This window comes from Humulus lupulus, chromosome 3 (genome assembly GCF_963169125.1).
Source record: "Humulus lupulus chromosome 3, drHumLupu1.1, whole genome shotgun sequence".
NCBI lineage: Eukaryota > Viridiplantae > Streptophyta > Magnoliopsida > Rosales > Cannabaceae > Humulus > Humulus lupulus.
In genome coordinates, this window is record NC_084795.1 from 33,222,065 (window position 1) to 33,294,153 (window position 72,089).

At 38.3% G+C, this 72,089-nt stretch overlaps 1 protein-coding gene across 1 annotated transcript; it reads right to left on the reverse strand.

Annotated features, from left to right (window-relative positions):
- Positions 1 to 29,711: 29,711 nt before the first annotated feature.
- LOC133823874 (exosome complex component RRP45B-like) lies at positions 29,712 to 30,656 on the reverse strand. Its single transcript, XM_062256727.1, has 3 exons — positions 30,115 to 30,656; positions 29,928 to 30,023; positions 29,712 to 29,817 (listed from the first exon to the last, which is right to left on the reverse strand). Exons 1-3 carry the CDS (start codon positions 30,654 to 30,656, stop codon positions 29,712 to 29,714), a joined length of 744 nt encoding a protein of 247 aa, XP_062112711.1.
- Positions 30,657 to 72,089: the final 41,433 nt, after the last annotated feature.

Sequence of the window (72,089 nt, forward strand, 5' to 3'; positions counted from 1 at the left end):
TAACTTTGATATGAAGGACCTCGGAGAAGTGAATGTAATCCTTGGTATTAAGATTACTAGGTCCGAAAAGGGAATTTCTTTGGATCAATCTCATTATATTGAGAAGATTCTAAAGAAATACAATTACTTTGATTGTAAACCTGCTTGCACACCATATGATCCAAGGGTAAAGTTATTTAAGAACACTGGTGACGATGTAAGACAATCTGACTATGCGAGCATCATTGGCAATCTTCGATATGCTACTGATTGTACGAGACCCGACATTGCCTATGTCGTGGGATTATTGTGCAGGTTTACTAGCAGACCTAGTATAGAGCATTGGCATGCTATTGAAAGGGTCATGAGATACCTAAAGAGAACCATGAACCTTGGATTACATTATCAGAAGTTTCCAGCTGTTCCTGAAGGTTATAGTGATGCAGACTGGAACTCTCTGTCTGATGACTCCAAAGCAACAAGTGGCTATATCTTTAGTATAGCTGGTGGAGCTGTTTCTTGGAAATCTAAGAAACAGACTATTTTGGCACAATCCACCATGGAGTCTGAAATGATAGCACTAGCTACAGCTAGTGAAGAAGCAGGTTGGCTGAGAAGCCTGCTAGCTGAGATCCCTTTATGGGAAAAACCGATACCAGCTGTGTTGATCCACTGCGATAGTACCGCGGCTATTGCGAAAATTTAGAACCGTTATTACAATGGTAAGAGACGACAGATACGTCGTAAGCATAGTACTGTTAGAGAGCTTCTCTCAACAGGAGCTATTATAGTGAATCATGTACGCACTGATGATAACTTAGCAGATCCTTTGACGAAGGGATTAGCTAGAGAGAAAGTCCATAAAACATCGAAGGGAATGGGACTATTGCCCTTAGAATGATGAATCACTCATGATGGTAACCCAACCTAAAGACTGGAGATCCCAAGAATTAGGTTCAATGGGTAATAACAAGTTGTGAAGTGATATGAGTTGAATCATGCTATTTCCATTAAAGCAAATAGAAGCATGAATTCCTGAAGCGATGAGAGGATGAGTTAATAGAAACTCTTAATGAGATCTATACTCTATGTGGAGTGGAGTATCGAGCTACAAGAGTACTCTTGATAGACTCACCTATGTGAATGTGGAAGTGGGGCCGCTTCCTATGGAATTTGGGCAAAATTTCTAGAGCATTCACTATATTGGGATAGACGTGCATGGCCATTAATGCACAGGCTTTTTTTATTACACCCTTGAAAGGTTGGTGCATGGTACGATGTTAGAAATAGAGTTCAAGACTACGTGTCACTCTAGTATAATCTAAATCGTATTCACTACGCAAATGTTCAAATCGAAAGATACATTTGTTTATGCACAATCTTATAGATTCTGAAATTGCTCGAGGAAATATTTTTAAAAATTCGAGTGGGGGATTGTTGGTACTTTCTTTTGTGAATTGTTAAAAATTGAAAAAATATAGTTGTGTGTGATATGGGAAAAGTCCCACATGGAATTGAAACACTCTTCAAGGAGTGTATATAAGTTGCAAATGCTATGTCTTGGGGTGTGCCCCAAGGGGTACCCAGTTTTGTGCGAATGGGTGAGGACTCACACACTTGACCACCACACGCGCGCGCGCCGCCGCCGCCGTCCGTCCAACTGACCCGAGCTGAGCTGGCTGGTGGGTGGTGTGGTGTCGTAATTTTAATTTTTAATTTTTTCAACAAAGGTAACTAAACGTTTATTATTTTATTAATTAAATTAATCTTAAAACGACGTTTATTTTTCAAAAACGGTTTTATTCTGTTCAAATGGAAATAAACGTTTTTTTTGTCGTTATGTTAATTTCCTCGTTTTGGGGGGTTTCTTCTGTGTATAAGTTAGATCAAACATCTTTTGAAAAACAGAAGTCTTTTTCTTTCTTGGCACTATGAATCGTACAGAGGTTGTTTTATCCTGGGGACGGCGTGGTTGATAGACTGCCGTGCACACTTAGGGCAGAGCCGCGAAACGTCTTAAAGAGAGCGACCTTGTCCGCGACTTAGCCAGAAAAATTGATCAGTAATTTCGTTCCAATTTTATTTTCTATTGAGGAATATCAGTTGCACTAGGAAACACACTACTTTTATTATCCGCTTGTTACCAAGTTACATTAATAAGCATCTAGCTAGCTTCCAACATTTTTCTTCTTTCACGAGGCTGCTGATTTTGCTACTCAATTGTATCAGCTTCCTGATTATCATCCACAGGATTCATCACTAACTTTCTTCTCCAAGATCTCTTTAGTTTTGATCTAGATGACACTTGTTATAATGGTTCGTTCACCATGATGCTACTAATATATCAACACAACAATTATAATCACATTGATTTGTACTACATTTCTAGTACGTACACTAATCTTGCTTTAAAAGGTGCAACTGACCATTACAAAGTGAGATATGGTAAATGATTCAATATATTGAAGTTATTAATTAACAGATTCTTTGCAAACAAAAAACAGAGGATAGAACATAGTATTTCAATATATAATTTAGCATACTAAATGACAAATTTCAAGCAAATTATTAAATAAAATAACTAAACACTAACCATCGGTGCAAATTATTGAAAATGGAAATGTGTTTCTAGAATAGTTTCCCAATAAGAAAATTGTGGCCTCGTCTGTACTGTTACAACTACAAATTTACAAAGGTATATTGCTACCTAATATGATTAATTCTAGTTCAAGTTTCAATAGTTGAAATAAAGCAATGGAATACTATTCCTTCACATGACGTTTACCTACGTAACCATCATTTGTCTCCTTCTAATCAACACCCCATATTCATCTTTGCAAGCTAAAGATGATCACCTTAAAGATGAAAATTTTATGCCCCAACTTGATCGACAAACCAAACTTTAACCTAATGAGCGCATGCAATAAACTAAGCTACTCAAACAAGCAAGCAGGTCTACAACACATTTACCATAAACTATGAGCAATTTTCAATTTAAAAGATAGTTTAGTGTATTTCTCCTCCTTGCTTCGTCGCATTGGGTCTCTCATCTTTGGTTGTGTGCCACCTTAAGAACTCAGATTTTCTGACCTTTTCCGCACTTCTGAAGTCACCTACCCAGACTACAATCTTCACCAAAAATCCAAAGAAGCTTTTTAGGGCTTTAGAAAAATGAGAGAGATTGGGAACAAAACTACAAAGAGAAGAATATGTCCATTTACAACCAATTTACCTTACCCCTATAACATAGGCTGTTGTCAGATCTTTGTCAGATTAGGTTATACTTCCTATGAGGCTTCTCAACCACACGATCCATTGAGTGACTACGATTAAAACACCACCTAATAACTATAGCTGTTAAATTGCTTTGTCTTTAATTAATGGCCCGGATCAAGGGATGGCACAAATTCCGCCTCCGTTCAAAGCGGGACATCATCTGGGTCCTACTATTAGATATATATGATTATGCATCGGGATTCGATACATATACAATAAAATCTTCCTAGTAATAACTCTTCCCCAGTCATAAACTCCATGACTAGTTATATAAGGGAAATTTGACTTTTTATGCTTAATAGTATGGTGTAATACAAAATAATGCTAGGCATTTTTAACATCATAAAATAATGCCAAAAGTTTTGCTAGTACCTAAAATACCCCTAAAAACAACTATCTCCTCTCTTCCTTCCTCCTCTCTTCCTTCTTCTTGTTCCTTCCTCACTCTCACTCACCTCACACCACCACTAAGAGCACCACGGTAGAACCCCATCGAGCTTGGGACCACCACTAAGAAAGCCATTTGTAGAGGGGGATCAAGACCAAATTAAGGGTTGAGAAATCTTGGAGAAAAATTTAATGGGTAAGCAATTTTTTCTTAAATATTTGGATTAGTGATGTTTCCTTTAAAATTTTTGAGCATTTCGAATAGATCTGAGTAATATTTGTGCATTTTTTTTTGGGTTTTTTATGGTTTTTTGTCGATCTGCGTTTCTGGGAATTTTCTGGGTTAGTGTTGTGCTCGATGCCTGCTCGATGCAGGCTCGATGACACACCAATTTTAGAATTGCATGTTCTGCTCGATGGGTACTCGATGGGTACTCGATGGTAATGTGCATTCTCACTATTTCATGCATGCTTGATAGATGCTCGATGCAAGCTCGATGGCACATCATTTTTTTACGTTGCATGTTGTACTCGATGGGTACTCGATACCTACTCGATGGGTACTCGATGGTAATGTGCATTCTCACTATTTCATGCATGCTCGATGCCTGCTCGATGCAAGCTCAATGGCACATCATTTTTTACGTTGTATGTTGTACTCGATGGGTACTCGATACCTACTCGATGGGTACTCGATGGTAATGTGCATTATCACTATTTCATTCATGCTCGATGGATGTTCGATGCAAGCTCGATGGCACATATTTTTTTACGTTGCATGTTGTGCTCGATGGTTACTCGATAGCTACTCGATGCAAGCTTAATGGTAATGTGAATTCTCACTATTTTGTGCATGCTCGATGCAAGCTCGATGGTCATGTTTTTCAGCATCATTAAAATACCATTTCCTACCATATGTTTTTCAGCTAACTGTATTTGTGTTTTTTTATTTCAGGTTCTATTATTTACGTATTTGTTTCTTACAACGGTGTTTGGGAAATGCATGGTAGGAAATGGTATTTTAAGGATGCTGAAGGTGAAGTGATACCAGTAGAGAATGATGTCACTTACTTGCAACTACTTGACATACTGCACAAGACATTTCAGGAGGATAGAGAGGTGTATGAATTGAAACTCGAGGTGCCATACGTATGCGGCGAGCAACCATTTGCACCGGTTCAATTGAAGAATGATCGTCAAGTTCGTGTATTCTTAGGAATAAGCTTGAATGAACGGGTAGTCTTACGTGTGACTCCAGTTAAGAAGAATGTTATATCAGATCCTTCTCCTAGTGTGAACAAAAAAGACACGACCAGTATCGATCCATCTCCTACAGGTAGTAGTTACAAGCATCTTAGCGAGGTGGGCACTTTTGTTCCAGTACTGATCCGATGGCTACTATTCAGCTTGATATACCACAAGGAGGTCCCACAGGTGTGCTTGAGGCATATGAGTACGATCCCTATGTGAATGATGATCCAGTTGGTAATTGCTTTGAAGATAATGATGATGGTTCCGAGGATGACTTGTATTATAGTGCAGATGTTTCAAATGAGGAGTTAGACATTTCCCAAGCCCAACAAGTAGAATAAGAGTCAGGACTGCCTCTTGCACAGGCACACCTCCCAACTCAAGGACGTCGAGCACCTGCTCGAAGCAGTAATCAACCTGCTAGGACAGAAGATAACACTAGGTGGAGGGAGACAATTGTATCAAGAGAAGATCACACAAGATGGAGTGCCCCAATGTTTACAAAAGAAGATATTGAGGCATCTGCTAAAACCCATTCCTCATCATCTGGTGGACCAATGGGAGAAATATATGTTGGGAAGACTTTTGAGGACAAGATTGATTTAAAAACCAAAGCTGCTCTATTTGCAATGAAGAATAACTTTGAGTATATGGTGAAAAATTTGGCCACATGCTATGTGTCGTTGCTTTGGATGCGAATAGTCATTTATATCCAATTGCCTTCAGGTTGGTGGATAGTGAGAACCACAACTCGTGGAAATATTTCATGACGAAGTTGAAGGAAGCCATTGGGGACGTTGATGACTTGGCTTTCGTGTCAGATAGGCATGCGAGTATTATTCATGCTCTAGAGGCTGTCTTTCCTGATGCCTACCATGGCGCATGCTACCATCACATCAGTATGAATGTGAAAGCCAAGTTCAAGACTGATCACTGTCACAGTGAGATGTGAGCAGCAGCCTATGCATGGAAGAAGACCGAATTTCTAAAGCATTTTGAAAATATTAAGCGAATGGATCCTCCTATAGCTGCCTATTTGGAGGGAATTGGTTTCGTCCTTTCTTTCCTGGAAAACGATACAATATAATGACAAGCAACTACGCTGAAAGCTTCAACAACAAGACCAAGGATGCAAGAACCTTTCCAGTTACAATTTTTTTAGAATTCATTCGGTTCACACTACAGTCTTGGTTTTCTGAACGACGTAGTGTGACAGAGAAGACTACCACCAAATTATCCACCCTGATGGAGGCAGATGTATCGAACAATGCTGACAAAGGAAGGTTCATGAATGTCTATGCCCTTGGTCAATTCGAGTTTCATGTAACTGGTGCAGACAGTGATGCTGAGGTGAATTTGATGACGGAATCATGCTCATGTGGGGTATTCCAGCTCATAGGCACACCTTGTCCCCATGCAGCTGCAGTAGCTATAGAGCGTGGAGTGAACCTTTACTCTTTGTGTTCACCGTTTTACACCATTGAGTCATGGAGGAATTCGTACAAAGAAACCATTTACCCAACTGGGAACGAGGATGACTGGATACTTCCAGATGACATTAAGAATATGGTAGTTGGTGTACCCATAGAGAAACAACAAGTTGGTCGCCCAAAAAAGCCAAAGCTAGGAAGACCAAGGACAAATCATTGGCCATCTGGCGGGGAAAAACCAGTTACAATGCGTAAGTGGAGTAGATGTGGTGGTCGTGGCCACAACAAATCCTCATGCAAAGCTCGGCTTTGAGTTTATTTTTTGTTGTATTTTATTTAAACATGAAGTTGAAGGTTATTTTTCATTTTCTTTTTTTATTGTTGTTAATGAATTTTGGTCGTTAATTGTTGTTAATAAAAAGATGCTCGACTAAAAAAATTTTCTTAAAAATCTACATTTTAAGAAAATAAATATAACAAGAGAATGTTCAATGTCTAACATTTTGATACCATAAGTCAACTGTCCATTTGTTTCTGAACAACTCCATGTTGCCATCGCAAATCATGTCAAGTGGTAGCCTACCCAATAAGTGTTTGATGTGCTTGATGGCGTACACACCACAATCTCCACTGTAACCAAAACATAAATTGCATTAGTAACAAAATCAACATAGAATTTAATTTAAAAAACTTGAATAAAAACTAGACTTTTGTTTACCTGACTTTGGTTTGGGGTACTGAATCAACTGGCATGCGGTGCACATTGAACTCTTTGCATCTTTTAGCTCCAGGTGGAATCGTCAACCGAGGGTCATCCTTGAAAAGTTGTGACTGCAATAACAACGATGGGAACAAAGTAGACCATGACTTCATAAACGATTGCAGTTGTTTATCACTTATCACGGTCACGTCTGAATCATAAACATTCAGAGTCCAAGTAGAAATGGAGGCTTCAAATGCAAACCAATGTGCTTGAAGGTAGTTCTGGCACCAATATACAGTGTCTACTCCCTTCCACGATGCCAGAAATTGATTGTCAATTCCCGTAATCATTGATATCACATCTGAATCCCACAAAAATCTTTTCTTATCCGCTTCCTTGGCATTCTGATATGCATCATAATGGGCTTGTACCACTTGTGAGAACATAATATTCATCACAACAACATCTTGCCGATATGCCCCGGGATAGAACTGTCGACGCCTACGTAGCATATGCATGGCCGCATCAATATGCTGCAAAAATGATAGGAAAGCAATTAATCAACCTATCGAAACCCCTATTGAACCCACTGTTTATACCAGATAACAAATGTTAATAAATTTAATAAAATTACTTACCCCATCATCGATCCAAAACTGTGGTCTTCATCGTCAGAAACCAACTCGGACCATACACACCAGTTTGGACATCCCTCTTCGTCTTGTTTGGAATATCTCTAAGCAACCACTTGCCGACCGTTCTGTACTGTGTAGCAAGTGGCTTCTTTAGAGGGTCGAGGACTAATGACACGTCATCAATCGCATCCAAACGAGCTTTCTTTCTGGTTGGGTCAGTGTAGTCTTCAAATTTCTTAGTTTTGCGTCTTTTCCTCTTGGCCAATTCAAACTCTACACCAGCAACATCCCCAGGTTCTATAATAGCAACACTTGGGGTCTCAGGATTTGCTGTGAGTACTATCGGGGGAGGAGTGCCTATGTCATGTGAGACAAAATCATCTGGGAGGTCAAGTGAGTCGGAATCAGAATCAGAATCATTTGGAAGATCTTGTACGAATGTCAAGATCTTATTGACAACATCCATGATGACTGCTTGGTTCTCTAGGATGGTATCCTGACGACTCTCGACTCGCTCCAACCTCTCCAACACCTCCCGTAAATCAGGTTGATCAGGATTGGGGTGTACCGATGGGGCTGGGGCCGAGGGTGTGGGGCCGATGGGGACTGGGGTATCCTCATCATCAGGGCCATCAACAAAAATATTGGCTGCCTTCGCAACCTCAGCAGCTATCTCCACCACCTTCTCAAAATTAGTGGGAGTTTCTACCTCTTCTTCTTGGCCCAACCCAGGATACAAGGGAGCATCACCCTCCGTCAGAGCGCTATAATAATCTATCTCTGAAGGCCGAGACTTCAACTTGGATAACACAATCAACTGCATCAAATACAAAGCATTAAGTTAGTTTGAAACCACCAAAGAATACTCTATTTTGACATAATATAGCAGAACTTACACTCGTCTTCTTGAACATCGGTGCAAGGTCGGCCTTCGAAATAGGACGCTCCTTATTGCTTGACCAACTGAGCATCCTCGGAAACTGGTTTCCATGGTTAATACCATACTCGCGTGCAAACTCCTGGATGGCTTCGTATGCCCAATACTGCAATGCAGGGACATAACCATACAAATTGTATTTTGCTTCTTTCTGTTTCCCCTTAACTTCCTTCTTCTTCTCATAGTTCCTCTTCTGATGATGCATGTCTTTCTTACATGAATCCATAAGCTTGTTAAAAGACACCTTCCCCCATGGGTAAGTAAAGAAGTACTCAGTGTCCTTCACCATCTTCAGCGAATCTATCCAGACATTTAACTTGCCCTCTCGTGCAAGTAAAACCCCATCAACAAAGAAACATAGGCTCAACTTGTAGGCATCTTCAACTACAGTGCAGTTTTTTAAAGCAGCCTCCAAATGCATTATCTTCACTGTTTCTTCATCATTAAAGTACTCCTTGATTAAGCAGTCACTAGTCAAGTGTTTCTTCAAATCAGTCTCAGATGGCCCGGAACTGAAGTTCAACCCCCTAACCAAAGCAAACTCGCCTCTACCAAATCTACAGGGTCTAGATCCCAAATGTACATGCAACTCATCCTCTTTGAAGCACTGGATCTTGCGCAACATTAATTGATGCATGAGAGATGCAGAGAAGTCTAACTTCTCAGCCATGAAAAATTGTTTGAATGGGGATTCCTTCACCCTTTCTATCAACCCGAGCTCCTCAAACTTCTCCTTGATTGTTTTAAAGTAACTATTGTCCCTATATGTGACTCGTCTAGGAAAGTGATCTGTCAAGGGTAAAAGAAACTTCGGCATCTGCAAAAAATAAAGATAACAATAATACAGTTAAACAAAGTCGCGTGAAAAATCCATAAATAAACATACATGCAACCATCGAACCCATATTGAACACCCATCGAACCCCTATCGAGTACCCATCGAACCCCTAGAGCATGCATCGAACCACCATTGAACCCAACATAAGACCCAATCCATCGAGCATGCATCGAACCCCCATCGAGCATGCATCTAATTTCTTAGGTTTAAACCTGGAACCCATAATGGGCCTACCCCATCGAACCAACATCGAACCCCTAAGGCCTACCTTATCGAACCAACATCGACAAGCATCGAACCCAATAAATACCCAACCCATCAAGCATGCATAAAACCCCCATCGAGCATCGAACCTAAACTTGGAACCCTTAACAGCTTAACCTATCGAACCCCATCGAGCATGCATCGAACCCCCATCGAGCATGCATCGAACCCCCCCATCGAGCATGCATCGAACCCCCATCGAGCATCGAACCTAAACTTGGAACCCTTAACGGCTTAACCTATCGAACCCCCATCGAGCATGCATCGAACCCCCCCATCGAGCATGCATCAAACCCCCATCGAGCATCGAACCTAAACTTGGAACCCTTAACGGCTTAACCTATCGAACCCCCATCGAGCATGCATCGAACCACCATTGAGCATTGAACCTAAACTTGGAACCCTTAACGGCTTAACCTATCGAACCCCCATCGAGCATGCATCGAACCCCCCATCGAGCAACCTTACCAGACCCACAAAAATCCCAGGCTTCACTAAAACATACCCACACTATTCCATACCCAAAACAAACCAGATTAATCCATACACACAACACAATCCCACACTAATCCATACACAAACAATCCCACACTAATCCATACACATACACACAAACACACATGATCACGGTAATAAGCTTACCTTTGTTTCGGGTATGGAGAAACTTGAACCATGGGTTTTGGATGACAGACGGCGAGAGGCGCGGGGTTTCGATGGGGGCTGCGACGGGGGGCACCGCGACTTCGATGGGGGACAGCGCGGCTTCGACGGGGGCTGCGATGGGGACTTGAACCGAGAGTTTGAGAGAGAGAGCTGGGTAGTTCAATGGTCGGGGGAGAGCTTGACCGAGAGTTTGAGAGAGAGAGGGAGAATCAAAAGTGGGATTGGGGGGAATTGTGACAGAGGCATTTTGGGTACTAGCAAATTTTTTGGCATTATTTTGTATTACACCACACTATTAAGCATAAAAGTCAAATTTCCCTTATATAATAAAATAAACTACAGATTTTAATAACTTATAATATTTCTTAGTTCCGCGTTTATATAAATAAATATATATATTAGATATAAAAAACGTGTAATATGTATGTTTACTTAGTTTTATTTATATAATTTATTAATTATTTTTATTAAATTTATATTAATGCTATATAAATTTTGAAATAAATATCGTATTTTAATTAAATAATTTATTTATTTTGTTTAAGTTTATGTTTGTTCTAGTTTATGAATTTGAGAGTGACAACAAGAGAGTATATATTATATGTTTAATGTAAAATTAAATATTATACGCGGATTTTAAATTTAAGTTTCTTTCAAGTTTTTTTTAAAAAAAATAATAATTTATTGCTAATTTATAGTAGATTATATTATATGTTTAATATGATATTATTCTAATAAGTGAGTTTAAGTTTAATTAAATATTTACTTGAGTTAGAAAACATATAATTTTATTATTTTTAAATAATTATTATTGTAAAACATCTCAAAAATATCATATTTTAATTTGTTTAATTATTTATTATTTAAAAATAATTATCATTGTAAAATATCTTAAAAATATCTTATATTTAATTTGTTTAATTATTAATTATTTTTAAATAATTATCATTGCAAAATATCTAAAAAATATCCTATTTTAATTTTTTAATTATTTATTTTATTTTATTTAAGTTTAAGTGTGTAGAAACTAGTGTTAAATATAAGAATATTATGTTAAATATAAGAATATTCCGTTAAAGTTAATCTTAAAAAAATAAAAAACCGTTAAAACCAAGAATTTCCATTATCTACACACTTATTATATAGATAGAAGATAGATATATATTATCTTATACATACTAAAAATTTATAATAAAATTAATTATCAATTTAGCTTGTAAAATAACTTTGTATATTTTATTGAATTTGATATATTTTATCAATTATTATATAATTTAGATTTAAATATGTATATTTCCAACATTTTATAAATATAATCCTATTAAGTTATAATATTCTCCTAGTAATAAAATATGTTGGTCTCAACATTATTACGATAGATGTTTTATTGTATATTGAAATAGCTTTGTAGGAATTTGGTCATTGTTTTGGTCACATTTTTTACAAAATGAGTTTTATAATGAAATAGCTTTGATGGAAAATTTAGTAATAACTACATGAGATGATTGAGTTGGGTTTGGAATTGTTAATAGAGTCATATCATTATAAAAAAAAGTTAGAATAAGGGAAAGATAAATATGTTATTTAATTATGTGGGCAAAGGAGTAATTTGCATTTTGTTTAATTTGAATCGTCTCCTGTTATAATTATAATAATAAAATATAATAAAATACTTTATTCATGTATCATTTTCAAGCAATTTCAAACAAATATTATTTAAAAAATGGTTTATACCTTTTTGGACCTTGTGTTTTTTCCCATTACCTGTTTGGATCCTGTATTTTGACAAATTACTTTTTAGACCCTATGTTTTGTAAAATGGTTAAAATACAATCTTAAATCCGATTTTGGTCAATGTTTTCTCAACTAAAATCACAAATAATTTACCAAACTAACAATTCAGAATAAAAATAAAATCATTCTGCTTAAAAACTGTGTTGTTATATTCAATTTTTTCTTCATCAAAATTGAGTTTATGGTTCTATTTTAACCATTTTACAAAACATAAGGTTTAAAAAGTAATTTGTCAAAATACAGGGTCCAAACAGGTAATGGGAAAAAACACAGGGTCCAAAAATGTATAAACCCTTTATAAAAATGACATAGAATAGAAATCATCATTTGATAGATAACCAGGACTTGAAAGAAGTGTCGAAATATTACCATATTTGTTAAGGGCTGAAATAAGTGATTATTTTTATATGCTATGCAACTATCTTTAATGCTTTTTGATTTTGAATAAGTTGCGTAAGTTTGGTTTTTGATTTATAGACAATAAACTTAAAGATAAGACATCAACAAAGGAGAAGACCAAGACATGTATTGCTATTGTTGGTTGATGATTCAAACTTTTTATTTTTGTTTAAATTTCTATGAATTATCTAGTTGCTATAATGGATGTCTGCAATAATTTTACGACTTATGTTTAAAATTTGGATAATTGTAATATTTGGGTTGTTAAGTACTAATTGGTACTAGAAACTACTAAGACATGATTTTCTTCATTTTAGGTTTTAATTTGATAATCTTTTCTTTATATTGAATTATTGATTTTTATAAACTTGATAAATTTTTTTAAATGGGTTATAACCCAACCCAGCCTAACCTAACCCTAAATGTAATTAGTAGGGTTGAGTTATATATTAAAAATATTTTAAATAGGATCATTATAAGAAATAATACTTTCAATAAGACCGAAAAAGTATTATCAAATATATACCATAACACTTTTTGATGTGTTAAGGAAAGCGGTGTTATAGTAGGTCGGACCACTTTGCATAACACTTTTCCATAGTTATAGACATGTGTTATGGTATATAGCCTACGATAACACTTTTGTTGTGTTATTTAAATAGTTAGATAAGTATTTCATTATGCAATTTATAAATATATTATATCACACTTTTTTGTACTTATAAAGTAGTGTTATGATACACTTTATAATAACACACTTTCTGCATTATAGAAAATAGTTTGCATAACATAATTTTATGCTTATAAACCAATGTTATTGTAAAAGATACAATACCACATTTTTTGTATTATTCTAATATTTGTATAAGCTTAAATTATTATTATATAAACGTGTACATTATAATTATTTTTTATTGCTTTAATTCAAACCCGCTTCATTTAATATACTTAAGACACCCTTAACATTGTACAAATATATTTTTGAGTACCAATTATATGGTTCATAACACATATAACCAAATAATTGTGTCAAAATACATTCAAGATTATCTAAAAAAACAATCCAAAATTCTTAAGATATTCAACACTGCCTAATTAACATAAACAAAACATTATCACAATAGTCAACAAAATAGTCTTAAACAGTTGCATATTCAAAAGTAACAGTAGGAATTCATGATCTTCCAAATGTCAGCACACCAAAGCCTTCCAAATTAGATTTTCTTTTGCACTTCAATTGTTGAATCTGGTAGATAAAACATAAAAGAAAAAATAATGAGGTCATGAAATATCATATCATTCATCTAAAATAGTCAATAATATCATGACGCATAACCAAATTTACAATAATTGAGTTTGAATAATAAGAAAGTTATTATATTACACACATTACTATAACTATCTATACTCAAGTGACCTTATAACTTTAATTAAATGGTGCATAATATTAATTCAAGTGACCATGGACGCAGGTACCAACACTTCCAAAAAACATCAAAGCATAGTCTACTCTATCAGCACCACTAACACAAGTAAAATAGTGAAACAGTGCTGCTGCCGCTGCTAGTTTTATTTCTTTCTCTTAGAGCCATATTAATAAAGATTCTTTAGAAAACTGAACTAACGATTTATTTATATATATAAACTGAAACTCTAAGCGTAGAAGACTTACCATCCAAAGATCTGAAGCCTAAACTGTTCGGGGACTGATGAGGAGACGACGAGAGGTGTGAGTGCGTGATAGTGTGTCTTAGGAAACTAACTTCAGTGAATAATGTTATCAATTGTTCCGGCTGTGTACAAATTTTTTGAAATACATTGTTTGATTCTAAAGGCCTTAACAAATGCTTCATATTTTTTCTCCAAAGAAAGGCAATCTCATTACCTGCGGATTGCAAAATTGATCAATAAATTATTAGCAAAGCATGAAGTAAATTGTTGTATTAGAAGCAAAACTTATATGAACAAAATCGACCAACTAGACCTAAAAACTAATTAACAGCGAACAACATACAATGATATCCAACCGTGATAATGCTTGAAGAGTAACTTCTGTGCAAACTATATCCCCCACCAACCTTGTATGAAAATTCATTAGCAATCAATACATAAAGTTTCAGTATAAAACTTCTCTAGCAAATTAGCTCCCATCACCAAAAATTGTCTCAAGAGAATTGTAAAATTCCATGAATACAATACCATAAACATTATTTTGGGCATTGGAGTAGGGAAGAACAACAAGAAAGAAAGAAATAAAACATATAGAAGGATTCTTACTACAAAAGGAAATTAATGACATACAATAAATTTATACTATCAAGATAATCTAAACTAAGTCTAACGAAAATGATGAGGGAAAGAAATTCAAGATAAACATCTATTCTAATTTTTATTTAGAACATAAAATTTTGAGTAAGATGTACATTAAAGCTTAAGGCCACATATAAAAGGATAAAGATGCTAGAGACTTAAAGGAAAAGAGAGTTTCTCACTCATCTATACTTTCCTTCATAATGGCTAGGTGCCTCAATTTAACATTAAGAAGCAACAAAATAAAAATTAAGATTCATATCATCTTTAGGACTAAAATGTTTAAAAATGTTATCTCAAAAATTCATCTTCAAAGAATCAACTATTTAGGTCATTCCATAATATATACTTCCAAATTTAAAACTGAAATAAAAAATAGGCCTAGAGAATAATAAGCAACAACTACATTAGCCTATAGCAGAATCATTCACTAAATTTCACAATCTTAGTCCATTGAGGCATTTTCACACACACTTGGTTTGCATCACAAAAAAGGAAAGAAAAATATAAAAATAAACACAAAATCCATAATCAAGTAAGAGGTTTCTACAACATTCAAGCACATAAATAAAATAATTGTTACTGCTGAATCAATAACCAAGTAATTGATTAAACACCACACTCAAAAGAAAGCCTTGCATTCTAATATTGAAAAACAACATAGTTGGAAGTACAGAGAAAAGAAAAGAAGAGAAATATGTAGAGCTTGCAAAATATGTAACTGCAATTATACTAATTTTACAAGTTTATTCTAACCTTTTCATAGCCTTTAAATGTTGAACTGTGAACAAAATATATAACAGAAATTAAATTTTTTTGATAAGGAATATAAGAAAGTCTTTTAAGAAAAGAAAAAACAATATAAGGAAAGTGACAATCGTTGGGACCCTCAAGGCACTAAACTAATTTTGATTTAATTCCTACAATTTATATATCAAATTGGCCACGGAAAGTTCTAGCAATTTATAAAATAAATACTAAAAAACAGAGGACAAACAATAACGAACACACCCATTCAAGTAAAAGAAAAATGGACAAAAAGAAAGAATTATGTAAAATCCTTTATTAGCATATTTGATAAAATTGACAAAATTAATTATGGAATGCATTTTCAAAATATATTGTGTGGTATTTTCGAAATGGGTAGTTGCTTGTTTTGTTGTTAAATGTTTTCTAATCAGATTATTCTATATATGTTAATAAAATAAATATATAATTTCCTATAAAAGAATATCTTTTCTTGAATTTTGTTTATATGGAAATTATTGGTATTTATTTTAATTTCTTGATCTGATTTGTTTGTCTAGAAACCGTGTACAACTTGCAAAGATAATGAATCTTGGTTGAAAAACTGTCCAGGTTCAATGAATCTGTTTGAACGGATTCACAGTTTGTTTGAACATATTCTGACTTTCCTTTTTGGGGAGATTTTTCATTTACTGGCTGATTGGTTTCTGATTTGTTTTCCACGACCTAAAGGGATTCTAAAGGGTATATAATCATCCTTAGGTCGTTGGTTTTTGATCATCTCTCTTGGTGTATTATTTTCCAAATATTTTCAAGTTTTAGAGAGACTTTTTATTATGTGAAGAACTTGAGTCCGCAAGTTCTTAGTGGTTTATTATAGTGTACTTCTGTATTATTTTCTTTGTGCTAATTGTGCAGGTAGAACACACTTGGACATTGTTCATCAAGCTTCGGGAGAAGTCTTGTTCGTGAGTCACTTTTCGGGAGGAAAAGTGCAAGTGTTATGATTTGAAGGGAGTTCAAGATCTTAGCACTTCAGAAATTTGATTAGGAGTTTAGATTACAATAGTTGCGACAAATTCAAGAGGGAGTCTTTATTTGTATAAGTCAATTTGATTTTGTAATCATTTAGATATTCTTCTAATAAATTTCATTCTCTGGGCGTGGCCCCATGGACTAGTAGCAATCTGCAAAGATTGTTGATACCACGTATAATTTCGTGTGTTCTTTACCTTATGTTCGTTTTTATCTTTTTGTGATAAACTATTTTAACATATCTGGTTTCTGTTCAAACAGTCTCTATGTCTGTTTAAACATTTCTGTAAGAGTTCAGCAATTAATTATTTAAATTGAATAATTAAGTTGGTAATCATAAAAAACAGAATTTCAATTGGTATCAGAGCGGTTCACTAAACTCTTAGTGAGATCTTGTTGTTATTTTCCGTTTGATTTGTTTTGTGTGAAATGTCTTTCTTTGCAGAAGGTAGTTCGGTGTCTCGACCTCCATTGCTTAATGACTCAAACTATCCATATTGGAAAGTTAGGATGAGAGCTTTCATAAAAGCTCAAGATGAGAAAGCACCTCCTACTGAAAAAGATGAAGATGGAAGCACAAGAGTAATTTTGTCTGGATGGTCACCTCCTACTGAAAAAGGTGAAGATGGAAGCACAATTGTAAAATCTGAACTTATTTGGGATACAAAAGAAGAAAAATTATCCAGTTATAATAATAGAGCTCTTCACACCATATTTAATGGTGTTGGAGAAAGTTTTATAAAACTTGTTTCCACATGTGTCTCGGCTAAAGATGCTTGGACAATTCTTCAAACTCAGTTTGAAGGAACTGTAGATGTTAAAAGGTCTAGATTTATTATGTTACAAACTAGGTTTGATGACCTTAGGATGTCTAATTCTGAAACACTATCTGAATTTTATGAGAGATTATCTGATATTTCTAATGAGTATTTTGCACTTGGTGAGAAACTTGATGATTCTGTTCTAGTTAGAAAAATCGTTCGAGTTCTTCCTGACAGGTTCAATGTGAAGCTCATGCTATGGAAGAGGCAAAAAACTTCAGTACTATGAAGGTAGAAGAATTGATGGGGTCACTTTGTACCTTTGAGTTAAATCAAAAGATTCGTCAAAAAGACAAGCCAAGTACTTCCAAAGAGAAAGAGAAAACTACAGCTTTCAAAAGCACTGAAAAAGAAGTGTCTGATGATGAAGATGGTGATAATGAAATGACAATGCTTGCAAAGAATTTTCAAAAATATATGAATAAGATAGGAAATAAGAAGTTCAATGGCAAGATGTCAAAAGGTAATCCTTCTTCTCTTAAACCTTTTCAAACTAATAAAAAAGGTATTCAATGCAGGGAATGTGAGGGATTTGGTCACATCCAGTCTGAATGTGCAAACACCTTGAAAAAGAACAAAAAAGGTATGATTATTACTTGGAGTGATAATGACTCTGAAAGTAGTGAAGATGAGGAAGGTAATGTTGCTCTCCCTTCTATTTTGCCTGTTTCTAAATCTGAAAATGAGAAAATTGTTTGCTTGAATAATGTTTCAAAAGATGAAGAAAATACTAATAGGGATGAATCTGAATTAAATAATGAGTCTTTGAGTGAATCTTACAAAAAGATGTATGGTTCATGGGTGAAAGTGTGTTATGAGAATCGGTCATTGGTAAGCAAAAATAAAGATTTATCCTTTGAAATTAAACAACTTACTGACTTAAATGAAAAATTTGAAAAAGAAATAATTTCAAAAAATGTTGAAATTAATAAGTTGTCTAAAGATTTGGATACTCTTGAGAAAAATGTTAGAATGCTTAACCCCGGTTCTACTATTTTTGAGAAAATACAGAATGCAGGTCAAAGAAGTCATGTGGGACTTGGTGCTTCAAGTTCTCAAAAATCAAAGAAAACTGTCTTTATCTCAGCTGGGATGCTATCGTTTGATGTTCCTGTGTCATCTTCATTGAAATCTGTTGCATCCAGTTCTCGGATTGTTCCAACAGAATGGACACAGTCAACAGGAAAATCCAATGGAAAATTTGAAAAATTCATTCAAATCTGTCATTTTTGTGGTAGGAAGGGTCATATTTGTCCTAAGTGTTTTACTCTTATGAATTTCGCCAAAAATTAATATTTTGAGAAATTCAATTATTTTGATAATTTCAAAAGAGTAAAAAAGGAAAATGTTCAATCAAAGAAAATATGGATAAAAAAGAATAATTGTTTTGCTGGTTTTACTAGTGAATATGATAGATCTGCTTCTTCATATTTTTGGCATTTTGACAGTGGTTGTTCAAGACATATGACAGGTGACAGGTCTATTCTTACAGACATAAAACCTATTGTAGAGTCCAAGAACTTTACTTAGCTAGTTAGAAAGTAGTATTATAGTAATTATAGTATCAATAGTATTATCTTTATGACTGTGGATTTTTGGTTCAGACCGGGAATTTATTTGGACACTCATAGTAGTACTTATAGATTTTCTAAGTTTAACCTATAGTTTAAGAATATTAATGTTAACCTAAGGTTTGATTAATATGACTGATATTGAGGATAATATTTATTATACTATAAGGTTTAGATAAGAACCAATGGGATTTTAGCACATGTTATGTATGGGTGATTAAGGATTAAGTATTTTGAGGATTAAATTTAATAAGGGTAAAATTTGAATGCTCTAAGGTCTGTCAGCAGCTTTGAAAACGTTTGAGGGCTTAGTCAAGGCTGTTTACTAAATTTGAATTAAGCTAAAAATGTGTAATTTCGTGTTTAAATAATCAGCGTATGCCGATATATCCTAGCTATAGGGGGCGATATATCGCAGCACGTAGATACGGAAAACACGAAACGATGCACGTTTGCCTCGGGCATAATGGTCCAGGCGATATATCGCCTCCTTCAGCATATTTTGAATGTTTTCAAAATCGTTTCCCATTCAACCCTTCAACCTCTTGACAAGTCCAGCATCTTTTTGAACGAGTCTTCAGCCTCTGCTGAACGATAATTCAAATTATTTTCACTTAAAAAGCCATTATTTTTATTCAAGTTAAATTAAGATCCTTTCATTCCTAAACTCTATAAATAGGACCTAGTACCCAGCCATTATTCATCTTTTGCTCTAAGTTCAGAGGCTGCAAGTTGCTAGGTGAGTGTGAGAGTGTAAACACTTGGGTTGGGAATCATAAGCTTATCAAACAATTGGGAAGTAAGATTTTATAGCATTTCGGTTCAAGGTTTAGATTGGTCTTACAAGTCTTCAAGGTATTTCCACACCTTAGTTCATTGGTATTATTTTATTTTCTTTCTCATAGTCTTCTACTCAGCCTTCTAACCTTAATCTTTATTTTGGTTAAGAAATCTAAGAACTTGCACATAAGTTTTGGTAAGTATTTTCTCAATGGTTTAGTCATTCCATTCCTTTCATTTCTCTTCTTCACTATACTCACTCTTTTTCAAATGGTTCTTAGGAGTGGTCCAAAGTCCCAACTCTGTCCTCATATCCCGATATTTTGGTAAGGAAAATAGGATAGAAATGCATATGTTATATGTCTTATATGTTATCTTATGTTATGATATGTGTTATGATATGTATGTTGTAGGCTTGGGCATATGACCCATATGACTAACAAGACCCCAAATAGATTATGGGCATATGACCTACTTAGCTAGTAGGACCCCACTAATCTCATGGGCATATGACTTGTTTAGTCTATGGGACCCCAAGTAATAATGGCCATTATAGTATGTGTATGTATTAAGTGTTATGTTATGTCTTTATGATTATCATGAAATTTATGTACATGATGTATGTGTTAGATTTTCCTTGCTGCGCATTAGGCTCATTCCTTTTTGTTTTATGTGCAGGAAAATAGCTTTAGTGGCGGTAAGGTTCGTGGATGCTTGGGATTGTGTATCGATGGTGAATGGAGTCAAGGAGTCGAGAGTTCGATTTCGAGGATGTAGTCTTTTATTTATGGGTTTATGTGTATTTTCCGCACTTCTTATGTAATTCTTTTCATTTTAAATCATGTTTTGTTTTTAAAGACAATGGGATCCCATATCCTACTTATTTTATGAGAGTAACTTTTATTTCTACAAGTTTCTAATAAATTATGGTATTTTCGCAAATGTTAGTTTTATTAAGGATTTGTATGTATAGTTTCGTTAATGGTCCAAAGGTCTAGAGTAGTGGGTCATTACACCTATGCATTGTGGGTCTATTACTTTTGGCAATGGAATTGAAGGTAATGTTCTTGGAATGGGTACTCTTAACTTTGAAGGGTTGCCTAGAATCAAAAGAGTGTTACTTGTGGAAGGACTTAAAGCTAATCTACTTAGCATAAGTCAAATTTTTTATCAAGGTTATACTGTTAACTTTGATAAAGAGAATTGTTTTGTTTTAAACAAGAATGGTGAGAATGTTCTTGAAGGTTTTAGATCTAATGACAATTGCTACACTCTTCTGCCGTCTATTGTGTGTCAATCTGTTGTGAGTAATAACACTGATGTGTGGCATGCTAAACTTGGTCACATAAATTTCAAAACTTTGAAAAAATTGTCACATGCAGGGATTGTTCGTGGTTTACCTAAGCTAGGTAAAGAATCTGATGGTAAGTGCAAGAGTTGTCAACTTGGTAAGCAATTAAAAATTACACATAAAAGTGTTTCTGACGTAAACACTTTGAAAGTTTTAGAATTGCTTCACATGGATCTTATGGGTCCAATTCAAATTGAGAGTTTAAATGGGAAAAGGTGTATTTTTGTTTGTGTGGATGATTTTTCTAGATATACTTGGGTGGATTTCTTGAAAGAAAAATCTGATACTTTTGATGCATTTAAAACTCTTTGCTTGAAATTAAAAGTTGAAAAAGATTGCAAAATTGGAAAAATTGTTCGTATAAGAAGTGATCATGGTAAAGAGTTTGAGAATTCTGTCTATGATGATTTTTGTAAGTCTGCAGGTATTTCTCATGAGTTTTCAGCTCCCAAAACTCCTCAATAGAATGGAGTTGTAGAAAGGAAAAACCGCACTCTTCAAGAAATGGCTAGAGTGATGCTAAATAGCAAAAAATTGACCAAACGGTTATGGGCAGAAGTAATTAACACTGCTTGCTATATCATAAATCGTGTTTTTCTCCGTCCAGGTACATCTAAAACATCTTATGAAAATTGGAAAGGTAAGAAACCAAGTGTGGCTTACTTTCATGTTTTTGGATGTGTTTGTTACATTTTGAGAGATAGAGAAAATCTTGGTAAATTTGATGCTAAGAGTGATGAAAGTGTTTTTATTTGATACTCCACTAATAGTAGGGCTTATCGTGTGTATAACATGAGAACCCAAACTGTAATGGAGTCGGCTAACATTGTTATTGATGATGCTAGGGATTTTTCTGAGTTTTCTACTGAGGAAGAAATTGATAGGTTTATTGATGAACCTACTAAAAAATACGAAGAAGCTTGTGTCAGTGATACTACTGTTGCAACGTCTGATCCATCTGTTCCTACAGATCACGAATCCGATGAAACTGATTCTGGACAGACAGAAAAGAAATTTCCAGATATTATTTCGGATGAAGTCCAAAAGGAGACATCAACCAGAGTTAAATTAAATCATCCAGCAGATTTAATACTTGGAAATCCAAAAGACAGTATGGTAACAAGAAGAAGGTTTAGTAATGTTGTTCAATTTGTTTGTTTCTTATCTTTAATTGAGCCTAAAAATGTGAAAGAAGATTTAACTGATGAAAATTGGATTAAAGCTATGTAGGAGGAATTGGAACAATTTTTAGAAACAAAGTGTTGATCCTTGTGCCAAGACCGTTGCATACCAATATTATTGGCACAAAATGGATTTTCAAGAATAAATCTGATGAATTTGGTACAATTGTGCGATATAAAGCAAGATTAGTGGCACAAGGGTACACACAAGTGGAAGGAATAGACTTTGATGAAACATATGCACCTGTTGCAAGACTTGAATCAATTAGATTATTATTGTCTATTGCTTGCTTGATTGGTTTCAGGTTGTTCCAAATGGATGTAAAATCTGCATTTCTTAATGGGATCTTGAATGAAGAGGTATATTGTGAACAACCCAAAGGGTTTGAAGATCCCCATGCACCTGATCATGTTTACAAATTGGAGAAAGCTTTTTATGGTTTGAATCAAGCCCCTCGGGCTTGGTATGAGAGACTCACTCAATTTCTTGTTTCTCATGGATACAAAAGGGGTGGAGTAGATAAAACTTTATTTATCAAAAATATTAAATCTAACATAATTATTGCTCAGATTTATGTTGATGATATTGTGTTTGGCTCTACTTCTGACAATGAGGTGTAGGTATTTGTGAAACAAATGAAAGCGGAATTTGAAATGAGCATGGTGGGAGAATTGACCTATTTCTTAGGTTTGCAAGTCAAGCAGTTAGATGAAGGCACATTTGTTTCTCAAAGCAAATATGCTAAGAACTTGGTGAAAAAGTTTGGACTTGAAAGTTCAAAGATTGCCAAAACACCGATGGGAACGACTGTGAAGCTATCCAAATATGAAAATGATGTCAAAGTTAATCCTACACTGTATAAGAGCATGATTGGTAGTCTTCTTTATCTCACTGCTAGTAGACCTGATTTGAGTTATAGTGTTGGTGTGTATGCTAGGTACCAAGGAAATCCCATGGAGTCTCATGTTGCAGCTGTCAAAAGAATCATTCGATATGTTCATGGGACTGTTGATTATGGTATTTGGTATTCAAAAGAAACTAACTCTAATCTAGTGTGTTTTAGTGATGCTGATTGGGCAGGTAACACTGATGACAGAAAAAGCACTAGTGGAGGATGTTTTTACTTGGGAAATAATCTAGTCTCTTGGCACAGCAAGAAAAAAAATTCTATTTCTCTTTCAACAGTTGAGGCCGAATACATTGCAGCAGGAAGTTGTTGTGCTCAACTGTTGTGGATGAAGCAAATGATGATGGATTATGAGTTTGATCTTGACATTTTAACTATTTTTTGTGATAATACAAGTGCAATTAATATTTCAAAAAATCCCGTGCAACATTCTCGTACTAAATATATTGATATTCGTCATCATTTCATAAGAGAATTAGTTGAAAATAAAGTTCTTGTCTTGGAATATATTGAAACACATAAACAGATTGCTGATATTTTCACTAAAGCTCTTGATTCGGTTTGCTTTGATTTCCTCCAAAAATCTTTGGAGGTTTGTTCTCTTTAAATTTTCTTGTTATTGTGTTGTCACTCTTGATCAAATGTGTGTTGTTTAAGTTTAAGAAAATTGTAAATTAATTTGAAAATTTTGTTGTGTGTCAAGCTAGATAATCTGACTTGTGTTTATGAGCCTTTGGTTGTATAAGCTTGAGAGAAAATTAATCAATTCCTCCTAGGCATATTCGAGTAAATCAATCAATGTTTAATGTTTGAGCTTCCTTTTGTGTAGCATTGTTTCAAGCTCCTGTGAAAGAATAGAGCTACCTACATCAGTGTGTGAAAGCCGTCTTTTGAGTAAGTTGGTACTTTGTAATTCAGAGTTATGAAAATGATACGCTACCATAGAAAAGGGCTACCACTGGTGTAGTGTGACAGCATCTTCATGGGTTACAATTATTTACAATTTTGAAAAAGACTTATTTGTCATTGGGAAATGTTTCCTTGCATACACTGTCACACACTTATGCTTGAAACTATGCAAGAAAAATTGTACACAATTTATAATAAAAAAATGTGTGTGTAAGACTCCTACATGTTGATTGATTCACTTAAGAATATGTGCTTGTGACTGAATTGTGCTTTATTTCTCTCGAGTACTCTTTCTAATTTTTCATTTTCAGAAGTGTTCTTATCTTTGTTATACACTAACACTTATTTTCAGTTGCTTGATTATATTTTTTTCAAGGATAACACTCATTGATCAAAGCACATTTTTTTTCCTTTTTGGTTGGGTTTTATTTTTGTGCCTTGTTATATATATAAAAAAATATATAAATATAAAAAAGTATTTGATTGACAAGGAAATTCATGGTGGACCGAATCTTTGTGGTAATTATGTGAAATTATGCATTTATTTTGTGTGATTTAATATATTCTTTGTTTCCAAGGATTTTATTTTGTCCTCTTTCTTAATTTGGAATACCATGATTTGTATCTTTATTGTTTTGTACTTTGTTTAGAATTTAAAATATATATATAAATATATATATATATATATAAAAGGAAAAGGTCATTAAGAAGATCGTGTGGGGTTTTTTTGTTGTTACCTTTTTAGTATTGGCATTCTCTATTTATTCTATTTCCTTTTATAAAATAAAATATAAAAAAGGGTAAGTTTGTTATCTTGATCGTGTGTCTTAAGGTTTGTTTCCTTTTATTTTTTAATAAATAAAACAAATTAAAAAAAAGGAAACCTAAATGGGAAAGTTTTGTCCTTAAAAAGCTTGTCACTACCCATTTTCTTCTCACCCACGATCCTTTTAAGCCACCTCTTCTTCTTCTAATTCTTTTTTCTCTCATTATTTTTGTAAGTGTTTGCTATTTTTTAGAGAAGGAACAATGGTGAAAACTCGTGGAGCTTCCTCTAAGAAGACCCACGCTTCTCAATCCAGAAAGGTGCCCTCTCCATCGCCTCCTCCATCTGTGTCAACGACGCCTCCATCTGTTCCAGCACCAGCCACATCTGTTGGGAAAACTCCCAAATCCAAGGCGCGCAAGAAGGTGTTCTCCCTCTCTACTGAACACCCCATGGTGTTTCCAGATATCACAGCTGATATTGTCGACGTTGCACCACCATCTGAAGTGGTGGTGCCCTCTCGAGCCAAGAACCTATATCCTCTTCCGATTGAATCGTCTCTGACGGCTAGAGCAAAATCAAAATCTGTTTCATCCTCTCCCAAAGCTGCTGCTACTGGGTTACTCAAGCTACCCATGAAGCCGAGCCAGTCCAAGAAAAATTCTGTGGCTCCAAAAAGAAAATTGGGGTTGGACTCATCTTCTTCCCCCTTGACTGCTGCCAAGAAAAGATTGAAGGCTCATCCCCCTTCTCCGTCTTCCTCCGAATCTGACCCTGAGGAAGCAAAATCTGAGTCTGAAGCAACCCATGATACCACCTTGTCTGATGAGTCAGAACAAGAAGACATTGTCCCCTCTAAACATGAAGCTGAATCTAACATAGAGCCAGTTGCAACTCCTTTGTCATCCAAGGCTAAAGGCAAGAGACCTATTTCTGATTCTACACCATCTTTAAAAATTTCAGGTATAAATTTCAAACCTTATTCTTCAACTTTTTGTTATAATGAAAATGCTTGTGATATGGTTCTCTATGCTGAAAGGAAATTTCTCATTGAGAGAAATTATGTCTTGAGTGACCATCGACCTTATGGTGTGCTAACAATGCTTCAAGATCGAAACTTGACAGGTTCTTTGGTTAAATTTATTGGTTTTGTGGATAGAATAGTCAAGGAATTCTATGCCAATCTTACTAATGAAATTATTGAACCTAAATCTCCTCTGTATTGTAAAGAGTTTGTTAGGGGCCATTGGTTCTCTTTTTCTCCACAAGATATTGCCCATGCTTTGCATCTTACTCTTGATTTGAGGATGATGATGATCCTGGCTCTCTTGACAAGGATGCGGTTATCACTGAATTAGTAGGGAAAAAAATGGTATGGCCATCTAATACAGTCATCTCGGTCACTAATCTCACCTACACTTATGCTGTTCTCCATAAGTTTGCCACAATGAATTGGAAACCAACTTCTCACACCGCAACTATCTCCTTTGATATGGCCTATTTTTTGTACAAAGTGGGGACCGGAATTGGTATAAACTTGGCTATGTTCATCCATGATCAAATCATTGGATTTTGAAAAGGTAATAGGAGAAACTCGAATCTTCCTTTTCCTCAAGTTATTTATAAAGTTTTGAGTATGTAGCAAAAAGATCTCCAGCGTGATCAAGAAGATTTGGTGGCTCCCACTACTGCTGCTTCCTACAAGGCCTCTGCTCCACCTACTGAAGCCATTGATGCTCCATCAACCAAGAAATTCAAGCCCTAATCTCTGAAGTTTGCCTCGGATGACATTCCTCATGCATCCTCCTCTGTTCCCACAGATTCAGAACTTGTTGCTACAGAACTAGATGTTGTTCGAGCCTCTGTTGATTCTTTGGCTGCTCGAGTGATGTCGATTGAAGGACTGCAACGTTCTGTGTTGGATGTTGTTCACACTCTGTCCAAGGATCCAGTCATTTAGTTTTACTTATTTTTATGTCGTTTGTCCTAAGAACGTTGATACTTTCTTTTGTTTTTGTTTTATGGTTCTTTGGCTTCTTTGAAAGACACAAATGGGGAGAGTAGATACTTCCAGAAACCTGCTTTGTTTGTGGTTTTTGTTTAACTCTGGACCTTCTTATTTTGAGGGGGAGTTAAGTCTAGTTTCTTTATATGTTTGTTATAAGTTAATGCATGTTTGTAGGGGGATTTTTTTTCTCTTTACTTGTAACTAACATTTGTGTTGCAGGTTTTTGAATTAATTTTGTCTATCAAATTGCCAAAGGGGGAGATTGTAAAATCCTTTATTGGATTATTTAATAAAATTGACAAAATTAATTATAGAATGCATTTTCGAAATATATTGTGTGGTATTTTCGAAATGGGTAGTTTCTTGTTTTGTTGTTAAATGTTTTCTAATTAGATTATTCTATATATGTTAATAAAATAAATATATAAATTCCTATAAAAGAATATCTTTTCTTGAATTTTGTTTATATGGAAATTATTGGTATTTATTTTAATTTCTTGATTTGATTTTTTTGTCTAGAAACCGTGTACAACTTGCAGAGATAATGTATATATTGTTTCCTTATTATTTAAGAGAACTGGGTTGAAAAACTGTCCAGATTCAATGAATCTGTTTGAACGGATTCACAGTCTGTTTGAACATATTCTGACTTTCCTTTTTGGGGAGATTTTTCATTTACTGGCTGATTGGTTTCTGATTTGTTTTCCACGACCTAAAGGGATTCTAAAGGGTATATAATCATCCTTAGGTCGTTGGTTTTTGATCATCTCTCTTGGTGTATTATTTTCCAAATATTTTCAAGTTTTAGAGAGACTTTTTATTATGTGAAGAACTTGAGTCCGCAAGTTCTTAGTGGTTTATTATAGTGTACTTCTGTATTATTTTCTTTGTGCTAATTGTGCAGGTAGAACACACTTGGACATTGTTCATCAAGCTTCGGGAGAAGTCTTGTTTGTGAGTCACTTTTCGGGAGGAAAAGTGCAAGTGTTATGATTAGAAGGGAGTTCAAGATCTTAGCACTTCAGAAATTTGATTAGGAGTTTAGATTACAATAGTTGCGACAAATTCAAGAGGGAGTCTTTATTTGTATAAGTCAATTTGATTTTGTAATCATTTAGATATTCTTCTAATAAATTTCATTCTCTGGGCGTGGCCCCATGGACTAGTAGCAATCTGCAAAGATTGTTGATACCACGTATAATTTCGTGTGTTCTTTACCTTATGTTCGTTTTTATCTTTTTGTGATAAACTGTTTTAACATATCTGGTTTCTGTTCAAACAGTCTCTATGTCTGTTTAAACATTTCTGTAAGAGTTCAGCAATTAATTATTTAAATTGAATAATTAAGTTGGTAATCATAAAAAACAGAATTTCAAATTATATAATAAAGAAATGCTCCAATTAAAAGAAAGAAACTAACTAATTAATCAAAGACAAATAATTATTTTTGCCTTTCTAATATCAAATATATATGTAATGTTGATCTTAGTACCATGTGTATGAGCTCCAAAAAAAAAATGATCAGAGCTTATTCATTTCAATTGCTCTCAAGTGGAACACAAATACCCTTCAATTGCTTATCCACTTAATCATTCCAGTCAAGCGTATCATTTATAGTCTTTTGCCTCTAAAACTAGAAGGATTGAATATAAAAGGCAAAATAGAAAGACCTAGTAAAATCATAAGAAACGTTATATTACAAAGGATCGAATCAATCTGTATTTAATTATTAACTGCAACTTAATACTAATCATGTTACTCACATTAGTAAAATATTACGTCTTTAATCAGTAATATTACTATACATCAGCATTAGATACTAAGAAAAGAATACACAATCTAGAGATAACAAGAACTATTTACTTATAGAAACTATCTATATAACTCTTAAATGAGTTTTTATCTTTTTATAGTTTTTACGTTTTGGGAAGCTCATGAAATCATTTTCTTGATTGCACAGTAAAAGAGGGGAGGGGGGGGGGGGGGGGGGGGGGTTATAAGAGGCTACAAATACATATACATGAAGATAAATACTACTCTCTCATGAAATAAATTAAAAATCATAACTGAGAAAAAGATAGATTCATTTACCTTTGAAAAGAAACTATAAAATATTAATACAGAAATAATAACCTGAAACAAAAAAGGGGGTTTGAGAAATATATGGAAGGGGAGATTGTTAGTCATTGCTGAGTTTTTAGAGAAATAGAGGACGAGACTGAGAGAAGGGTGGTGTTGGAGAAATGGACGGTCAATGAACGGATCGTTGAAGAGATGGACAGTAAAAGTGTAGAGGGAGGGATTGATGGGTGGCTGTTGTTGGGTTCTCAGTGCATGGAAAAACTAAGGGAAACACCATAATAAGCATGACATGTACCAAAACTAGCTTCTAAAAGATGTCAAATTAGGCGCTCTAGGGCTAAACCTTATAATAACCTTTAACATAAAATCCAGTGTACACCTCCTCTTCTAACTGTAATTTTACTAATAATGAGCATGTACATTCTCCACCCATAAAACGGTTAACTTTTCTCAGAACCCATACACTCTTAATCCTATACATTCTCTACCTAAAGGAACCAAAAAAAAAAAGTGGTGAACATTGATTAGGATAATGGAAAGGAAACCTAGTAAATTTCAACTTAGTACCAAGATGATAATTAGAAAAGTTTTTGGTCACAACAAACCAAGTATTAATGATACAATAAGAAATATTACTGATTATCCCTATTGAAAACAAAACATAGAAATTTCAAGGTAAACCCAAATCAATTAACAGCAAAACCCACATACAAATATCCAAATGAGCATTCAAGCCTCCGAAACGTCATGAGAGCAGCCAAAGCAGCAATATTTGCAGTATCCATAAGGTTTCTATTAACAAATTGTTCAAAATGAAAACTAAATATACACACTCAAATCAAATGAATTACAGAAAAGGAAAAAAAGAATTGGTGCTAGAGGGGACAAAATTTACAACTTACCCTCCATTATCTAGAAAATGGAGGTCAATACCGATGGCCCAAACCAATTTCCCTGGAAGAACACAAAGCGATTCAGTGTCAACAGCCCTGCTTTCTCTGCACAACATTTCAAAATTCCACTTGTTCAAACTACTATGCACACAGTTAATTTTTTCTTTCATTTTACTAATGGCAACGACTACCAAACCTTAGGCCACAGTCTATAATGCGGCCGAGCTCAACAGCAGCCTCGCTGGGGCGGCCAGGCTCGAAGGAAGGGTCAGCCATGGGGGATAACTCGGTGAAGATGGAAAGTGAGCCCTCGTTGGAGCAGTCACGGTAGGGCTGAACCAGCTGGCCCGTGACAAATCCCATGACATGGGTTTGGCCCAGCTGCACCTCCGCCGAGCCATCCTCCTTGCCGAAGGTGATGATGAGATTGCGGTAGTCCAATGGACGACGACCGTCAAGTCGAAGGTTGGAGAGATGAACGTTCTCGATAAATTTCTTCTCATTGACTGTGAGATGCCATTTATTAGCCTCTGTCAGCCCCGTCGACCTCAACCGTTGTTGAACCCTCGTATAGCCTCTCGCCGTCGTAGTTGAAGCCCCCACAGCTGCTGGTGTTTCGAGCAGGAGAGAGAGAGAGAATGAAAGGGATCGGGGAAGAGTGAGAGGGGAGAGTGGCTTGGAAAGGAAAGAGATAGGGTTTTCATTTGAGATGTTTTGTTTTGGGAAACAATAATTCATTTGCCGCTTATTTTTTCCTATTTTTGGCTATTCATTTTAGGTATTTTAGTATGTCACCTTTATTTTTATCTATTATAATACTTTTGCAATATTGTTATACTTATGTGTTGCAAAAAGGGATTTTTGGTGTAGTTGATAGAATTCTCTAAGCCGATGTAATTGGACTGGCTCATTCAAACACCCTCAACCCGGCCAACCCAACCCATGCCCAACCCTACCTCGAAGAGTTGGTTGCGTTAGTACCACCCTTGAGTCCAAATGACCATTGGTGATATCAAAAAACGCTTTTAAAGTGGCAGATATATCTACAAACTCACTGAAGAATAACAACAATTTAACTGGAAAGGATATTCAGGTTTTTGTTTCTCTCAAGGAGCTCGTTCCAACAGTATTAATCTTCGACCTTGGGGTGGCTGGAGCCTGCCAGCGAACATAGTCAAACTTCGTGTGGTGTAACATTTGTTAAGAATTTATGGGTTTACACTTTTTAAATCAATAATGAATAATGGAAATAATTCAATATTAAAAACTCTAGATGCTAATCAAAATTCTAATTCAAAGATGAATGCAAATTTGTTGGTTTTTAATCATGTGATTGACAGTGCATCGGAAGCATGTGATAATATTTCGATGCGTCAATAACAATTATTAAAGCATGAGATCGAATAACTGTAGGAATCATAACTAGACTATGATCTTTCTCATGCAATCTGAATATGAATAAAGTAAAAATACAAATACTTTTTTGTAGATGTAGAACATGTGTGGATCAAATAATGTCTTAGCCTTCTAACCCACCATCTTTCGTACTATGGCTCTTACAAAGAGAAGCAGATAGGTGGATGTCTATGTTATTTTGTATGATACACAATAACACACTTTTGAATCTCAACACATGAGCGAGTGTTCTTCTCACAGTTCAGAGAGAACAAAAATTTTCTATTTTTCTTTCTTGGAAAAATATAATGTGAAATGCATCATATGTATTTTTTTCATGATGTTATGTTCTATTGATATAACAATAGAAATAAGACCTACCCCTAATCTCATTGGGCCTATGTGTAGGTCACAGACCATTTGGAATGTGGTTGGCGCCAACTACTGGGCTTTGGGCCCTGTGGTATTTTATTCCTATAAAATGCTATTTGTTAGGCCTTTATCATATTATTTTATGTAGTATACAACTATACCACAAAATTAAATATGATTAAATTAATTTTTATTGAAAATTAATTTCACAAAATTATTAGTATAATTTTATTTGCCATTAAATATTATTTCCAAAATAATATTAATTTATGAGATTACAAAAATAATACTTTATTATTTTTAATTATTTCCTTTTAATACCAAAATCACATCTCTGTGTTACGAGCTAGTATGGGGACAATATGAATCCGTAGTTCTAAGCTCCAATAATTTAATTAATTTCACTAAGTCTTAGTTCCATTAATTAATTTATTAACTATGAATTATTCCACTTGAAATTTGATAGGTCTAATTTAGGGTAGTTTTAGAGGGGAAATTTAAGTTTTTATGCCTAATGAGGTGTCCTAAATAAAAAAATGCTAGGCCTTCTAATCATTTAAAAAAAATGCCAAATCATTTAACAATACCCAAAATACCCCTCCCATAATTTTTCCCATCCACTTCTTCTTCTCTCTTCCTCAACCCATTCCTCTCAACTCTCTCTCTAGAAAAAAAATCCATGGGTAAGGTAAAATATAAGACAACTCAATGTCATGGCAAGTATTCCTCACTTAGGACACTGAAATACTGTATTTCAAACAGATCTAGGCATGATTTTTTAGTTTTTTTTTTCACATCTAAAACTTTGAAATCTGTAGAAAATCGACGTGGTTCGATGGTGCTCGATGCCAGCTCGATGGGGCCTTCAAAATCAAGATTTTCATGAAAAAATTTGATGTTGCTCGATGGTGGTTTGATGGAGGTTTGATGGTGTTAGATGCGATTCTTGCAAGATACTTAATTTTTCACTCGAGTGTCCGTTTGGGGTGATTTTTTTTATTTTGGGTATTTTTTTCAAGATCTACACGTTTGAGATGTGTATATACACATTTGGGAAATGTAAATATTGAAAAAAATGCAAAATGTAAAACATGCCTCATGTTCAAGATATTTTTTTGTATGTTTTCAAGTTCTAAACTTTGAAAATGTGTATGTGAACATCTAAAATGTGAAGATATAAAAAAAATACCCAAAATAAAAAAAAAATCACCCCAAACTGACACCCAAGTGAAAAATTATGTCTCTTACAAGAATTGCATCGAACCACTGTAGAGTCCAAGAACTTTACTTAGCTAATTGTTTAGTAGAATTATAGTATGTTTAGTGTTATCATTGTTACTTTGGATTTTTGGTTCAGACCGGGAGTTATTTGGACACTCATAGTAGTACTTATAGATTTTCTAAGTTTAACCTATAGTTTAAGAATATTAAGTATAACCTAAGGTTTGATTAATGTGTCTTATTATATTATAAGGTTTAGACATCAACCAATAGGATTTTAAGCACATGTTTTGAATGGTAATTAAGGATTAAGTATTTTTGAGGATTAAATTAAATAAGGGTAAAAGTTTGAATGTATAGGGTCAGTCAGCAGCCTTGAGTACGTTGAGGGCTTAGTCAAGGCTGTTTAATCCATTCAAACTTAGCTAAAAATGTGTAAATTCGTGTTTAAATATTCAGCGTATGCTGATATATCGCAGCTATAGGGGGCGATATATCGCAGCACGTAGATACGGAAAACACGAATCGATGCACGGTCGCCTCGGGAACAAAGGTCCAGGCGATATATCGCCTATAGGGGGCGATATATCGCCTCCACCAGCATGAATTCAAATACATTTGAATTCTTTTCCCTTCAGCCATTCAAACTCCTTCAACAGTCCAACATCTTCTGAACGAGTCTTCAGCCTCTGCTGAACGATTATTCAAATGATTTTCACCTAAAAAGCCATTATTTTTATTCAAGTAAAATCAAGATATTTTCATTCCCAAACTCTATAAATAGGACCTAGTACCCAGCCATTATTCACCATTTGCTCTAAGTTCAGAGGCTACTAGTGTTAAGTGAGTGTGAGAGTGTAAACACTTGGTTTGGGGAAAAACTATAAGCTTAAACATCATAAGCTTATCAAACACTTTGGGAAGTGAGTTCTATAGTATTTCGGTGAAGGTTAGAATTTATCTTGCAATCTTTGAGGTAAACCCAAAACTCTAGTTCTTTTCTGTATTTTTATGTTATTTCCTTTCTCAAAACCTTCTACTCAGTCCCCTAACCTTATTCTTATTTTGGTTAGGGAATCCAAGCTTTTAAGCATATAAGTCGGTAAGTATGTTTTCTATGGTTTAGTCTTTCCATCTCTTTCATTTCATCTCCTTTCTTTAGACTTACTCTTTCTTATGGTTTTAGGAGTGTTCCAACAATCCCAACTCAGTCCATAATCTCGGTAACTTTGGTAAGGAAATAGGCTAGAATCAACATGTTATGTGATTATGTTATCTATATGTTTTATGTTATTAAAAGTGTTATGATATATGTGTATGTTTGTAGGCTTGGGCATATGACCCATATGACTAACAAGACTCCAAATGGGTTATGGGCATATGACCTACTTAGCTAGTAGGACCCCACTAATCCCATGGGCATATGCTTGTTTAGTCTATGGGACCCCAAGTAATAATGGCCATTATAATAAGTGTATGTTATATGTATTATGTTAAGTCTTTATGTTTTCTTATGAAATTATGTATGTGACTTTGTGTTAGATTTTCCTTACTGGGCATTAGGCTCACTCCTTTCTGTTTATGTGCAGGAAAATAAGTTTAGAGGCGGAAAGATTCGTGACGCTTGGAGAATGTGTATCGATGATGAATGGAGTCAAGGGGCCGAGCGTTATTCGATTCGAGGATATAGTCTCCTTTTATGTTTTTATGGTTTTTATGTGTATTTTTCCGCATTATTATGTAATGTCTTTTAATTTAAATCTTGTTTTGTTTTAAAAACAATGGGATCCCATAATCCTTCTTAGTATTCTGTTTCTTTGTAAATAACTCTTATTTTTCAAGTTACTCAATAAATTATGGTATTTTTGTAAAAATGTAAGTTTTATGTATAGTTTCGATAATGGTCCAATTAGTCTAGATTAGTGGGTCATTACAGTTGGTATCAGAGCAAACGGTTCCTTCGCATGAAGTTCTCCTCGATACACATGCTCAAAGCTCCGAATCGGACCGCCAAGTAAGTGTTTAAGTTACAAGTTACAAGTTACTTTGTCTATGTGTATAGCTAACAACTTTAGTGTTTGTGTTTCAGTTAAGAATGAACGGAGCCTTAACCTACCAAGATATCCGAGCCATTAAGGCCTTAAAAAGAATAAGGGAGCCAAGAAACACCGTAGGAGCCCTAGAAAGGATTACTCGAAGGTTGCTTTTGTTTCACCAAGCAATAGGTGGCCTTCAAGAGGCTAAACAAATAATGCTAAGATCAACAGAACAATATGTATTAGTGATTAGGTTGTTTAAAGATTTCCATCCTGTAATAGCAGCCTTAGAAGAAATATGGGAAGAAATGAATGATGAGGATGAGTCACCATTAGCAATGAGATACTATTTCCTCTTAGTTAGGTTCACTGCAAAATTTGAATTTCAATTCACCAAGGATCAAAAGAATAGGATTCTCACAAACCTTCCTAGAGGGCATTTTGATGCTCATGATAATGATGACTATGAGGCTATAGATGATGATATGTTAGATGACGGATCGGATGTAGAAGATCCCGATTTTTAGATTAGTAGTTTTTATTTGTTTTATTTACTTTTATGTTATGATTGTAATAAGTGAAATTGTTTTCCAAATGAATAAACATGCTATTTGAATATCATGTGTGAGTTTGAATTTTTTTTTTCACAATCATAATAAATACTAAATAAAATGAATAATGACTGAGTTCGGTGAGGGTGGATACAAATCAATGAACCTGGTTTCCTTATTGAGAGTTAGGGGGCCTTAGTAGTGGGAACGATTTTACTGATCCCAGCCCTCCCTCAATATGGTTAACTTTGGAACAAAGATAAGTTTCGAGCCTGAGAATTAAGTCATATAGGATGATTAGAAACACACTTAGAAAATAAAGATGACTTGTTTTTCTAAGTATAGAAACCCACTCTAATAATAAATAAAGACCTATATAATTTTTCATAAAAAGTCATAATAAATAGGTTCGAGATATGTTTGTTTTAGAATAAGTTTTTGCCTTAGAGCCTATTAGGAAAAGTTCTAACATGTTTCTTTTAACTGTTAGAACTCTGCTACGATGTCTCTCCGAAGATCTGCTTGCACCAACGGGAACGCTTCCAACGATGTTCCAGCGACCAATGCGGTCCCTACCGTTCGCCGAAGGAGAGTGCGTGTTACTGCTCGCCGCAACGCGCCGGCACAGCCAGCTGACAACACTGCAGAGATTGCCAGACTGCGACAACAAGTTGAGGAACTTCTGCAGCAACAACGCCAGCAGGCTCAATCTCAGCCTCAGCCTCCGCCACAGCCGCAGCCACAGCCAATGGCCCCAGCACCCCAACAAGTTGGTCCGTATGGGGGATGGCCTATGACGAACTACGCTCCTTATCCTGTTCAGCACATGGAGCCAGTGTACGAAAGGTTCCGCAAGCAGCATGCTCCGAACTTCGAAGGGACTACGGACCCCTTTGAAGCAAAAGAATGGCTAAGGAATGTGGAGCCGATCCTAGCCCACATGAACCTCAATAATGCTGACCGCATATCCTGCGTCTCATCTTTACTCAAGAAAGATGCCAGGATATGGTGGGATTTGGTCCAGCAATCCCACGATGCTGCCACCATGACGTGGACCCGATTTGTGGAGCTCTTCCACAAGAAGTACTACAATTCAGCGGTACTTGTTACGAGAGTTGAGGAGTTCACCAATCTGAAGCAAGGGAATTTAACAGTGGCGGAATATGCTCGTCAGTTTGATCGCTTAGCCAAGTTCGCGGCAGAGTTAGTTCCGACCGACTATCTAAGGGTGAACAAGTTTGTTAGAGGACTTCGCCCGAAGATCGAGATGGGGGTTAAACTAGCGAACCCGGGAAACACTTCATAAGCCGACGTTCTTGAGACGGAAATTGAAGTAGAAAGGTTGCAAGCCAACGTGAGCAAAGAAGAAGCCAGCAAGCCGGAACCTAGGCAGCAGAGCCAACCTCAGGCCAGTCGGAACAACAATCAGTCCAGCAACAGTCAGTCCAACAACAACGGTAACGGACAGAAGAGAAGGCATCCTGACAACAAGCAAGCCGACAACAATAAAAGGGCACAACCAAGTAATGGGGGAAATAGGTCGGGCTACGTGGAATACCCGCCATGTGCCAAATGTCAGAAGAAGCACCCCGGAGAATGCCGTGCCAACACCAAGGAGTGTTTCAACTGTGGTCAAGAAGGGCATCGTAAAAGAGACTTTCCTCAGCAAAAGCCGGAAGGAAAGAAGGACGAAAAGATGGTTCCTGCTCGGGTTTTTGCTTTAACCCAAGGAGAGGCGGATGCTAGCAACAAGGTGGTCACAGGTCAGGTTTCAATCCTCAATAAATTATGTCATGTATTATTTGATTCAGGAGCCACCCATTCGTATATTTCGTTAGGAATGATAGATAAACTAGACAAACCTAGTGAAAGATTTAGAACTAGGTTTGCAACCGTTCGGGCAAAGTAGTTCTATCATCACGAATTGTACGAGGCGTACCAATCAAGATTGAGGACAAGGAACTAGAAGGAGACCTGATAGAGCTGGTGATCAAAGACTTCGACGTCATACTAGGCATGGATTGGCTAGCACGGCATGGCGCAACGATCGACTGCAGACGCAAGAAGGTGATGTTCGAGACTCCTGACGGCCAGAAACTGTGCTTCATGGGACAAGCTTCAGGACTACGCACACCGTTAGTGTCATCTCTCAAAGCTCAGAGAATGATGGAGAAAGGATGCCAAGCATTCTTAGCCAACATCACGAATGTGGAGAAGGAGACATCACTCAAAGTTGGAGATGTTCGAGTTATACAAGAATTTCCAGAAGTTTTCCCCGATGACTTGCCAGGATTGCCGCCAACTAGAGAAATAGACTTCACGATAGAATTAGTACCCGGCACCGAGCCTATCTCTAAGGCACCATACCGGATGGCACCTACGGAACTCAAGGAGTTAAAGACACAGCTACAAGAACTCCTAGACTTGGGTTTCATTAGGCCAAGCCATTCACCATGGGGAGCTCCGGTACTATTCGTGAAGAAGAAGGACGGAAGTATGCGCATGTGCATAGACTACCGAGAGCTGAATAAAGTAACAATTAAGAACAAATACTCGCTACCTCGGATTGATGATTTGTTTGATCAACTCCGAGGCGCAACTGTATTTTCTAAGATCGATCTACGGTCCGGGTATCATCAGCTCAAGGTAAAGGGAGGAGATATCCCTAAGACAGCCTTTAGGACTCGTTATGGACATTACGAGTTCTTGGTAATGTCTTTTGGTCTTACTAATGCGCCAGCCGCGTTTATGGACTTAATGAATAGGGTCTTCAAGGACTACTTGGATAAATTCATCGTTGTGTTCATCGACGACATTTTAATTTACTCCAAGGATGAAGTGGAGCACGAGGAACACTTGAGGATAATTTTGACGCGATTGAAGGAGCACCAACTCTACGCGAAGTTCAAGAAATGCGAGTTTTGGCTCTCACAAGTGGCATTCCTCGGGCACATCATATCGAAAGACGGAGTTGCAGTAGATCCATCGAAGGTAGAGGCCGTGAAAGATTGGCCTAGACCAAAGAACGCGTCGGAAGTAAGAAGCTTCTTAGGGCTAGCAGGTTACTATAGAAAGTTTGTAGAGGGCTTTTCTAAGATAGCCACTCCACTCACCAACCTGACCCGGAAGCAACAAAAGTTTAACTGGAATGATAAGTGTGAGGAAAGCTTCCAGTTGCTTAAGGATAAGCTTTGCTCAACACCAGTACTTAGTGTCCCAACACCCAACGACAAGTTCGTTGTCTACTGTGATGCATCAAAGTTAGGATTGGGATGCGTACTGATGCAGAATGACAAGGTGATAGCCTACGCCTCACGTCAGTTAAAGGAGTATGAACAACGCTATCCAACTCACGATATGGAGTTGGCAGCGGTGGTCTTTGCGTTAAAAATCTGGCGCCATTATCTTTACGGAGAACGATGCGAGATTTATACGGACCACAAAAGTTTAAAATACTTCTTTACTCAGAAGGAGCTTAACATGAGGCAGCGCAGGTGGTTAGAGTTAGTAAAGGATTACGACTGCAAAATCCTATACCACCCGGGGAAGGCAAATGTAGTTGCCGATGCACTTAGCCGAAAAAGTTATGGGAACTTAGCAGCCTTATCCGGAATAGAAAAGCCACTGCAACAGGAGCTTATCAGTGCCGGAATAGAAGTGGTTGTAGGCAAGCTGGCTAACTTGTCTATCCAATCGAATCTGCTAGAAGACATACGGAATGGTCAGAGACATGATGATTCGCTAGCAACGCACATGGATGCAGTCAGAGAAGGCAAGACTACAGATTTCTCAATATCCAGTCAAGGTTTATTGAGATATAAGGATCGGGTATGCGTGCCAGACGATCAGAGTATTAAGAAGACGATCCTAGAAGAAGCGCACAACACCCCATACTCAGTTCATCCAGGGTCTACCAAGATGACTCATGACATCAAGGCAGTCTATTGGTGGCCAGGGATGAAGAAGGACATAGCGGAGTATGTATCTAAGTGTCTGGTATGCCAGCAAGTGAAGGCGGAGCATCAGCGGCCTGCTGGATTATTGCAACCGCTTAGCATACCGGAATGGAAGTGGGATGATATAGCCATGGACTTCGTGACGGGTCTGCCAAAGACGAATAAGCAGCATGATTCTGCTTGGATAGTCATAGATAGACTAACCAAGTCGGCTCATTTTCTGCCTGTTAAGACTTCTTATACGGCAGACCAATATGCAGACATTTACATCCAAGAGATTGTACGATTGCATGGAATCCCCAAGACGATAGTATCAGATAGAGGATCAGTGTTTACGTCAAGATTTTGGAGAAGCTTACAGCAAGCCATGGGTACTAAGTTAAGTCTTAGTACAGCTTTCCATCCTCAGACAGATGGGCAGTCCGAGCGTACGATTCAGATTTTAGAAGATATGCTACGTGCTTGTGTACTCGACTTCGGAGGATCGTGGAACAAGTACTTACCGCTGATCGAGTTCTCGTACAACAACAGCTACCAGTCGACGATCGAGATGGCACCTTATGAGTTGCTATATGGAAGAAGGTGCCGATCACCGTTGCACTGGGACGAGGTAGGAGAAAGGCAGCTTCTAGGGCCCGAAGCTGTTAGGCAAGCTCAAGAAGCAGTAACGCTTATTAGACAGCGTATGCTTGCTGCTCAAAGCCGACAGAAAAGCTATGCAGATACCAAGAGACGCGATGTGGAGTTCCAAGTTGGAGATCAAGTCTTCCTGAAGATATCTCCTATGAAGGGTGTCAAGCGGTTCGGGAAGAAAGGCAAGCTCAGTCCCCGATTCTTAGGTCCTTTTGAGATATTGGACAAAGTGGGACCAGTTGCGTATAGACTAGCCCTACCGCCAGCACTAGCCGATAGTCACAACGTCTTCCACAACTCGATGTTACACAAGTATGTGTTAGACCCATCTCACGTCCTCAAGTACGACACCATAGCGCTCCAGAAGGACTTAAGTTACGAGGAACGACCGGTTAGCATCCTAGATAGGGGGATGAAGCAGTTACGGTCCAAGAGCTTTCCTATAGTTAAAGTCCTATGGAGCAATAGTTCTGAACGCGAGGCAACGTGGGAGTTGGAAGAGGACATGCAGAGCCGGTATCCGGAATTATTTGGTAAGTAAATTTCGAGGACGAAATTCTTTTTAGTAGGGGAGAATTGTAGAGTCCAAGAACTTTACTTAGCTAATTGTTTAGTAGTATTATAGTATGTTTAGTGTTATCATTGTTACTTTGGATTTTTGGTTCAGACCGGGAGTTATTTGGACACTCATAGTAGTACTTATAGATTTTCTAAGTTTAACCTATAGTTTAAGAATATTAAGTATAACCTAAGGTTTGATTAATGTGTCTGATATTAAGGATTATATTATTATATTATAAGGTTTAGACATCAACCAATAGGATTTTAAGCACATGTTTTGAATGGTAATTAAGGATTAAGTATTTTTGAGGATTAAATTAAATAAGGGTAAAAGTTTGAATGTATAGGGTCAGTCAGCAGCCTTGAGTACGTTGAGGGCTTAGTCAAGGCTGTTTAATCCATTCAAACTTAGCTAAAAATGTGTAAATTCGTGTTTCAATATTCAGCGTATGCCGATATATCGCATCTATAGGGGGCGATATATCGCAGCACGTAGATACGGAAAACACGAATCGATGCACGGTCGCCTCGGGAACAAAGGTCCAGGCGATATATCGCCTATAGGGGGCGAAATATCGCCTCCACCAGCATGAATTCAAATACATTTGAATTCTTTTCCCTTCAGCCATTCAAACTCCTTCAACAGTCCAGCATCTTCTGAACGAGTCTTCAGCCTCTGCTGAACGATTATTCAAATGATTTTCACCTAAAAAGCCATTATTTTTATTCAAGTAAAATCAAGATATTTTCATTCCCAAACTCTATAAATAGGACCTAGTACCCAGCCATTATTCACCATTTGCTCTAAGTTCAGAGGCTGCTAGTGTTAAGTGAGTGTGAGAGTGTAAACACTTGGTTTGGGGAAAAACTATAAGCTTAAACATCATAAGCTTATCAAACACTTTGGGAAGTGAGTTCTATAGTATTTCGGTGAAGGTTAGAATTTATCTTGCAATCTTTGAGGTAAACCCAAAACTCTAGTTCTTTTCTGTATTTTTATGTTATTTCCTTTCTCAAAACCTTCTACTCAGTCCCCTAACCTTATTCTTATTTTGGTTAGGGAATCCAAGCTTTTAAGCATATAAGTCGGTAAGTATGTTTTCTATGGTTTAGTCTTTCCATCTCTTTCATTTCATCTCCTTTCTTTAGACTTACTCTTTCTTATGGTTTTAGGAGTGTTCCAACAATCCCAACTCAGTCCATAATCTCGGTAACTTTGGTAAGGAAATAGGCTAGAATCAACATGTTATGTGATTATGTTATCTATATGTTTTATGTTATTAAAAGTGTTATGATATATGTGTATGTTTGTAGGCTTGGGCATATGACCCATATGACTAACAAGACCCCAAATGGGTTATGGGCATATGACCTACTTAGCTAGTAGGACCCCACTAATCCCATGGGCATATGCTTGTTTAGTCTATGGGACCCCAAGTAATAATGGCCATTATAATAAGTGTATGTTATATGTATTATGTTAAGTCTTTATGTTTTCTTATGAAATTATGTATGTGACTTTGTGTTAGATTTTCCTTACTGGGCATTAGGCTCACTCCTTTCTGTTTATGTGCAGGAAAATAAGTTTAGAGGCGGAAAGATTCGTGACGCTTGGAGAATGTGTATCGATGATGAATGGAGTCAAGGGGCCGAGCGTTATTCGATTCGAGGATATAGTCTCCTTTTATGTTTTTATGGTTTTTATGTGTATTTTTCCGCATTATTATGTAATGTCTTTTAATTTAAATCTTGTTTTGTTTTAAAAACAATGGGATCCCATAATCCTTCTTAGTATTCTGTTTCTTTGTAAATAACTCTTATTTTTCAAGTTACTCAATAAATTATGGTATTTTTGTAAAAATGTAAGTTTTATGTATAGTTTCGATAATGGTCCAATTAGTCTAGATTAGTGGGTCATTACAACCACCATCGAGCAACATCAATTTTTTCATGAAAATCTTGATTTTGAAGGCCTCATCGAGCAACAATCGAGCAAAATCAATTTTCTACAGATTTCAGAGTTTCAGATTTAAAAGATAACTCAAAAATCATGTCCAACTCGATGGTTGCTTGATGATGTTTGATGCCAACTTGATGGGGCCTTCAAAATCAAGATTTTCAAGAAAAAATCGACGTTGCTCAATGGTTGTTCGATGGTGGTTCGATGCAATTCTTGTAAGATACATAATTTTTCACTCAGGTGTCCGTTTGTGTGATTTTTTTTTATTTTGGGTATTTTTTGAGATCTACACATTTTAGATGTTCACATACACATTTTCAAAGTTTAGAACTTGAAAAAAATACCAAAACATATCTTGGACATGAGGTATGTTTTGCATTTTGCATTTTTTTTTTCAAGATTTACATTTTCCAAATGTGTATGTACACATCTCAAACGTGTAGATCTTGAAAAAATACCAAAAATAAAAAAAATCACCCTAAACTGACACCCGATTGAAAAATTATGTATCTTGCAAGAATCGCATCGAACCACCATCGATTTTTTCATGCAAAAATCTTGATTTTAAAGGCCCCCTCGAGCTAACATCGAGCACCATCGAACCACGTCAATTTTCTGCAGATTTTAAAGTTTCAAATCAGAAAAAAAAAAAATCCAAAAATCATGCCCAGATCTGTTCGAAATGTAGTATTTTAGTGTCCTAAGTGAGGAATACTTGCCGTTACATTGAGTTCTCTTATATTTTACCTTACCCATGGATTTTTTTCTAGAGAGAATTGAGAGGAATGGGTTGAGAGAGAGAGAGAGAGAGAGAGGGAAGAGATAAGAGAAAGTGGATGAGAAAAATTATGAGAGGGGTATTTTGGGTATTGTCAAAAGAATTAACATTTTTTTGAAATGATTTAAATGCCTAGTATTTTTTTTGACTTAGAACCCCTCATTAAGCGTAAAAACTAAAATTTCCCTTTTAGAGTGTGTTTTAGTCTTAGTTTCTAGTCAAATTTTGGGTTTTTGCTGTATTATGTGTGTATTTTCTTTGTTTTCATGTTTTTGCTATGAATTTGTGAATGGAGAGGAAAGTAGCGGATTTAGTGATGAAATTTGGCATTTTGGGAGATTTTGGCCATTTTGTGTGAGTTTGGGAGAGCCGGGAACGTTCGGGATGACTTTGGTGCTAAACGAAGGTTGAAAAAGTGTGAAATCAAGAAATCTGAAACAAGGGACGCGACTTGGCCTATCGAGTTGCAGCTGTGAAAGGATAGAGGCATTAAGGACAAAAGAGTCAAGGAGTCACGACTTGGACCATCAAGTCGCGACGCGCATGGAGGTAAAGGAAAATCAGCAAAGAGGGACAAAAATAGGTTGGTCGCGACTTGGTCTATCAAGTCGTGATGCCTAAACTTCCATAGAAGGAATGCATTGCATGAAAATACACGAGTCGCAACTCAAGAATGAGCAAGTCGCGACCCGCCTCACCAAAAAGAGAAAACATGTTTGTTTAAGTATGAATTTCAGGTCATTTGTGAAGAGATTCTTGGATGACGAGATTAGCAGCTGTTTAACTCTAGTACTCTATTTTTCTTCAATTTTTATCTCAGTTTTTAGTAGTTTAGTTATATGTTTCTGAACATCTATTTTATTGTTTTTGTCATGCCTATAATGAACTAAACATCTTTTCTAGGGTTTATTGTAGTCACTTGGATATTTGTTAATATTCTACGAAGTTCATATAATTTCTTCTTCTTCTATCCTCTCTCTATATGATTTGTGCTTAATGGGTGTGGATAATTGATCACTATTTACATGATTCATGATTTTGGATCGAGATCCGAGAGGGGAGAGTTGAATATTCTATAATCATATATGTAGATGTGATTCCCTACAATTGATTAAATGGGCACCAGCAACCAGTCCAGAACAAAGAGAGAGACAAGAGTTCAATTAGGAGCACCGGTAGGGTGTCAGCCAAAGGGATTTTGATGCTCAAGTTAGTCAGATCTTCACGAAAGATAAGAAAAAAAACAAAATGATAACGTAAGTAATAGTGAATAAGTGAGTAGAATGATAATCGGGTGACGACGGAGCTTGACAGCCCGGTCAGGTTGGTCTGACTGGTTCGTGGTCAGGCGACGGCAGTGATTGACAGTCTGGTCAGGTCAGTCTAACTGATTCGACTTGCTAGACAGGATCAACTCGAGATAATATTCCCAATCAAAGAGAGTGTTTAGAGTAATGGTTATGAGATGGATCGCTCTTGGCCCCTGAGGGTCCTCCTTATAGTCGTTTTCCTTATCGTTGTTGTTCCGCCTACCTGATCCGTCTGACTCGCTATAAGTCATTCTCCTCCAACTTTCCTGGGAAGAGTTGCGTATACCTTGACTATTTCAAGGTCTCTGGTTGACTGAATGTATTCAGATTCACGTTCAGGTATCCATTGGCCAATCAGGTGGTTCATTCGGCATATGTGAGTCCATTTACGTTGGGTTGGGCCTTACTAGCTAGTCTGGTTGGCTTGTTGTAACTCCCTACTACCTTAGAACCGTTACTATGTGAGTTATAAATGTGCCATAAGCTCGCTAATCAATGTTTTAGGTTAAAAGTGTGATTATACTGTAATAAGCTCGTTTAATGACATTAATTATAAAAATTTGGACATTCATTGAAATCACAAAAAGCAATATAGTTGGGATCCCAAAATACTGTTAAGAAAATATATTACAATTAAAATATAATTATGGTCGACCTAAGCGACAAAGCAGTTCATTACAGTAATCTCCCCAAAATAACCCTGGTCGTGGTAGCCATGGAGGTCGAACATGTACCCGTCGCTCCACGCTCTTTGTACTCATGGTTGGTCAATCTTCCCTTTGCCCTTACCTGTACCATAGAGCACCCGTGAGCCGAAGCCTAGCAAGAAAACTCAACATATAACATATAACATAACCATCCATACTATACAATAAAACAACAAACGAGCTAAACACATAGCGGCCTACGCCGTCCCAGGTGCTTTACAAGGCCCTAGGTTCGCGGTCTTCATTGAGCGGGTGGATTTAGCACCCTAGGAGGGTCTCGCCCTAGCGGCCTACACTCAGCGTGCTTAACACGGATCCCGACCCCTTGTCGTACCCGACTTCATGTCGTTCCTGGCCCTCGCTGTTCATTCACAATCATATATATATCATTCACAGATATTTGCACATATATTAAACATAAACAATAAGGTCGCGCCCTGAAACACAAACAATAGGGTTGTGCCCTGCTCTACGGGTACAATAGTTTTCTTACCTGTGTCTCGAGTTGATAAGTCAATGAGATCCCAAGCACAATCCCCTAATCCGAGCCTCATTGAAAACCTAGTCACAATGCATTCATAATAACCATCCATCAAGTCTTAAACCAATAAATAACTTCAGAATATTAATCTAGCCTCCGGGACCTTGGATTCTACTAAACCAGGTAGTAGAATCCTTCCTGTAATGCCCCGAAATCCCTAATGCAGTTTAATGGCTGGATTAGTAGGTCGGGAGGGCCATAACTGTTTAATTATCCCATTAAATGAATATGTGCATGTTTATGTGAATTATATTATAATATGATGTTATATGCATGCATGTGGGTCCACATTTGAATATTATGATGTTTTGATAATTTGGCCCATTGAGGGCATATTTGTGTGTTTGGGTGCATAATGTGATTTGTTAATGAGATCCCATTATTATGGAGATATATTCGAGCTATTTGGCATGAGACGGTCTTATATTATGGATTAGCAGTTTTGTCATAACGGGGTCAATTATTGGGTAATAAGAATGTTTATTTGATGATAAATTGGGAGTATTTGAGATCAGGAGGAAATTATGGAAGTTTTGACTATAATACTCCCGGGAGTGTTTTTGGGACCCCGAGCACTAGGTTTTATTTGAGGTTACTTAAGCTTGAAGTAGCTTGTCAGATAGAACGTACGTGGATCGAGGCTTAGTGATCCTAGGAAAGATTAGAAGCCTCTTGACCGAAGGATTTGACGAGAAATAACCCAATCAAAGGTAATCTAAGTTTAAGTTTTGAGTTTTTAGAGTTTCTAAACTTAGAATTGGCTTTTGTGAATCATTGAGCTTTTGGTTCGTTTGAGCCTTGGGATTTGATGGTTTTGGATCATTGGGAAGCTTGGGAACTTTGATTTGATGATTTGGAAGTGTTTAGGCATGTTTTTGGGAGGTTTGGGATGTTGAAAAACGTGTTTTAGGGTGGTTCTGAGTTGGGGGCCGCGACCCTGTTCTTGGGCGTCACGGCCCTAGCTCGAAGAAGAAGGTGGTGCTGAAAAGGCCTAAGGGTCGCGGCGCTTGGGGAAGGGCTACGGTGCTTGCTTGAGGCGAGTTGCCTATATTTTTGGGAAGGGCTGCGGCGCTTGAAGGCCATCTTGGCCAAAAGTGTGTTTTTGACTTAGGGATTCAAACCTTAGGCCTCGGGATCGATCTTACTACCCGGTTTAGTGGGATTCGATGTCCCGGATGCTAGGTTTTGGTTCGGGAATATTTTATTATTCATTTTATTGATGGTGTCCCATATTTGGTTATGACTAGGTGACCGTTAAAGGACTAAAACTCAGATTGTTCTCAAGGGTCGTTCTTGTATTCATTCTAGCTCGAATCTGAGGTAAGAAAATTGCACCTTGTGTATATATGACATGCGTGATTGTTATTGAGGCATGTTGATTGATAAATGTGGACATGGATTGCATATTAAGTACTAGTGAATGTTGTTTACTTGTATATGGCACTGACTAGTCAGGGACACTAACCTAAGAGTCAGAAACGGCATAAGCGTCCTGAACGCAGGGCCGAATGAAGATTAGATCTAATCGATATCAGTGTTGAATGGCTCTAAGGCATTAATGCTGGACCGAACCTAAGGTCGATGAAACGTATAAGCGCTTGGCTAGTCTAAGACTAGTTACTCAGAGCCAGGACTTAAGGCCCAGGTGACTGTTTGTCACATGGCTAGGGAACGATGTTCCAGGGTTATGACTCTATGGTCATGAGGAAGGTTATGTTGATGACTAGTCACCATGCACCTGTCCTGTCTAAGCTAGTGAAAGGTTCACTTATCTGTTAAACCTCGATGACCCTATCGTCACAAGGCTAAAGGGAGTTATACCCAACTTAGTGACTTATGCGACTATCACCTATCTGTTTTGGACGGATAGTCCTGAATGATTATTTTGATCATTGTTGATATTATATCATGCTATATTGTGTTTTCTTGCTGGGCCTTGGCTCATGGGTGCTATGTGGTGCAGGTAAAGGGAAAGAAAAGCTCACCCAGCCTTGAGTGGAGAGCTTAGGTGGTGATGTGTACATATGCGGCCGCTTAACCACCACGGCCAAGGAGTTCTCAGAGGAACTAGGGGGTTTACCCTATTTTTGCCGCTTAGGTCGGCGGGTTTGAAATTTTGAAACAGTAATGACCTCTTTGAGTTGTAAATAACTTGTAAAAGATTTTGTGGGCCCATGAATAGTTTTATGTATTATATAAAATATATCATTTCTTTTTTATTGATTTTCCACCTTAGCCTGTTAATAACACTTAGATGCACGTTTTTAACCAAAAGACTCGGGTATAGAGTCAAATTTCTGGTTCACCGTTACACTTCCCTAGCCTTAACATTTGAGTTCTCGAGCTTAAAACCTCCATTTCCCCCCCTTTTTTTTTCTCCTTATGAGTCGTGGCCCGCCCCCTAGGGCCGTGACTCACTACAAGTCAGAGGGAAAGGCCTGCTCTGCTAGCAGACACAGGCCACAACGCACTAAGCTAAGCCTTGTGCCGCAATGCCTGGGCAATCTCAAGGCTCCCAGGCCCTTTCGCACACACGAGCCGCGACACCTGTAGAACAGGGTCGCGGCGCGAGTCCCAGAAACCCAGAAACCAGCCATTTTCTCATGCATTTTACGAGCTAACCTCCGTGAAACTCACCAATTTTGAGCCTTAATCCTAGAATTTGGCTAGGATTCATATCCAAACAACAGAACTGATACAAACATCCAAAAACTCAACAAACCTCATCGCAACCTAAGCTCAACACTTAAATTCAATCAAACTTGAACCTAGGCCATCAAACCAAAAACTATAGCAAAATACTTGGATAATTAAATACAGAATTCTTACCTCTGTGATAGTTTCGACCTGAGATAATTCCCCAAGTCTTCAAGCTTGTTTTCCCCAACAGATCCTAGCTTTAAATCCTTAAATTATTAGCCTAGAATCCTCCAAGTTTCATAAAAAATCTCCAAGCACCATAGAGAGAGAGAAAGCCGAATGTGAGAGAGAGAGCTGAGAATTCCTATTTTTCTTCCAAATGGTTCTAGAATTTCAGCTACCCAAATGTTTAAGTCTATCCCTTAGCCAAAAAGTCCAAAATACCCTTAAGTCAATCTTAATCCTATGTGCCACCAAGAGCAATTCCGTCAATTGCCACATCCTGCTAAATCCTTGAGTATTCCTATAAATCCCCATTTAATCCCAGCATGCCAAAATAATTGCTAAATCACTACCCGTTACACGGTAATTCCCAAATACTTACTATATTCCCAGAATACCCATAGGCTCTTCCCGAGCCGGGTATTTGACCACGTTGTGACTATTTAACTATTATGCTCCCTAGGACCGTCCTTGATCTCACATTGCAAATATATCACCACACCCTCGTGGTAACAATCATAATACACACATATATCACATTTATGCCTTTAACGGGCTAAAATTACAAATATGCCCCTAATAACCAAATAAGGCCCGCATGCATATTTAATTCACCTAAACATGCATTTCTAATCATATAATCATTTCATTCACATAAGAAATAATTATATCAATTATTGCCCACCCAAGAAAATTTGGGACGCTGCACTTGTTGGGCCCAGTTGGCTAGTCCGACTAGCTTCTTGGACTATTTTAACATGTAGACATATTTTGCCCACTACAGTTTGTCCCTCACTCTCTAATCTAGATTATATTCTTTCTAGAGAGTTTAGTATCCCGAAATAGTTGATCGTTTGTTTTTGAGCTCATCTATATGCCAAAGTGTGCTTGTGAAGTGTGCATATGGATCAAATGGCGCGTTCAGCGAACTAAGGGCTTTCCTTAGTTGGTTGAATGATCCGGAGGCATTGCCTTATGGCTGAGTTTAGGAAACTTATACAGGATCTTTATTTATTTTCATGTAGATCTAATATTAAACTAGTTAATATGAGACAACCTAGAACATGTTTCTAAAATTGAATTCAAAGAGAAATAATGATAAGAATACTTACATTATACGCAGTGGAATGAATGAGTCATTCCTTTAGTTTCTCTAACCCTTGTATCTGTAATGCCCAAAAATCCCTAATGAAGCTTAATGGTTGGATAAGTAAACCGGGAGGGCCATAATTGATTTATTATGCCATTAAATTATTATATGCATGTTTATGTAAATTATATTATTATATGATGATAAATGGATGCATGTGGGTCCACATTTCATCATAGGGGCATTTTGGTAATTTGGCCCGTTGAGGGCATATTTGTATATTTTCATGCATGTTGGTGAACTATGAATAAGGCCACAATATAATGTGGATTTGCTAGAGCTTTTCAGCATGAGACGATCCTTTAATACAAGTTATCGATTTGGTCATAACGGGATTGATTTCGGGGCTCGGGATGAGTCTCGGGGTAATTTGATGATTAGAACATTACCGGGAATTCAAGGGTAATGGGATATGATTTAATTAGTATTTGAGAATAATGGAAATTGGAGGGCGTTAATTATGATTAACAAGATAGATGGGAAAGGACGGCTTTGCCCTTGGGGGCTGTTAAGAGGTGAGTTAGGCATGCGGGGTATTTTGATCATTTGACCTAGGTTATATATTAAGTTTGAAGGCTGTAGAACTTTTAAAATAGAGCATTGGTTTCTTCCCTCCCGTTCATCTTTTCTCTTCCTTGTCCTTTGAAATTTTGAAGCAAGTTTGGGGATTCAAACTTGGAGATTGAAGCTTGAGGTCTTAGGCTAGTGTTCAACCATTGAAAATGATTCAATTGAAGTTTAAGGTAAGGTTTTAGTTCAATTTTCTGGTTCCTTGCTCTGTTTTTGTGTTAGTTTTAAGATTGGAGTTTTGATCATAGAAATGAGAATTTGTGAAGTTTTGAATGGTTTAAGGCTTAGGTTTTGTGGATATATGGTGGATAAGTTGTGGTATTAATTAGGAGCTCTGCTTTGTGGTATTGGAAGTGTTTTAATAAGGTTTTGAAATGAGTTTGAAGGGGGAAAATAGGGATTTTTAGCTGAGTTTCAGGTGGGGTCGCGGCTCTATTCTAGAGTGTCGCGGCCCAAGCTTAATGAAGATGAAGGGTGGTGCTGAAGGGCCATTGGGCCGCGGCATGGGGATGTAGGGCCGCGACGCACGTTGGAGGCTGGAGTGTGGGCGCCTCTGTTTGGGGAGGCGAGCCGCGACATGGGGGAAGGCTGGCCATGGCCCTTAGTGGCATTTTGGTTAGAATTATGTTTTCAGCATGGGGATTCAAACCTTAGGCCTTAGGATCATTCCTAGTACTCGATTTAGTAGGATTCGACATCTCGAAAGCTAGGTCTTGGTCCGGGAACCTTTTATTATTCATTTTATTGATGGAATCCCATAATTGGTTATGGCTAGGTGACTGCCAAGGAACTAAAAGGCTAATCGTTCTCAAGGGCCGTTCTTTTACTAATTCTCGCTCGAACCAGAGGTAAGAAAACTGCAACCCATATGTGACATGCATGGTTATTCATGAGGCATGTTGAGTGTTTAAATGTGGACATTAATTACATATCAAATGCTTAGCAAATATTGCTTACTTGTGAATGGCATTGACTTATTAGTCATAATCGGCAATGGTCTCGGTATTAACTGTGAAGCTGTGATTTACTAGTCAAGTTCGGCAGTAGTACTGAGCACTGGTCGTGTTTTATTGGCTTAAGAGTTAAGAATGGTTTTATCGTGTTTAACGTAAGCCGATAAAGATTAGATCTAATCGACATAAGCATTGAATGACTCATCATGTGCATTAATGCCTGACCGACCCCATGTTCGATGAAAAACAAAAGCGCTTGTCTAGTCTAATGGCTAGTTACTAGAGCCAGGGCCACAAGGCACAGGTGATTGCATCGTCACATAGCTAAGGGTTCAGAACCCACATTAGTGACTCACTCATTAGTCACTCATCTGGTTTAAGCTAGTGACTCCATGGTCACTCATTTGGTTTACATTAGTGACTTACTTACTCATCTGGGTTAAGCTAGTGACTCCACGATCATTCATTTGCTAAGGGTGCGGAACCCACATTAGAGACTTACACATCAGTCACTCATTTGTTTAGGGCTATAAGCTCTGGATGATTATCATAATCATCACTTGATATTATATTCATGCAGTAATGAGTTTTCTTGCTGAGCCTTGGCTCACGGGTGCTATGTGGTGCAGGTAAAGGAAAATAAAAGCTCACCCAGCCTTGAGTGGATAGCTTAGGTGGCGATGTGTACATATGTGGCCACTTGACCACCACGGCCAAGGTGTTTCTCAGAGGAACTAGGGGTTAACCCCATTTTTTCCGCTTAGGTCGACGGGTATTTTTACACTGTAATGACCATTTTGGATTGTAAATAACTTGTAAATGCTTTATGGGCCCATGTGAAATTTTATGTTTTAAATAAAATATATCCTTTCCTTTTGATCAAGTTTTTCACCCTAGCTTATTAATAACATCTAGATGCACGTTTATAACCAAATGACTCGATTAGCAAGTTAAGCATCAAAGCTCACAGTAACGGTCTTGGAGTAACCAAGGCGTTACAACTTGGTATCAGAGCATGCCAAGGTTTAGGGTTCCTGTAGACTGGCTGAGCATGTACACTCGTCATTGAAGTCAAGCTCGACTCATGGTTTGGTAACTATTTATGCAGTTATACATTTAACTGCTTAAATAAAGTATAAATGCTTTACCTGTATACATGAAATACATTGATAAGGCTGGGCCTTGACTAATGCATTATCATTAAGAACATGCTTATTAGTATTGATATTGCTAGAACCTACTTATTAGTGTTGTTCATTATGAATTATCAATTGATACGTGCTAAATTCTAAGTGCTATGATCATGCATCCATCTGTATATTTGTATAAATGTGGAATATGGTGATTATCTGTTGATCTTGGATCATGAGGCGGTAAGAGGATTAGTTATTACTGTTTAACTGGCCGCATTGAATGTTTCAGCACAGTATAAGTTGTAAGAATGATTCCAAGACAGACAGATTCATTAGCTGGCCAGGATGATCAAGGCCAGAAGAACAGGCAGGGTCAGGAGAATGACCAGAGTCAGATTCCACTACCAGCTCCTGATAACTGCCAGCAATTGTTTAATGACCTGCAGGCCACAGTATTGAGGAAGGAAGAAGAACTCCGCCTCCTGAGACAACATCAGGTCCCTGTAGGAACCAGTGTACCAGAGGCACCACCTGTATCGGTGCCAACAGTTGAGCAGCTGCCTGAGGTTGGAAGCAAATGGGAGCCTCTTTATGAAAGGTTCAAGAAGCAGCAACCTCCAATATTTGAGGGCAGTGCAGATTCTTCTAAGGCTGAGCAGTGGATGAGCATGATTACCACCATCCTTGACTTCATGAGGGTGTCTGGTAATGAGAGAGTGGCCTATGCCACATATATGTTTCGGGAGGATGGCCGAATTTGATGGGAAGTTATATCCCATACCAGAAACATCAATGCTCTGAGTTGGGAAGAGTTTCAGACTTTGTATAATGAGAAGTACTACAATGATGCCATTAAGGCTGCTAAAGCTGAAGAGTTTATCAGATTACTTCAGGGAAGTTTATCAGTGACTGAGTATGCTCTGAAGTTTGATAGATTGGCAAAGTTTTCCATGGAGCTGGTGCCCACTGATGGGAATAGAAGGGGGAGGTTTCTCTAGGGGCTACAACCTAGATTAGCCTGGGATGTTCGTATCACCACTTTGGCAGGAGTTACTACTTATGCACAGGTGGTTGAGAAGGCGCTCACAGCTGAAAGCGCATAGAACAAGATTTAGCGGGACAATGCAGCCAGAAGAGAGTTTAGGAGGACAGGTCCTCCATTTGTGGGTTCTGGTAGGGGTGGAGACCCTAGTGATCAGAAGAGGAAGGTTCCTGACACCTTCCCAGCTCCAGGTCCTGACAGGCGACCATGTGGTATTTCAATGGGTCGTCAGGGTGGCAGTGAGGCCTGGAAGACTTATGCTGAGTGCCCCAGGTGCAAAAGGCGTCATTTGGGAGAGTGTAGGGTAAAGGCCTATTTTTTATGTGGAGCAGTGGGTCATCTCAAGAAAGATTGCCCTAAAGCAAGAAAGGAAGAACCCAGAAAGGCGGACAGCTCGGCCCCAGCTCGAGTGTTCGCATTGACACAAGTAGAGGCTGAGGCTTCACCCTTAGTAGTTATAGGTCAGCTTCTTAGTGCTGGAACCCCTTATACTGTTTTGATTGATTCTGGTGCTACACATTCTTTGTTGCTAGGAGAATTATTGATAGACCGTGTAGACCATGTGATTATTATGATGTGGGGTTTGGAACCTAATTATCCACTGGGGAGTTAGCAGTATCTAGGAGATGGGTCAAATATTTGCCAGTGACAGTGGAGGGCAGAGAGTTGTTAGTGGATTTGATAGAGTTAGTTATGACTGACTTTGACATGATTCTGGGTATGGATTGGTTAGTGAAGTATGGGGCAACCATAGATTGCAGAAGGAAGATGGTCACCTTTAAGCCTGAAGGTGAGGATCCTTTTGTGTTTGTTGGTACTGTGCATGGACCTCGCATACCTATGATTTCTGTTTTGAGGGCTAGAGACCTATTGCAAGGAGGTTGCATAAGATTCTTAGCCAGTGTGGTTGACACCACTCAGGTCATGCCAGTGAGACCAGACTAGTCTGTGAATTCCTGGATGTGTTTCCAAAAGATTTACCAAGGTTGCCACTACACTGGGAGATTGAGTTTGTGATAGAACTGGCACCAGGGACAGAGCCAGTGTCTAGAGCACCTTACAGAATGGCCCCAGGTGAGCTGAAAGAATTAAAGGTACAGTTGCAAGATCTGTTAGATTTGGGTTTTATCAAACCTAGTTTCTCACCTTGTGGTGCGCCAGTTTTGTTTGTAAGGAAGAAGGATGGTTCTCTGAGGATGTGCATTGGTTACAGAGAACTGAATATGTTAACAATCAAGAATAAGTATCCTCTGCCAAGGATAGATGATTTGTTTGATCAATTGCAAGGCAAAAGGGTATTCTCAAAGATAAACCTTCATTTTGGTTATCATCAGTTGAGGGTCAAGGAGGGAGATATACCAAAGACTACTTTTTGCACTAGATATGGGCATTATGAGTTCTTAGTCATGTCTTTTGGATTGATTAATGCCCCAGCTACTTTCATGGATCTGATGAATAGAGTGTTCAAGGATTATCTGGACCAGTTTGTGATCGTCTTCATCGATGATATCCTAGTTTATTCTTAGTCAGCATCAGAACATGAGCAAAATTTGAGATTGGTTCTACAGAGACTGAGGGAGCACAGAATGATTGCATAGTTCAAGAAATGTGAATCTGGTTATCTCAGGTATCTTTTCTTGGGCACATTGTCAGTAAGGAGGGGATTAAGGTAGATCCAGCCAAGATAGAGGCGGTCAGAGATTGACCAAGGCCAAAGAATGCTTCTGAGGTTAGAAGTTTCCTTGGATTGGCAGGTTATTACAGACATTTCATGGAAGTGTTCTCAAAGATTGCTACTTCATTGACTGAGATGACACGCAAGAATCAGAAGTTTGTATGGTCAGACAGGTGTGTAAACAACTTCCAAGAACTAAAGCAGTGGTTGATTACAACTCCAGTTCTGAGTCTTCCAACAGATCAGGAGAAGTTTGTGATTTACTGCGATGCTTCTCATCAGGGTTTGGGCTGTGTTCTGATGCAGTTAGGAAAGGTGATTGCTTATGCCTCATGACAGCTGAAGGAGTATGAGCAGAGGTATCCTACTCATGATTTAGAGTTGGCAGCTGTGGTCTTTGCTTTAAAGGTATGGAGGCATTGTCTTTATGGGGAGAAGTGTGAGATTTACATTGACCACAAGAGCCTGAAGTACTTCTTCACACAGAAAGACTTGAATATGCGACAAAGGCGTTGGCTAGAGTCAGTAAAGGATTATGACTGTGAGATTTTGTATCATCCAGGAAAGGCCAACGTGGTAGCTGATACTTCCGAGCAGATTTATAGTGCGAGGTTGATAGCCAGAGAGTTAGCAAAAGATATGACCAGAGTTGGTATAGAGTTGTTGGTGGGCCAGTTGGCCAATATTACGCTATAGTCTACACTGCTGGAAATAATCAAGGAGGGTCAGTTGGGTGATCCACAGCTGATCAAGATCAGAAAGGATGTTTTGGTTGGAGCATCCAGAGATTATACATTGTCTGAATTGGGCTTGTTAAGATACAAGGGTTGGATATGTGTTTTGTTAGACACTACTATGAGGTGGGAGGTTCTGGCTGAATCTCATACTACACCTTATTCTTTGCATCCAGGCAGCACGAAGATGTACCAGGATGTGACATCGCTGTATTGGTGGCCTGGAATGAAGAGGGATGTAGTGGAGTATGTGGCCAAGTGCATGACATGTCAACAGGTCAAGGCTGAGCATCAGAAGCCAGCAGGGTTATTGCAGCCTCTGGATATCCTGGAGTGGAAATGGGAAGACATCATGATGGATTTCGCGATGGGGTTACCCAGGACTGTTGGTCAACATGATTCAATATGGGTTATTATGGATCGCTATACCAAGTAAGTTCATTTCTTACTAGTGAGGACTACATATATACAGTTGACCAATATGCAGATCTCTATGTAAGAGAGATCGTGCGCCTCCATGGAGCACCGAGGTCGATTGTGTCAGATCGGGACCCCACTTTTACTTCCAAGTTCTGGGGGAGTTTACAGAAGGCCATGGGAACACAATTGAAGTTCAGTAATGCTTATCATCCTCAGACAAATGGACAACCTAAGAGGACGATCCAGATATTAGAAGACATGGTGCGAGCATGTGTGCTGGACTTTGGTGGATCCTGGAGTAAGTATCTACCTTTGATAGACTTTTCCTACAACAATAGTTATCAGTCTACCATTAGGGTTGCACCTTATGAGATGTTGTATGGTAGGAAGTGCAGATCTCCCATTCATTGGGATGAGACAGGGGAAATGAGATACTTGGGTCCTAAGGCAGTTCAGAGGACCAGTGAGGCCATTGAGAAGATTAGAGCTCGGATGCTTGCTTCTCAAAGTAGACAGAAAAGTTATGCAGATCCCAAGCGCAGGAACGTGGAGTTCCAAGTGGGAGACTATGTTTTCCTTAGATTCTCACCATGGAAATGGGTGAGAAGATTTAGGAAGAAGGGCAAGCTGAGCCCTAGATTTGTAGGTCCATTTGAGATCCTAGAGAGGATTGATCAGGTGGCTTACAGGTTGGCCTTACCACTGACATTGTGAGTCGTGCATAACGTGTTTCACGTTTCAGATCTTCAGAGGTATGTATCTGATGTGATTCATGTTTATGAAGATCTGGAGCTTGAGGCAAATCTCTCCTATGAGGAACAGTCAGTCCAGATACTTGACAGAAAGGACAAGGTCCTCAAGAATAAGACGATACTTTTGGTTAAGGTATTGTGGAGGAACAACAAGGTCGAGGAAGCGACCTGGGAGTTGGAGTCAGACATGCAGAATCAGTATCCCGAGCTGTTCAAGTAAATTTCGAGGATGAAATTTTTGTAAGGAGGGGATAGTTGTAATGCCCCAAAATCCCTAATGAAGCTTAATGGTTGGATAAATAGGTCGGGAGGGCCATAATTGATTTATTATGACATTAAATTATTATATGCATATTTATGTGAATTATATTATTATATGATGATAAATGCATGCATGTGGGTCCACATTTCATCATAGGTCCAAATTACCAAAATACCCTTATAATGAAAAGTATATCTATAACATAAAGAGTTCAATTATGAATTTATAGTGGAGAAATATCATAATTAATAAATTAACTATTATGATTAAAGAGTTTAATTATTTAGTTTTAATTTATTGGAGCTTAATGTTATAGGTCCATGGTCCCCGAAATGGCTCAAACAAACACTGACAAAGATAAATACAAAAATGGGCAAAAATGACATATTTGATAAGTAAAATATTTTTCTATGCACTAAACATAATTATTATATAATAATGTGTAATTAATTAATTGAGAATTATTAATTATTTGATTTAACAAAAATATAATTAATTTTTGAATTAATTTATTTTTGGAATTTTTGGTATTTAAATAATGATGAAAATTGGGAAAATCACATGCCCTCCTTGGCATGAGTTGGGCATGTAACACAGTGCACAGTCACTGTGCTACACGCACAAGAAGGTTCTAGAAGAATCTTGGTTCAACAATTTTAGTTATTTAAATATTAAATAAATAATGAGATATTTTAATATGACTAAAATATTATTATTTAAACAAAAATCTGATAACTGATTAGTTATTTTTAAATTGTTTAAAATAACTAATATTATTTATTTTTAATATATTGGACATATTAAATATAGGAGATCAGTTTTTTCAGAGCGATACTTTTCAGAGATAGAAAATATATCGTGAAATCTCCCTGAGAGAAATAGAACAGCGCTACAAGCATAGGTCACTGTTCTTTACAAATTTAGGTCCAAACTTTATCATATCTCATGTGTTGAGAACATCTGATAAATAGATTTTGCCTATTGTTTTGTATAACGAGCCCACACTCGTTCTTTGTGTGTTAAGAACATTTTTGAAGATCTTGGTGTGAGATCTCAATGATTTTGCCGTACAAAAATATTGCAGCAAGGAAGGACTTGAGGTAATTTTCTATTCATCTCTTTGATTCAATATATATGTATGTGAAGAAGTAGATCTAGAAATCTTGTGGGGTTAAATTAACAATTTTGATTGTTGTTCCACTGCGTATTTGATTTGATCTATAAAAACCAACACCTACTTGCGCGTCTAGCTGAACATTGATTCTTTTTATTTTCCTTTTTTATGTTCTTTCAAATTAGTCATTGTTTTGCTCTAGGTGATCAACTCATTATGTCTACCAGTAGACGTGACAGTTGTGCCGACTCCTTGAGTCAATTGTATCGTTCATTTAGTGGGGAAGTTTATAGTTCTCAATTTGGAATTCCTGGTGAGAAAGTTGACTGCAACTGAGTTACAATATTAGAGTTAGGTGATCGACCTTTAGATGGTGTTAGTAGTAGAGGGATAGATATTGGTGATCCTATTGCTGGGGGTACGCCTAGTTGTCTACTTATTCTCAACCCCAAGTATTTGATTAGTATAAGTGAGCTGCCTTATTTCCGTCGTTACTATGATATACCTGACACCTTTAGTTTACATGCTCCTACTAGTACAGAGCAAGCTGCTGGCAGTTACCTGATTGAGTGTGTCTGTATGAGCTTCCCTTTAAGGATTGTTTTCGGTTCCCTGTCCCTAGATTAGTGTTCGAATTGTGTGAAAATCATGAGATATCACTCGGACAATTAATTCCCAACTCTTGGCGGGGTCTGATGTCTCTCGAAGTCCTTTGTGAGAGACATAGTATAATGTTTGGGGTGGCTAAGTTACTGCGAACTTATTACTTAAGGGGACATCTAAATGACAAGGGTAGGTATTAGTTAATGGCTAGGGGGAAGGACCCACCTCTAATCACTAGTTTGAAGTTTGGAGAAAAGAAGTGGAAGAATCATTACTTCTTCGTTCCTGGACTTCTGTATTTGATTTGTTGGGGTTACCGGTTGGTTGTAGGATTCCTTGTTCATGGAATTCTGTATGTGAGTGTTTTAATGTTCTCTTATTCAATCATTTATTTCATGAAAGATTTGCTTAACTCGTTATATGCTGATACTTGTATTGATTTGCAGGTAGGCTTAACGTTGAGTTTCTCTGGGATTCGAGGGAGTCTGCCAGTCGACTCAAGTGTATTCATGACATTCCAGATGGGGCTCGTGATTGGAACAAACTATTGTCTGAGTCAAGTCTTCGTCAAAGCTCTCTGTGGCATTCGTCCTTCAACTCCCTAAAGGTATTCCTCTTCTTCAAAGTCCTGATAACTCTCGTATAGTGTTTATCAAGAGAAGTCTTGAAGTCTTGGGAGTTAATACTACATTGTTGACTGAATTGACGACCAATGAGTGGTTGTTTGCAGACATACGCATGTCTCAACCATTTACGTTTCCCCTATCTGGCTTTGGTGCTTTGGAACGTTTGCGCTGTAACGACCCAAAATCACTATTATGGCTTAAGGGCCTTGGTTAGTGTGTCGGGAGGGCATAATTGGTTTATGTGCGAATTTATTAAATTAACGTATGATTATATGATAAACATGTTTGCATGGATATATGAATGTAAATGTGGTTATATGTTATATTTGTGAGAACCACATTATTATGTGGGTAAAACTGCAGCGGGCGACTCGAGGCGATCCTAGGGAGCTAGTTAGCGGGAAGTCACAACGGGGCTTAATATTTGACTTGGGGCAAGTCAAGGGGTATTTTGGGTATTAGGCGATTATTTTTGTTATCGGGTCATGGAAATAAATATATGGAGATATATTTGAGGTTAGGAAGCCTAGGCGGGAATATTGGGGAATTTTACCATTTTGCCCCCGGGGACGTTTTCAGTACCCTGAGCCCCGGGATTAACTTAATTACCTAAGGTTAGACTAAATAAAACCTCAGAACTTGGTGGAAGTAGAGGAACCGAATCTCCTATCTCTCTCTCCTTCTTCCTTCTTCTTTTTCAAGGGAACCACTATAATCTAAGAAACTAAACTGGAAATTCTGTGTTTTGAGCTGAATTTATGAGGGATTAGCTTAGTTCTAACTAAGGGACACTAAACCAAGACCAAGGTAAGAACTGAATTTCATTCTTGAGCACTAGAATTCTAAGTTTTGGCTAAGTATTAAAAGTGTTTATGGTTTTGATGTTTAAGGACTGAATTGAAGCTGAGAAGCTTGGGTTTTAGCTCAGAAATTGTTAAGGAAGTGGTTCATCAAAGAAGGTAAGCTTAAATTCATAGTTTAGAGCTTAAATTCTAAGTTTATATGACTGGTTTTAGAGTTCTTGAGCTACTAGGTTTCAGAAATCAAAATGGGATTTTAATGAGTTTTTAAGCTGGGTTTTTGTTGGATTGAGTTGCTAGAATCATGTTAGGAGTTGTGTGATCAATGGGTTTTGGAATTAGGGTGCTTTGGGGTGGTTTTTGGCAAGGTTAGGATGCTAGAAATGGTGATTTTTCTGGGCACGAAGGGTTGGGCTGCGACTCTGTTCTAGAGTGTCGCGGCCCTGCGAAGCAAAGAAGAGCCAAGGAGGCTCTGCAGTGGGGAAGCACCACGGCACCACAGGGCAGAGCCGCGGTGCGTGTCTATCTTCAGAGAGGCTTAGCCTCTATTTCAAGGGCGGGCAGCGGCTGGGTATCAGGGGCCGCAAACCTTAAGGGTATCTTTGATCTTTTGGAGGTTTTAAGAGCGGGAACCTAACCTAGGGTGCTCGGGATCGATTCCACCACCGTGTTTGGTGGAATTCGATGTCCTGGAAGCTAGAACTCCATCCGAAAATATTAACACGGTTATTAATGGTACTCCCTATCTTGGTTGTGACTAGGTATTACGCTAGGACTCGGGAAGTGAATCGTGCTCGAGGGGCGTCGCTTATAATCAGTAAACTTGAGAATTAAAGGTAAGAAAACTGCATCCGATTGTGGATTTATAATGGGACTAAGGGTTCCCTATCTTGTATGCTTTGAAAGGATGATATTATGCCATGTAAACAGTAAACCAACGGCCTAAGAGTGTCGAAGTTTACACTAGCGCACAGGGCGCGGCTCGACCACTAGTAGCCGAGGACAACTTATTATTCACTAAGCTCGGTTTAAGTGGGCCGGAGTCAGTGGGGTAAACAGAGGGTGCGACCTAAGGTGTCGACCATGATGATTATTATGTTGTTTGCACGTTATTCTTGATTGGTGGATTGCTATGCTGTATAGCTAAGTGATGATTAGCTGACTCCTTGATTGAATCTTTATGCTTTGTGATTATTGTGGTATGTTAGGTGTATGGCATGCTTAAAGGGTTGTCCAAATATTAATATTGCCTGTTATATAATATGTTATGTTTTCTTGCTGGGCCTTGGCTCACGGGTGCTTCGTGGTGCAGGTAAAGGCAATGGAAAGCTTGATCAACCCTGATTTGGAGAGCTCTGAGAGCAGAATGTACATGATCAGCTGCTCAGCTGCCATGGTTGAGGGGAGACAGGGACAGGAAAACCATAAACTTCTATTTTGCCTTTAGAAAGGCTGGTGGTTGTCTGTAAACTGGAAATTTTGTAAACAGACTTTTAAACACTATTTCTTTTGGGATTCCATGTGTAAATGTTTAATTAAATGGAAAGTATCTTTCGAGACCAAAACCTTTTTAACCCTAACACATTAAAGATTTTAGAATTCACGTTTTTAACTGGTGGCTTGATTAGCAAGTCCAGCACTTTTACAAATACACTGTGTAGCGGTCTTGGCTATCCAGGGCATTACAACTTGGTATCAGAGCGTCCTAGGTTTAAGGGTTCCTGAAGACCGGCTGGACATGTACATTCGCTGCTAGAGACAAGCTCGATTCAGGGTTTGGTAATGTGTATATGTGCATATATGCTTGTATGTTTGGAATGAATTATGAATGTTGTTATTTATTTATTGGATTAATAGGAAGCATGAGATACTGATAGGACCTGGCCCTTGACTGCTATATGAAAATATTAGGGCATGCTTATTAGCATTGCTGTGCATGTAAATGAATATTTGGATGATTAACTGCATATTGTGTATGGGTGAATGCTTTTATCTTAGCTATTGTGTGGTAATTTTGGGGCATGCTTATTAGCAGCCGGTGCATGTGGATAGATGCCTATATTCTGATTGTTTGTGATTAGGTATATTCCTTTGGTGGATTTTGGAGAAGCTTTTACCCTGTCATCATGGTCTAATAGTCGAGTCGTTGATTGCAGATTGGCTTGGATAGCTATGCGTCCAAGAAAATCTACGCGACTAGCCGGCACTAGGTCTGGGACCGAGGGTGATGACCAAGGTCAGATTCCTCCGCCAGTCCCTGAGAACTGGCAGCAACTTATGGCAGATATGTAGGTGCGATTGCAGAGTCAAGATGAAAAGATTCACTTGTTGCGATAGTAGGCTCCATCAGGGAGTGCTGCCCCTATTGTACCACCTGCAGCGGTACCAGATGTACAGTCAGGGGAGGTTGGGAACAGGTGGGAGTCGTTATATGAGCGGTTCAGGAAGCAGCAACCCCCAATCTTTGAGGGAAGACCTGATCCATTGAAGGCCGAGCAATTGCTGACTATGATTACTACTATCCTGGATTTCATGAGGATAGAGTGGCCTGTGCCACGTATATGTTGAGAGAGGATGCCCGCATCTGGTGGGAAGTGGCCTCACAGACCAGGGACGTCATTACTTTGATTTGGGAAGGATTTAAGGACTTGTTCAGTCAGAAATATTATAATGTTGCCATCAGGGCAACAAAGGTTAATGAGTTCGTAGGATTGGTTCAGGGCAGTATGACAGTTACAGAATATGCCCTGAAGTTTGACAAACTCGCGAAGTTTGCACCAGACCTTGTGCCTACTAATGCAGCCAGGCAAGACAGGTTTATTTGGGGGCTTAATGCTATGATAGCCCGGGATGTTAGGATTACAATGGTACTTGGAGGAACAACTTATGCCCAGGTCGTTGAGAAGGCTCTTACCGCTGAGGAAGCGGAGAACAAAATTTGGAAGGAAAGTGCGATGAGGCGCGAGGGTCGCAGGGTGGTGCCTCCTTATCCTAGGTCAGGTAGGGGCGGAGGCCCCAGTGATTTCAAGAGAAATACCCCTGACACTTCGACCGTTGTTGGTCCTGATAGGAGGGGTCGGGGTGGTCAGGGCTGTCGTCAGGGCAGCGGTGAACCATGGAGGAGTTATCCAGAGTGCCCAAGGTGTAGAGGACGCCATCAAGGTGAATGTCGGGCCAAGGCTTGCTATGTGTGTGGCACGGTGGGGCACCTCAGGAAGGATTGCCCAACACTGAAGAAAAGGGAAGTAGGAAAGGTGGACAGCTTGACTCCAGCTCGAGTGTTCACCTTGACGCTGGCAGAGGCCGAGGCTAGTCCCTTGGTAGTTGTAACGCCCTACTACCTTAGAGCCATTACTAAGTGAGTTTAAAATGCGCAATTAACTCGCTAAACGAGGTTTTTAGAATAAAAGTGTGATTAAGCAGAAAGTCAAGGCTGTAATCTTTGAAAGTACTCTATTCCATTAAAAGTTCCAAGAGTTTAACATTCGGGATCCCAAAATGAGGTTTGTAAAATATTTACAATTCAAAATAGGATTACAAATGACTAATTATAAAAAACATAGTTTAATTCAACCATTTCTCAAAATGCCCCCAACCAAAGCAGTCGGGCAGGCCAAACATGTACGTGCCGCCCCCACGCTCTCCATACTCATGGCTGGCTAACTTCTTGCCTTTACCTGCAACACAGAGCACCCGTGAGCCGAAGCCCAGCAAGAAAACTCATACAACACATAACATATGCATATCATACAATCACTATTTAATCAGATAGTCCATAAGATTTAAACACATATACAGCCATACCGTCCCAGAAGCGCTACCAAAGCCTGGGTTCTCGGTCCACACCGTAAGGATATCCCATGTACCCATTGGGGTCTCACCCTAACCATAAGCACTCCATGTGCTAAGTGATATTCCCGGCCCCACTGCCATTCTCGGCCCTTCGCTGTTCTCGGCTCCTTTGCCGTTCATTATGCTATAACCACATATAGCATTCTCGAACAACAATCAAACATATAATAATTGATTTAAAGCTACACCCTAACAATAATACAATCTAGGGCCGTGCCCTGTAACAGCACTAGGGGCCCATGCTCTGCTTTACGGATGTTACAGTTTTCTTACCTGTATCCCGAGCTTTCCGATGCACCAAGGTCACAAGTACGGTCCTCTATCCCGAGCCTCTCTGAAATCCTAGTCACAACACATATAAAACACTTTTAATACTAACCAATCCCAAAACCACTTCCCGGAACCAATCCCATACTCTCGGGACCTCTAATTCCCTAAAACAATGTATCGGAACCATCCCCCGAGCCCCCGGAGCAAAAGCCCAAAAATGCAAAATTCCTTGTTCTGAAAATAGCCTAGCGCCGCGGTGCTGCCCTTGAGGGCCGCGGTGCCCAGCAAGTCAGAGAGTATCCCCCAGCCCTGAAGCAGCCTCGCGCTGCGGCGCCAAAGAACAGGGCCGCAGCGCCCCTTCGCGAACCTAGAAATTCTGGGTTTTCCCCTGCATTTTCCCCGAGCCAAAACACTCCCAATTCAACCTAACACATACCTAAACCCCAAAACCAATTTAAAACCTCAAATAAACCATCTAACAACCTATAAACACCATCCACAAGCATAAACACATAAACACTCCCATAAATCACACTTGATTCCAAATTTCAATAGTTTAAACCAGTAAGTTTAGAAACTTAGACCAAAGCCTACAAAAACCTAAACCATACTTCAAATTCCTTAAGCCACAACAGAAATAAACCTCATAATTGCACAGAATCCTTACCTCAAGTAGAGAATCCAACCTTAAACTTCTTTGATTCCAGCTTCAAGCCACTTCCCCCTTGATTATTCAAACTCAATTTTCCAAACCAAACCAGCCATACTTCCTTTAAATTCCCACACTTAATCTCTAAAAATCAAATTTAAACTCAAGCAAAGACAGAGCATAACTCTTACCTCTGAACAATCCTAGCTTAAGCTTGATTTTGGTTGTCTCAAACCTCTTGAATTTCCTCCTAGGTCTTAAGTTTCAGCCCTCCTTCTTGCTTCCCTTTCTTTCTAGCCTTTTCTTCAATTTCAGCATAAACCAATATGTGACTAAGTGTTATACGTGGTTCCTCTTTTCCTTCAGCTGAAACTTATCTACCCTTTACCAAACGACCATTTTACCCCTCATAGTAATCCTTTCCTAACTAAAACTCAAGGGCACTTTTGTCATCTCATCTCTATTACAATTCTACCATTTTCCCATCACAACTTGTTACTCTCAGCAGTTACTAATGGTTACTCAGGTTACTCAATCACCAATAACTATTAACCACTAATTCTCAACTCAACTTACGTAATTCCCAAAGTACCCCTAGGCTCCTCCCGAGCCGGGTATAAAATCCCGTTGTGACTTTTAAGTTAACTAGCTCCCTAGGACCGTCTCGGCACATGCATCACATTAACATCACCACACTCACGTGGTACAAATCACATAATACAATTATCAAATTTATGCCCTCAGCGGGCTAAAATTACCAATTTACCCCTAACGTACAAACGGGGTCCACATGCATATTTATACCACCTAAACATGCATTCTAATCACATATTCATTCAAATTCATATATTATCATGTTAATTCACTTATTGGCCTTTAGGCATGCTAATCAAGGTCCTAAACCTTATTAGCAAATTGGGGTGTTACAGTAGTGACAGGCCAGCTTTCTAGTGCTGGCTCTCCTTTTTCTGTATTGATTGATTCTGGTGCTACACATTCCTTTGTTTCTAGTAAAGTGATTGATAGACTATGTAGACCTAGTGAGTATCGGACTGCGGGGTTTGGGACTTTATTGCCTACTGGGGAACTGGTAGTTTCTAGGAGATGGATTAGGGCACTGCCAGTGATGGTTGATAGTAGGGAGCTTTCAATGGACTTGATTGAGCTTGATATGGAGGATTTCGATATGATCTTGGGGATGAATTGGTTGGTCAGATATGGGGCTACTATTGACTGCAGGAAGAAGATGGTGACTTTTGAGCATGAGGGCGAGGATCCTTTTGTCATTGTGGGTGCGGTTTGTGGACCCCGCATACCCATGATTTCTGCATTGAGAGCCAGAGACTTGCTATAGGGTGGATGTATAGGTTTTCTTGCTAGTGTGGTGGACACTACGAAGATGTTTCCAGTGGGGCTGGGAGAGACTAGGGTGGTTTGTGAGTTTTTAGATGTATTTCCTGAGGAGCTATCGGGGTTGTCGCCATGCAGGGAGATTCAGTTTGTTATTGAGTTAGCACTGGGGACAGAACCAGTATCAAGAGCACCATATAGGATGGCTCCAGTAGAGTTGAAGGAACTAAAGATACAGCTGCAAGAACTTCTGGATTTGGGATTCATCAGACCTAGCTACTGGATTTGGATCTGGGGTGCTCCAGTTTTGTTCGTTAAGAAGAAGGACGAGACTTTGAGGATGTGTATAGACTACAGGGAATTGAACAAGTTGACCATTAAGAATAAGTATCCTCTACCAACGATTGATGATTTGTTCGATCAGCTGTAGGGAAAGACGGTGTTCTCAAAGATTTATCTTCGATCTGGTTATCACCAGCTGAGGATTAAGGACGAGGACATACCGAAGATGGCCTTCCGAATGCGGTATGGGCATTACGAGTTCTTGGTCATGTCTTTTGGTTTAACCAACGCCACAGCAACTTTCATGGACCTAATGAACAGGGTGTTCAAGGACTTCTTGGATCAGTTTGTCATTGTCTTCATCGACGACATCTTGGTGTAATCTAGTTCAGAGGCAGAGCACGAGCGGCATCTTCGACAGTTTTTGGAATTAGGGTACTTTGGGGTGGTTTTTGGTAGGGTTAGGATGCTAGAAATGGTGGTTTTTCTGGGCACGAAGGGTTGGGCCGCGACTCTGTTCTAGAGTGTCACGGCCCTGCGAAGCAAAGAAGAGCCAAGGAGGCTGTAACGCCCCAACCCCAGGGACCGTTACAGTGTGCCTTGTAAACAGTGCTAAACTCGCTAATCGAGTCATTTGGCCAAAATAGTGTATCTAAGTATGATTAGCGGTTTAGGGATTAAATATTTTTGGTTAAGATATAACGTTTCACTAGAACGTTTACTGTATACATTGGGATCCCAAAAATATAATTTAAAGGTCTATTACAAGAAAATATTTACAACCAGCCGATCTAAGCGGCAAAACAGGGTTTAACCCTAGTTCCTCTTCAAACCTCGGCCATGGTGGTCGAGTAGCTGCACATGTACACATCGTCACCTCAGCTCTCCAACTCAAGGATGGTCCAACTTTCTTTTGCCTTTACCTGCACCACATAGCACCCGTGAGTCGAAGCCTAGCAAGAAAACTCAATATGCTCATGAACAATCATATCATGATATCAAATCATATCTGGCATGCCTAGCAAACATAGCTATATTCAAGCATGCAAAATAAATTCAAACAATGCTGGGGAATTGAGGATAAGAAATCCTACCCTCCTGATTGGATGACTATCAAGTCAATCCTAATCAGATGAGTGATTTAACACTAGAGGTTCTGGTAAACCATACTGAGTGATTGACAAACAAGTCACTACAGGACTCAGCACCCAAAGCCATGCAAATGATGATCAGAATGATCATACAGAGCTCATAGCTCTGAACAGATGAGTGAATATCACTTGGAGGTTCTGTTAACCATACTGAGTGACTGACAAGCAAGTCACTATGGGGCTCGGTGCCCATAGCCGTGTAACAAAACTGTTACCTGGGCTTTCCTGCAATGGCTCTAATCAGATGAGTGACTGATGGGTAGTCACTAGCTTAAATAGATGAGTGACTGATGGGTAGTCACTAGCTTAAACAGATGAGTAACTGATGGGTAGTCACTAACTTAAACAGATGAGTGACTGATGGGTAAGTCACATAAGCGCTTTTAGTTTTTGATCGAACTTGAGGTCGGTCCGGCATTAATGCTCTTGCTGAGTCATCTAATGTAGATGTCGATTAGATCTAATCTTTTATCGGCCCTGCGTTCATGACGCTTATGCCGTTACTGGCTCCCAGGTCGGTAACACACGACCAATGCCAAATCTGAGTGATCAGGACCATGCACAAGTAAGCAATGCTACCAAACATATATCATATGTCTAATATCCAAATACAAGGCATTCAACATGCTTACTTAACAATTACTAGCACAATTAAGATCATGCATACACACAGAGGCTCAAGCTCTGAACAATCTCATATTCAATATTCATGGCATGCCCTGATCACATGTTTCTCGTGCACCACATGCATCATATTTAAACATCCAACATGCATCAAGAATAACCATGCATGTCACATATGGGGTGTAGTTTTCTTACCTCAGGTTCGAGCAAGAATTAATAAAACAACGACCCTTGAGAACGATCAATCCTTTAATCCTTTAGCGGTCACCTAGCCATAACCAAATATGGAATCCCATCAATAAAATAAATCATAAAAAGGTTTATAATCAAACACCACACTCGCGGGATTCATCCCGCACTCTCGGGACTCTCAATCTACCCAAACGAGGTAAAGGAACCAACCCCCGAGCCTTAAAAGTCATCCCGAGCCCTAAAAATAGGTTGCTAGAAAATCCACTAGCGCTGGGGCGCTGCCCCCAAAGTCAGAGAGCCCCAGAATCAGCCCTCCCTAGCGCTGGGGCGCCATCAGCAAACCAGAGAAAATTCTGGTCTTCTCCCCTGCGATTTCCCTCTGAAACCAAGTCTCAAAACCAATCCCAAACATCATCAAAACATCAAATTCAACCCCTAAACCTCATCTACATCACACCCTCATCAAAACCCAAGCAACCAAACTCAAGAACTTCCATTAATTCCCAACTAACAAATCAAAATCCTCAACTGAAAACTTATCAGAAAAAACAGGGTAAAGCTTAAGTTCTTGGATGAAACCTTACCTCAAGTTGGATTTAAACCCCCTTCAATGGATGAACTAAGGTCCTAAGCTCCCACCTTTGATCTCCTAGCTTGGTTCTTCAAGTTGGCTTCAAAAATTCCATAGGATGAAAGAGGAGAAATGGTGTACGGGTGAGGGAGAGAGATGAGGATGATGATGCTCTGTTTTTTTTTACACTTCCACAGTCTTCTAAACTCAAAGGGCTGATATATATCTTAGGGGTGAAAAGACCATTTTGCCCCTAGGTCCAATAAAGGCTTCTAAAGACTCCCAAGGGTAAAATCATCCTTTCCCGCCTATCTCGTTAATTATAATTAACACCCTCCAATTCCCGTTATTCTCAATATTCTCAAACACCAATAGCTCACATCCCGTTACCCTCTAATTCCCGGCAACGCTCTAATCACCAAATTACCCCGTGTCAGAGGGAGAGATGAAAAATGTATATTATTCCCTGAATAGAATGAAAACAGTACAAGTTTATATAACCCCACAATGGGGACCAATGGGACAAGTATACAAAACAGAGAGATAGAGAATAAAAACCAAATAAAAGGAAAACATAATAAAATTGTGATTAGTTAGAATAATATGGTTTAACACCCTGAGACTCACTCTGAGCCCCGAACTTAATCCCGTTATGACTAGACCGAAAACTTGCATTCCATGATCGTCGTCATGCCGAATGGCTCGAACCGATCCACATATAATGTGGTATTATTTATAATTCACCCACATGCACAAAAATACACAATCACGCCCTCAATGGGCCAAATTACCAAAATGCCCTTATAATTAAAAATGAACCCATATGGATGCAGTTACCATCATATAATAATATAATTCACATAAACATGCATATAATCATTTAATATCATAATAAATCAATTATGGCCATACTGGCCTCCTAATCAAGGTCCTAAACCTTATTTGGAAATTTGGGGCATTACAGAGGCTTTGCAGTGGGGAAGCGCTGCGGCGCCACAGGGCAGGGTCGCGGCGCGTGTCTGTCTTCAGAGAGGCTTAGCCTCTGTTTCAGGGGCGGGCAGCGGCTGGGTTTCAAGGGCCGCAGCCCTTAAAGGTATCTTTGATCTTTTGGAGGTTTTAAGAGCGGGAACCTAACATAGGGTGCTCGGATCGATTCCACCACCGTGTTTGGTGGAATTCGATGTCCTAGAAGCTAGAACTCCATCTGAAAATATTAATGCGGTTATTAATGGTACTCCTTATCTTGGTTGTGACTAGGTATTATGCTAGGACTCGGGAAGCGGATCGTGCTCGAGGGGCGTCGCTTATAATCAGTAAACTTGAGAATTAAAGGTAAGAAAACTATACCCGGTTGTGGATTTATAATGGGACTAAGGGTTCCCTATCTTGTATGCTTTGAAAGGATGGTATTATGCCATGTAAACAGTAAACCAACGGCCTAAGAGTGCCAAAGTTTACACTAGCGCACAGGGCGTGGCTCGGCCACTGGTAGCCGAGGACAGCTTATTATTCACTAAGCTCGGTTTAAGCGGGCCGGAGTCAATGGGGTAAACAGAGGGTGCGACCTAAGGTATCAACCCTGATGATTATTATTGTTTGCTTGTTATTCTTGATTGGTGGATTGTTATGCTGTATAACTAAGTGAAGATTAGCTGACTCTTTGATTGAATCTTCATGCTTTGTGATTATTGTGGTATGTTAGGTGTATGGCATGCTTAAAGGGTTGTCCAAATATTAATATTGCTTGTTATATAATATGTTATGTTTTCTTGTTGGGCCTTGGCTCACGGGTGCTTCGTGGTGCAGGTAAAGGCAAGGGCAAGCTTGATCAGCCCTGATTTGGAGAGCTCTGAGAGCAGAATGTACATGATCAACTGCTCAGCCGCCATGGTTGAGGGGAGACAGGGACAGAAAAACCATAAACTTCTGTTTTGCCTTTAGAAAGGTTGGTGGTTGTCTGTACACTGGAAATTTTGTAAACAGACTTTTAAACACTATTTCTTTTGGGATCCCATGTGTAAATGTTTAATTAAATGGAAAGTATCTTTCGAGACCAAAACCTTTTTAACCCTAGTACATTAAAGACTTTAGAATTCACGTTTTTAACTGGTGGCTTGATTAGCAAGTCCTGCACCTTTACAAATACACTGTGTAGCGGTCTTGGCTATCCAGGGTGTTACATGCGCCGTGCAAAAAAGTCATCCGTTGGGAGCGCTGATGCGGATAGAAAGGTTGCATCTGCAGCTGAACCTCTTGTTTTGACGCAAAATTAAAAGAAGAAGAAGAAGACTGCTCAAATTGAGCCTTCCAACCCGTTGAGTGACACCGTTGACCTTTCCTTCCCCTCTTCTGCTGCTTCTTATAGTAGATCGACAAGCTTAGACCTCACTTAGAGGAGATTGACAAGCTGTTGTGGCCTGAGGATGATGTTAGGATGGATCAAGTTGGTATTGATGGGACAATTGATAATATTGTCTCCCACTTGTTTCAAGTATGTAAATTTCCCTTAGTTT

What these genes read in the sequence shown, in the direction of transcription:
- LOC133823874 (XM_062256727.1), bottom strand. Translation starts at nt 30,656, where the DNA reads ATGAATTATTGTTTCCCAAAACAAAACATCTCAAATGAAAACCCTATC. An exon ending in ATTATAGACTGTGGCCTAAG is followed by an intron (nt 30,024 to 30,114) that starts GTTTGGTAGTCG and finishes AATGTTGTGCAG; the next exon opens with AGAAAGCAGGGCTGTTGACA. An exon ending in CATTTTCTAGATAATGGAGG is followed by an intron (nt 29,818 to 29,927) that starts GTAAGTTGTAAA and finishes ATTTGTTAATAG; the next exon opens with AAACCTTATGGATACTGCAA.